This window comes from Talpa europaea (genome assembly GCF_964194135.1).
Source record: "Talpa europaea genome assembly, chromosome: 8".
NCBI lineage: Eukaryota > Metazoa > Chordata > Mammalia > Eulipotyphla > Talpidae > Talpa > Talpa europaea.
In genome coordinates, this window is record NC_140075.1 from 41218972 (window position 1) to 41291060 (window position 72089).

Sequence of the window (72089 nt, forward strand, 5' to 3'; positions counted from 1 at the left end):
AAATGAGCAATAATTTGCTGTGGCTACATGCTGGATAATGAAAGATGTTAGTGGGATCAATAAAAAATGAAAACACTTTTACTTACATCTTGAGTTACTGTTTTAAGAGAGCAAGAGGGATGCAGCAAACCCAAAGCTTAGGTTCAGACTCTCTCTAACCTCCCCTCAGACCCATAGAGCTCTGTTACCACCAGACAGGTGTTTCTTGCCCTGGGCCTCTACCTTCCCGGGTTAGTGCTCAAAGGCAGTAGATTGTTTGCATCAAATTAACCCCTTAGTAACCAGTAATATTTTAACTACCAGGGTCTTAAGGTTTTTCTTTATTTCTGCAATCAGAAATAAAATTCAAATTGCTTCTCATAAAATGTGAAGATCACTGAACTGGTTGTAGTTTACTAAAAAATGTAGGAAAGGTGTCCCAAAGCTGAACTGTTCTTTGAAATGCCTCAAAACATGCACTGAAGGGAGATACCCAGAAGGGTCTGTGTTTTTTGCTAAAGAAATAGGTTTAATTTCTTTTGAGTGGCCATTAAATCTGGAAAATTCTGACCTTAAACTTGCTTTCCGCAGACCAGTTAATTCCCGCATCGTCTTTCATAATCATTTATGCCGATTCAATTTATTTTCAACTTGCATTAGGTTTATTTGTGCCTTCCAGTTTTTTTTTTTACCATTCAATTACATACACACTCTTCTATATCTGTTCTTTAATAAACCTTTTTTGAAACGATCGTGAAAACATATATATATATTTAAGATACCAAGGCTTAAAAAATGAGAAAAATAAATTGAGTGCTCCACATAAACAGGGCCAGAGAGAAAGCTCGTGGCCAGACAGCTTCCAGCACCTCAGGAACCAATATAAACAAAGATCATTGGGAAATTACATTTTCTCGCCACTTAAAAAAAAAAAAGACACGAATTTAGCCTCCTCTTTATGTCCTCTGACCTAAGGAGCTGATTCTGCCTGTGAGATAACCGGCAGTGCTGCAAAGACAGAGGGCGGTGGACAGTGATCATTTTAAACAGGTTTAGGCTGTATTTGGAGACACAACCAAGCAACCTGGGAGATGTAGAAAGCGGGAACAAGCCTGGCAAAGCGTAGCCCAGTTCCGATGTGGGCATCTCGCGGGGTAAGTGAACCCTGCAGGCTGCATTTCCACGACGCGCCCAAATGCAGGTGCGGTTCTGCCGGCGCAAGCTGCTGGGCAGCGGAACGGCTCACACATCGCAGAAGCTCGCTCGCTTACGCGCGACCGCGCGGGCTACGCTTGGATATTTACGCGAGGTTCGGGAGGCCGCCTCTCAGCCCTCACTTGCTGCTCTAAACTCGCCAGGAGGACCTGCCAGAAGCCCAAGCTGGGAAGGCAGGCGGGGAGGGGTGCGCCCCCGCCAGGCTCCCGGGCGGTGACGCGGCTGCGGCCCTAGCCGCCCACCCTGTTTGCATGGCCATCAGCTCAGCAGTGGCCCAGAGTGGCCAGGGCCCTGGAGCACCTGCCCGGGCCTACCCGTAACCCCTCCACCCTCCGCCTGCGCCTGTAGACTGGCTTACCCGGGTGGGCGAGTCGCCGCGCATTAGCGCATTTCATGGCAAGTTGCTTCTTTGACAAGCGATCAGGATCGCGTCTGAGGATTTGACCCCTAGGAGGGAGGGAAACCGGAGTCAATCTGCATAATTTCAAATGAGAAGGAAACCAGAAAACAGGGAAGCCTGCTTTCAAGTCCCCTAATGCACCCTCTCCTCTGGAAACCATAACTGGCCCTCCCCACGCCCACCCCCCCCCCCCCCGGCCCCCAACTAATGGACAGTAAGAAAAGAAAAGGTTCACGTCGCGGGTGATACCTTTTATTGCGCTCATTTTAAAGACTGGCACAGGACGGGCCTCTCCGTGAAAGCCTTTCTCGGTAGCTCTGCCTGAGGCAGGTGGGTCCCCAGGTCGCTCCCGGGCCCGAGGATTCCAGCAAGGTCAGGACGTGGGGGGTGCGGGGGAAGAAGGACCTCGGGCGCGGTGCCAAGCTGCCCCCTTCGGCGCGCAGGGTCAGGGCTTGACGCACAAACCCAAATTCCCTCCAGCGCCATCGGCTCCATCTTTAAGTCCAGGCGAAGATCAATTCTCCCGCTTTCCTTCGCACACACACATTTGCAGCCATAAATAAGCAGCTCCCAGCTAAATCAGGAATCGGAGAAGAGAAAGAGAAGAAAAGAAACAGAAGGGCCAGGGCCGGAGCACGCGTCTCGCTTCTCCCGGGCGCCGGGTGCCTCTTTTTTGGTCAGGCCAACCCAGCTTTTGGGCTGGCAACTCGCCTTTGAATAGCTGCCTGGGCTTGTTATGGACCCGGGAAAGCTCCGAAAGGGAATCACTATGCAAATTGTCCCAGTTACAATCGAAAGGTTCGATCTCCAGGAGCTGCCTGACGGAAGTTGATGTCAGCTATCTGTGCATTAGGGTTGCATTACCGCCTTCGCGGGTCTTCTCACCACCCCCGCTCGTGCCTGCCGGGGACGCTTTTTTGTTGTTGCTTATGTGTAAAATTTCCCTCAGTAATTAAAAGAAAAAAAAAAAGGGAGAGAAAAAAAAAAAAAAAGGCTGCAGGTGGCAGCGTCGCGGACTCGGGCCCGGGAGGCCCACGGGCGGAGAGAGGAGGTGCGGCCGCCGGGGCGGGGAGGCGGGTGGGGGTGTCATTCTTTTGCAGCAAGTGTTGATGGTGCGTCTGAAACCAAACATTTAGAAACGGCTTTTTTTTCAGTGCTTTGCAGGACTAGCGGCGGTGAGGGTTGGGGGCGGCGATGTCTGCTGCCACCCGCCTGCTTGATCCTACAATGCCGGCTGCGGATCAATAACCGCTCACTGTAATCCTAGTAATTGTAGGGCTCGAAGCTTTTATTTTAAAGAAATAGGACACTGGGGCGTGGGCGGGCGGCGCAGGCGGCGTGGCTGGGCCGCGGTGCCTCGGAGCAGCGCCTTTTGGGGCGCCCCTCTTTTAACCCTAGAGCCCCGAAAATTCCCGCCATCGAGGTGTTTTGGGGATTCCGGCGCCCGCGTTAGTCGGGCGGGTCCCGGGGGTTCGCTGCATCTGCGGAGCTCGCGGGGCTTCGGGTAGGAATGGCGCGCAGGCGAAGGCGCTTTGGGGGGATGCTCTAGGCCCGCCGCGCATTTCCCCGCCTGCTCGTGGTCCAGGCGGGCGGGCCGGGCCGGAGGTGGCATCCTGGGCTTGGACGCTGGTCAGCTAGCCTTAGGCCTCATTGACCGACGCTGGAATCTAGGCCTTTCGGTAGAGATGGCTAGACATTTTGACGCGTCGGTTGCCTTCCTGGACCCGAGGCTGCGTCAGGCTCCGGGCAGGTCAGGCGGACACCTCGGTGTTGGTCTAGCGTGGGCCTGCTCTGTGCCTGGCGCTTAGCTTTGCAGGCTGGCAGGGTCACTAGGATCCAGAGACTTTTCGCACACGCGGCCACTTAAACTGTGGTTTCCTCCCGGAGCGCAAAATTGCACGTTTGGCGGAGGCCGGCGGACTCGGATGCGCCCTCGGGCCGCCAGCTCCTCAGCCGCCCGCAGCTCGCTGGCAGAGCCGGAGCACAACCTCTGGGGCCGGGGGCCGCAGCCCCCGCGCGGCTGGCTGCCCGCAGCTTCTGGCGCCCCAGAAGATGACCATCTGTCATTCAATTAAGGTTTCAGGGCAGCTGATGGGGGAGCCAGGGTCAGCGACCCCAGGACAAAACGGCCTGCTGCCTCGGATAGGAGAAGTTCAAATGTTAAATGCAGAACTTTGTGCCCTGGCCCAGCTCTGGCCCCCACCCGGCCGCAGGTCGGGCCGGTGGACAGCAGCAGGGTGAAGGGCAGCGGTCATTAGCACTTAGATTTCAGCTCTGGGCCGGGCTCCTTCTGTTGGGTCATTTTGACCAGAGAACCTTTAACCCTTTCACGCCAGCCTTCCCTCTGGGGAAGGCCATCTTGTCTGATGACAGAAAGAAAGGGAGGGAGATCTGATGCACCGGTAAAAAGAGAGGTTAAACTCTATTTCTGGTCACTTCTCCAGAGAAAGAAGAAAGCCTATTAGATAGAAGAATTACAGTTTGTTATAGCCAAAAACAAGCTAAAGAGCTACGTAAGCTTTTATTTTTAATTTTCAGTTTTGGGGAAGAAGTGTATTCATTACACAGGATGGTGGGCGAATGGATTTGTAAAAATTTCCAGACTTTCCTCCTATAATTGTGTCCGCCCAAATCTTTGTGAGTGGTGATGAAGTCTCCATTGCCGCCAGGCTCATCTAAGGTAGAGAGGTTGCAAGTGGCCATTTAGGTGTTAATATTCCTTGCTTGCCTACACTAGATGGAGAGAGAAGCACCCAACTACATAGCAGTTTTTTAATGGAAGAACCAAACTATTCCTCTCAATTATTAGCTGTGGAACCCAGGAACAACTTTATTAGTAAGATATCACTTCAAGACTTGGAAAACCAGGTCCTTTAAAAGGCTGGTTAGGAACAGAAGGATCCATGGCTTCTAGTTTCCAGCTCCAGATCTTAACATTAAATGTAAACCCCCCACCCCTTTTTTTGGGAGTAACTATCCAAGAAATCAAAGGAATCAATTAATCAATCAGACATTCAACACTGCAGCACCTTAGCAAATTTTTCGTTGGATAGCAATGAATAATGCATGGCCCTCCAGTATATTGACTGTGGTAAATGGTCTTTAAGGTAAGGTGCTGCAACAAGTACCTTTAAATAAAATCAAAATAAAAAAGTTTACCACAATCATAATAAATTGTTCAGTCATCTTCCTATTGACTCATACAGCATCTTTCTTCAGGGGCATTTGGAGTTATTTTTTCCCCCTTGCAAACAGACCAGAACAAATTGATGAATTGAGCTTTCACTATGCTAATTTAGACATTATAAATATTTAATTAACATCCCTAATAGCCAGTCATAGAGGGACCCTCTCTACTTTACACTATTCTTAATCTAAAGTAAATGCTTTTCCCATTAATAGCCTGATGCCATATTAGCAGCTTCCTCTGTAAAAGGACCCCATTTAGTCTAAAAGGAGGGGGGCATCGAGTAGTCTGCATTAGATAGGGGTTTATTCTTGTTTGTAAAAGATTCTGGTAACAGCTTCTTTGGATTCTACCTTCCCTAGTTCTTGCTTATGGAGACTCTTCTGAGAATAGGGATGACCTCTCAGTTTTATCATTCTAGAGAAGGTTATCTTTTGAATACCTTGGTAATTGGAGGTAACTTTTGGATTAGAATAAAACTGTATTTACTTTCACAAGGGTTACATTGAAAAGTGGATCATAGATAATGTATGACAGATTTCCAACCATGGTGTGTACTAGTCTTTTTAATGGAGAGGCGCAGTTAGAAGAATTCTGAACCAAGAGTCAAAAGACTGAAGTTCAAATCCTGTGGCACTCAATTGTAGTGAGAATCTTGGGCAAGGGATTGAATCCATTTGAGCCTCAGATTTCTCTGGAGATAATTAATGTCTATGCCACAGGGTTATATACAAGAATAAATGGGAAGAGATAGGTGAAATCACATAGCATGTGGTAAATACTCAATTTATACTGGTTAATTCTTAAATATCTACCAATATATTCATCAACATTTGTCTCTTAAATTTATTCTTATATTCTTTATTATATACTATTATTAGAAGCTAACATTGTATTTGCAAATGTTGTTTGTCTTACCAATTCTTGGATCTAGTTTCTTTAATCTGAAGTGGGGGGAAACCGGAGACCTAAACCTGGACCAAGAGGCAGTGTAAGAACAGCCCCTAGGATTTAGACTTTCAAAAGCTCTGAGTCATAAACTCTGATCACTGAAATGTCCTTACACAACAGCCCTTGTGTGGTTTAGAAAGATTCCAGAAGCAGCATTATATTTCCCAAGGGTCAGGCATCAGGCCAGAACTGAGAGTTCAAGAAATTAGAAACTCTCCAGGCTGATCTAACTCTGGGACTAGAATCTGCAGATGCTGAAAATTAGAGTAAACAGCTGAAGAAAGGAAACAAAATATCAGAAAATTAAGCTTAAAATATAAGCCCTCTTAGGCTGAGAATATTTCTCAAAGAATTTAAGGAAAAAGCCAAATTGACTTGTTGGATGTTACCTGTTACAGAGACAATAGAAAGCCTGAATGATTAATCTTATTTGCCAATGCAAAATAAATTCTTAATGTAATATAGTCTTTAATAGTGACAAGGTAAATATTTATCTAAATATAGTGAAATTATATCATTTCAATTTTTGGTGAGATCCATTTTTTTTCCATTTTATTTTTAGTTAGTAGTGTGAAGACCCAGATGGAAAAGATCAATGGGAAAGAGGCAAGAGATTCGTTGGGATGATTTCCTAAGAAGCAGGGGTAGTAGAAGTCACTGAATACTTTGCTCTAAGTACAATCTTTGTGAAGATTGAAATTTTGTATGGACAAACAGCAGAGGTCTGGCATTGAATAACCCTCTTCTTCCCTGCTCTGCTTTCCTCTCTCATTTTCTTTTATCTATTCTGTGGTGATCCATTAAGCAGAAAGGGTGTATTTTTCTCATTCCCCTCAACATTTTGTTCTGAGATACTTATGGGGAATGTTTTGACCAGTGGGTTCCAGAGGGGTGTGCCAGAATGCTACCTGGTGAAGCCATCTTTCCTTCTAAGGGAATGCTTGGGGTGGACTTAGACAACTGTCACTATCTTCTTGTACCTCCTGAATGAAAGCATTGGCCCTATTATAGTTAAACTATGGGGGGCCTCCCTGGTGGCACAAAGGGTTAAGCACTGCACTATGAAGCAATCCACAGCTTCTGCAGCATGAGTTTGATCCCCGGCCAGGGAGCAACCCACATGGAGCAGCAGACCTCTCCTGCCTTGCCCGCTGCTTCCCTCAGGAGTGTATTTCAGTCAGTCTGCCTGTTCTGTTCCCCACTCTGTCTCTGGTGAGTCCTCTCACCCCCTGCATCTCTGGCCTGTACCCCAGCTCTTGTATGCATAAAATAAATCTTTAAAAAAAAGTAAAAATAAAAGAAAAAAATAGCCTTAAACAAAGAGCCAGACCACATATTCTTAATAGGTGTTTATAAGGCACTGCACCCCCCCCAAATTTGAGTATGCACTCTTTTCAAGTACATATGGAATATTCTTCAGGATAGACCATACATAGGGTGATGAAACAAGTGTCAATAACTTTGTGAAGATTGACATTATATCAAGTATCTTCTCTGATCACAATGGTATCAAACTGGAAATCAACAACAAAAAGAAAGCACTAATCATCTCTTCTATGTGGAGATTGAACAACACATTTCATGACTATTGGGTTAATGAGGAAATCAAAGAAGAAATTAAAAATGCCCAGAGACAAGCAAAAGTGAAAGCACGACCAGAAGAACCTTTGGGACACAGCAAAAGTACTAAGAGGGAAGTATTTAGCTATACAGACCCACACTAAGAAACAAGTAAGAGCGCAACTGAATTTTACTTCTCACCTTAAGGAACTAGGAAAAAAAAAAAAGAACTCACAAAATCAAAAGCCAGTGGAAGGAAGCAAGTAATAAAAACTAGAGCAGAAACAAAATAAAAAGCAAAAAGATAGCCCAGAAGATTAATGAAAACAAAAACTGTTTCTTTAAAAATAAACAAAATAGACAAACCTCCATCTTGGCTCACTAATAAATAGAATCAGAAATGAAAGAGAAGAAGTTATAACAAACATCTGAGAAATACAGAGGATCATCAAAGATTACAACAAATATCTATATGCCAGTAAGATGAATAACATAAAAGAAATGGACAAATTCTTAGAAAAATACAACCTCCTGAGATTGAATCAGGAAGAAATCAAAAACCTGAACTAATTACAAGCAAGAAATAGAAACAATAATCAAAAGTCTCCTAAAAAAAACAACAACAATGCAAAACAAAAACTCAGGACCAGATGGTTTCACTAGTGAGATCTACCAAAACCTTCAAAGATGAATTAATTCCTAACCTCAAATTATTTCACAAAACTGAGAGAGGATGCTTCCAAATGCATTTCTTTTTTACTTTTTTTTTTGTGGGACCCTCGCGAGCGGCCGGGGAACGAACTGGTGCTGCAGAGGCTGCCCCGCAGCCCAGCACTCAACCACTGCGCCACCAGGGGATGCCCCCAAATGCATTTCTCAAGGCCAAAATTACTCTGATACCAAAAAGCAGGCAGACATAAAAAAAAACCAAGCAAATACAGACCAATGTCCCTGATGAACATAAATGCAAAAATCCTCAACAAAACCTTAGTAAACCAAATTAAACAATGCACTAAAAGACTAATATATCATGACCAACTGGAATTTTTTCCAGAAGTGCAAGAACAGCTCGACATCTGAAAATGGATCAAAGTATTTTATCACATCAACAAAAGGAAAGGTAAAAATCATATGCTCACACCAATAGATGCAGAGAAAGCATTTGATAAGATTCACATCCATTTATGATAAAAATTCTTTAAAAATGCAACTAGAAGAAACATACCTCACCATAATAAAGAGCATGTATGACAAACCCACAGCTAAGATCATACTTAATGGTGCAAAACTGAAAGATTTTCCTCTGAGACAAGGATGTTTACTTTAACTACTACTATTGAACAAAATATTAGAAGTTATAGCTAGAGCAATTAAGCAAGACAAAGGAATAAAATGAATTCAAATGAGGAAAGAAAAAGTAAACTTTACCAAGTAAATTTGGTAATCGTAAAGACTCCATTAAAAAAAAAACTGATTGAAGCAATGTATCTGCAGAAAATTGGCAGCTCACAAAATCAACTTACAAAAATCAGCTGCATTCCTATATTAAAACTATGCACTAGAAGTGAAAAACAAGAAACTATCCTATTTATAATAGCATTTTAAAAATGAAATATCTAGGGGTAAACCTAACAAAGGAAGTGAAGGACCTGTACAATAAAAACTATATGACATTGTTAAAAGAAATAGAAGAAAACACAAAGAATTGGGGAGATAGTCCTTGCTTGTGGATTGGAGGAAATTACATTTTTAAAATGTTCATATTCCTTAAACCAATATATGATTCAGTGCAATCCTTCAAATAAACAGAACAAAACTACTGAAATTCATATGGATCCACAAATGACCCTGAATTGCTAAAACAATCCTGACAAAAAGAATGGTGAGATCACAATACCAGATGTAAAACTATATGCCAAAGCTCTAGTAAGCAAAACAGTGTGGTACTGGAATAAAAATAGACACACAGACCAATAGAATTGAATGCCTAGAAATAAATCCATACTTTCATGGACAGGAAATCTACCATAAAGGAGCTAAGTGTGTATACTGAAGAAAGGAAAATCTCCATACTGTCCAACAAATGGCGTTGGGAAAACTGGACAGTCACATGCAAAAGAATGAAACTAAGCCACTTAATTATACCATATATAGAAATTAACTCAAAATTAATTAAAAATTTGGGTGTAAGACCAAAACTATAAAATGCGTACAAGAAAACATAACCAAACACTTCACATTGACTTCAGTGATGTTTTTGTGGATTTGCCTCCAATGACAGGAGAAACAAGAGATAATTTAAACAAATGTGATACATCAAACTCCAAAACTTCAGCACAGTGGAAGAAAGTACCGTTAAAACAAAAAGAACATTCTACTGAACGGGAGAAAAATTTTGTACATCATATGTCTAGACAAAGGGATGATAGCCAACATCTACAAAGAACTCATACACCGTAACAAAAAGAAAATGTATAATGGGTGGAGGAGCTAAACAGACACTTCTCCACAAAAGATACACAGATGGCCAACAGACACATGAAAAAATGCTCATCATCATTTATCAGGGACATGAATATCAAACCACAGTGAAATACCACAGCCATAAGAATAGTCCATACCAAAAAGATCAGAAACAAGTGTTAGGATACTGTGGAGAAAAACAACCTTTGTAGATTGTTGGCGGGGGTGTAGGCTAATCCAGCCTCTATAGAAGACAGTATGGAGACTTCTTAAAATATTAAAAAATAGAGCTATTATACGATCCAGCATTTCTATTCCTAGATATCTACCTGAAGGATGCAAAAACACTAATTTGAATGGATTTGTGCACTCCTATGTTCATTGCAATACTATTTACAATAGCCAACTTACAGAAACAATCAAAATGCCCAAAGACAAATGAGTGAATTGACAAGATGTGGTACATACACACAATGAAATACTACTCAGCTATAAAAATAGATATACTCTTGCCTTTGTGACAACATAAGTGTACTTGGAGGGGATGATACCAAGTAAAGTAAGTAAGGTATGGTTTCACTTATATGTGGATATAGAGAACAAAACAGTACAGAACCAAACAACTAACAAACCCTAGAAATGTGACTGTAGAATTGAGGGAAGCTGGAGTCTGGAGAGCAAGATGTGGAGAAGACCCAATGAATTGTGTTGGAGGACAATGGGTGCCTTGATGTTGAATGTGGTTTGGTAACATACATCTGAAGAGGTGTGATTCTATGCCTTTGAATCATTTACAGAGTTGTAAACCAATGGTACTTCAATAAAAAAAAAGCTACGTGTGCAAAAATTAAAAAAATATAAAATATTATATAAATTGTATAAATTATATAAAATATATAAAAAATACATAAAATTTAAAAAAGCGCAAAAAAAAAGCTATGTGTTAAACAGGGTGCAGCAGAAGATAGAAGGAACCTCATTCCTGATGACTATGGAACCATTATTTTAGTCTTTAATTGTGTATCTCTCTATTTTTTTCATGAACGAGAACTAGGTTTTTAGAAAACATATTTATTTAAGGTAATTTCAAACGTGTTACTAACAGTTGAATGTATTTTTTTTTTAAAGATTTATTTTTATTTATTTATACAAGCACTGGGTATAGTCAGAAGCGCGGGAGGATGAGCGAATTCACCAGAGCCAGAGCGGGGAGCAGAGCAGGCAGAAGGACCGAAGTACACTGCTGAGGGGAGCAGCGGGCGGCAGGAGAGGTCTGCGCGCCATGTGGGACCCTCCTCCCGGTGGCCGGGGAGCAGCTGGGAATCGAATCACTGCTGCAGAGGTTGCAGCAGCTTCGCAACCCAACACTCAACCGCTGCGCCACCGGGGAGGCCCAGTTGAATGTATTTTTAAGTGATAACAGCCTTCACAGACTTTGAAAGTAGATTTTAAAATTTGGCAACCCGGGGCCTTCCCGGTGGCGCAGCGGTTGAGCGCTGGGTTGCGAAGCTGCCTGAAGCCTCTACAGCGCCGGTTCAATCCCGAGTCCCACATGGCGCGCAGATCTCTCCTGCCGCCTGCTGCTCCCCTCAGCAGTGTACTTCGGTCCTTCTGCCTGCTCTGCTCCCTGCTCTGGCTCTGGTGAATTCTCTCACCCTCCTGTGCTTCTGACGGACCAGGAAAATGAATAACTATAAGAAAGTGAAAATCAAAATCAACAAAAAACTTTGAACCAGAGACACTCTATTGGGGGTGGGGGGTGAGAGGCGGGGAGGGGAGGGATTGGGGTAAAAATAAGGGGGTTGCAATTGTATGGGGAAATATAAAAATAAAATTTATTTAAAAAAATAAATCAATCTTTAAAAAAAAATCAGAATCACTTAAAAAAAAAAATCTGGCAACCCTGGCAGATTTGACATCATTAATCATTCTATCAAAATAATATTATGTTTCCTTATTTTCTTTATGTTGACAGTCTGTAACTTATCACGGCATGTTGGTTACTTCCTTTTTTGCATTATTGCATGTAGGTACATTTGATTTCTTATCCTAACACTATTTTATATTCTCCCATTCATATGACGTCTTTTATTTACCTATGTTTCCATATGAAGTGACTTTGGATTTTCCTATATTTCTTAAACCAAAATTGTTCATTATTAATGTTTGCAAGTTTCCAATTACTCATTAGATTTTAAATGAAATCATGTCTAAGCATTTGCATTTTGAAATATATATTTTTGAATGTTGAATTGCTTTATTTTTATTTCTTCTTTACTTCATGGTTGTAGCCTTTTGAAATAGGTGCACCAATCAGTTCCACTATAAATGAATTTAACCTTAGGGTATTGAAGGAGACAACAAAATATCTGCTAATAAAACAGATATTGGGTCTGATTGGGTTGAACAATGGTCTTCTAGACTCAGGCTACACAAAATGTCTGCTTTCCCAAGCTGACAAAGGTTTTTTCCTGAAGCAGGCTTGTATCCAGGTGGGGCTTAAAGTGATACGGATTGTTAGATATCTGCTGAAAAGGATGAAACATTGCTGAGTGGAGAGAGTGCCCCAAATGACCTTGTCCACAAGGCATGCAATTAAGGGTTTATCTTGTGTTTGAGTTTGATTTATCTATTCTTGTCTCCTTTGAAACTTATAGCTTTATTATTATTTTTTTCTGTTGTAATAGAAACTCCTCCATTCAGATTTGTTGATACCGATAGCAAAATCTCCAAATTTGCAGAAATCTTGTCCATATGACCCTTTGTGTCATTGCTTTCATTTCAGCATCACAACATTTAGCTTCAACCAATGACTTTTGTTATGATGGAGCATGGTGCCCAATTGCAGATCACAATAGGCAGTGTCTTGTGACGTACCTGATCTAAACTGCCTCAAACCAAATAGTGAATGCATGAAAATCCTGAATTTATTCCTTGTAATATATGTTCCTTCCATTTTGTGCTTTAGAAATTCAAAACTCACAGTCACTGAAAGTGTAGTGTCTAGAAACATAATAGAAACAATGTAAGTCATATAAGGAGAAAGAGAACAGTTGGCAATTTGAAAGAGGAGTAGAAATAGAAATAATACTGTAAGTAAAAAATCAAGCTATATGATGCTCCTTAAACTTATGTCATAAAATCCATTATTTTCAGTAGGAACAAAAGTAAAATATTAGCAACTTGTGTGGATTATGGACAGGAATCTTACAAATTCTACTTTCTTAAGAAAACTGGGGTGAGAGGGTGCTCCTGGGGGAGCAACTGTGGATTTTTACACAAACTAGGGTAGCTCCATTTTAGAAAACATTTTGGGTTGGAATTAATTTCGGTAAAGAACTAGTCTGCAAAAGCAATGGAAAAGCATTAATTAGTGCTCTTTTGTTGGGCTCATGTAGGTATTAAGTGATCAGATTTTTCAGCACTTCTGGATAATTTGGCTCTCTGCATTCTTAGGGAAATCTGTGATTACAAACATATGAGGAATATGATAACAATTATCTTTTTAGAATTAGTTTTAGCATTCAAATAAAAATAAAAATTTGACCCATATTGAAAAAAATATACCACTTGATTTTCTGAGTTTTTAGTTTGGTTTTGAAATGTCAAAGATCCCTAACTAGATTTTTTGACAATAGAAAATTAATGATAGTCCCTTATTAATTTGAGTGGTTTATGTATTTCAAGACCTTCTTTTGCCATAATGACAATACAAATGCAATTTTGCTCTTTCAAGATAATCTGAATTGGAATAATATCACAATTTTCAGAGCTAGAGAATGATGCAGATGTTTAAAACATGTTCTTTAAAGATGACTGTAAGAAATACAACATTACAGTTCTTAAGAATTTTTTCAATATAGGGCATGTATTTGATGCTGACATATTACTTTCAAGAATGAAGTATGGCCTGAATTCCCATTAACAATTAATTTACATTTAAGTTGAGGAAGGTATGGCTATATCTTGCATTACAGTCATTGTCTATGTTTTAGTTTTTACTACCAAGAGAGATAATGGTTCTATAAACTAATAGCAAACTAATTGAAAAAGAAATTAGTAAGACAATACCATTTTTGAGAGTATAAAAAGAATAAATTTAACTAAAGAACTGAAGTGCTTGTGCACTGAAACCATAAAACTGTGATAAAAGAAATGAAAGAAAATACAAAGACATCACATGTTCATTGATATGAAGACAATATTCTAAAAATATTCGTATTGGGCCTCCCCGGTGGCGCAGCGGTTGAGCGCTGGGTTGCGAAGCTGCCCGCAGCCTCTGCAGCGCCGGTTCGATCCCCGGCTGCTCCCCGGCCACCGGAGGAGGGTCCCACATGGCGCACAGACCTCTCCTGCTGCCCGCTGCTCCCCTCAGCAGTGTGCTTCGGTCCTTCTGCCTGCTCTGCTCCCCGCTCTGGCTCTGGTGAATTCTCTCACCCTCCCGCGCTTCTGACTGTACCCAGTGCTTGTATAAATAGATAAATAAATCTTTAAAAAAAAAAAAAAAAATAAAAATATTCGTATTATCCAAGCCACCCACAGGTTCAATGCAATCACTATCAAAATCCCAATGGCAGTCTTTTTTGGAAATATGAAAACAATTCTAGAATTCATGTGGAACCACAACGTACCCTGGATAACTAAAATGATCCTGAACAAGAAGAATAAAGCTAGTTTCTGTTTCTAATTTCAATATACAGCTCAATAAAAGCTACAACCATTAAAATACCATGGTACTGGTATAAATTAGGTATATAAACCAAGAAAAGAGAATAGAAGGCCCAGAAATATAGGTGATCAACTTATCACCAAGAAGGGTGCCAAGAATACGCAGTGCAGAAATGATCGTTTCCTCAACAAGTGATAGTACTGGGAAAAATGGATATCCCTCATGCAAGAGAATTAAATTGAACTTTTTTTGGGGGAGGGCTAGCAAATCACATTTTAATAAAGCTAACTTTAGAAATCTTTGACAATGTTATGTTTTGCTATGAAGTTGAGAATAAAAAAGCATATGTCTTTCAAAATCCCAATGACATTTTTCAAGGAAATGGAACAATTATAAAATTTTATCTTTAGATCAGCCAGTTTGTTCTTCAGCTCTCTGTTGGGATTATTCATGTCTTTAGTTCACTGTGGATTGACTGTATGGATTTGCTGATCTTAACCAAGTTCTCCCACATATTTTGTTGTCAGCCAGTCCAGGATGACCTCATCTGGGACTATTGGAACAACTTGCATGCTTATCTTACACCTTACACAAAAATTGCTCAAAATTGACTTAAGCAAAATACATGAAACTTTAAAACTCCTAGAAGAAAAATAGGGGAAAACCTTCATGACACTGGTCTTGGCAATGATTCCATGGATATAGCACTAAAAGCACAGTTAACAAAAACAAATGTAGAGGGCCTCCCTGGTGGCGCAAGGGGGTAAGACCTGCTCTATAAAGCAATCCCAAGCCTCCGAAGCAGGAATTCCATCCCCGGTCTGCCAGGGAGCAGCCCACATGGCGTAGCAGAACTCTTCTGTCTTGCCCTCTGCTCCCCTCAGCAGTGTATTTCAGTCAGTCTGCCTGTTCTGTTCCCCACTCTGTCTCTAGTGAATCCTCTCACCCCCTGCATCTCTGGCCTGTGCCCCAGCTCTTGGATGCATAAATAAACAAATCTTTAAAAAAAAAAAATGTCAAGAGGGACAATACCTAACAAAAAAGATATCGTATGGAAAAAAAACTCAGTAAGTAGGGTGGCAAGTGAACCTATGAAACGGGACAAAATACTGTCAACCATATGTCAGGGAAGGGTTAATTTCCAAAATTTAAAAGGAATGGGTACAACTTGATAGTAGAATAACTAAAAATGGGCCAAGGATTTGAATAATTATTGCTCCAAATATGACATGTAAATAGCCGACAAGTGTATGAAAAGATGTTCAATATTACTAATCATTAGAGAAATGAAAATCAAAACAAACTAATCTCCAAAATTTCAATGGCTTATTATGAAAATGATTATTTCTTACCTAAGAAAATCTGGTAGGGCTATTCTTGATTGACAAGTAGCCTTGTCTATGGTCACTCATGAATTCAGGCCACTTCCAGCTTGGTGTCCTCTGATTGAGCCTCTTCGTTGACTTGGGTGGTGGGGAAGAGAATGAAGGCCACTTACCGCAAGTTTAATGGGCCAGATTCAGTAGTGCCTGTCACTTCCACCTACATTGTATTGGTCAGCCTCATCCTACTTCAAGAGGTGATAAGGAATGGAGCTTGTCTTTGTGTCCAGGAGGAAAATGGAACAATGGTGAGAATTGGATAAAGTTCTCTTGGACTAAAAGAAACTATTCTCTAGTTTGCAATTCATCCTTTTTACTTTGTTGAAACTATCTAGAATCTGAAGGGGAGTATAGAGCCTATTCCTTTTCACATTTGACAAAGTGTCTCTTTAAGATTGTCTTGTTAAATTGGAAATTAATGCTTCAATTCTTTGTTTAATAAAAATCTTATCTTCACTCGCAGTTAAGCTCTTCTACCTGTTGGCCATATCTTGCTTTATTTATTTTATAGAATTACTATTTGCTGAGTCTCTCACTTGAAACATTATAAATTAGTAATGTTCAGTAATTTCTTACTTACAAAAATGGCAATTCATATTGCTCAATCAACTAGAAGGCGCAGGTACATCTTAAATGTCTTCTTCCCCTTTTCTTCTAACATTAAATGGCCTCCAAATGTAAGTTATTCTACTTCTGAAATAATGGACAAAGGACTTGAAGTGATGTTTCTCTAGAGAAGATATACAAATGATCAATAAACACAAGAAGAGAAGCTCAACATTATTAATTATTAGGGAAGTGTAAATTCAAACCACAATGAGATACCACTTCCGTCACTAGGGTGAATAGTGACTGTTGAGTCTTTCAATTCATGAATCTATCATTTTTTCAGATTTATGGAAGTATAATTGACAAAATTGTAAGATATTTAAAAAGACATTTTGATTTATGTACACATTGTGAAAGGACTTCTCCCATCTAGTTAACGTACACATTGTCACTCCCTGCATGCATGCAAGTGTGCGCACACACACTTATTTTCTTTTTGGTGAGAACATTAAGTTCTTTTTTCTCAAATACAATACTGTGTTATCTACTATAGATATCAGTTTATAGTTTAGCTCCTCAGATGTTATTCATCTTATAGCTGAAAACAACCTCTTCCCATTTTTTCTGACTTACTTATGGTAATACCCTCCATTTCTATGTTGTTGCAAGATTTAATCTTTTTATAGTTGAGTAGTATTCCATTGTGTGTATATACCATGTCCTCCTTATCCACTTAACTGTCATTGGGCACTTAGGTTGTTTCCATAACTTGGCTATTGTAAATAGTGCTGCAATGACCATAGGAGTGCATATATCCTTTAGTGTATTTTAAAGATTTATTTATTTATGCATACAAGGACTGGGGTACAGGCCAGAGGTGTGGGGGATGAGAGGATTCACCAGTGACAGAGTGGGGACAGAAGAGGCAGATCTACTGAAATACACTGCTGAGGAGGAGCAGCCTGGGAGACAGGAAGGTCTGTTGTGTCATGGGGGTCACCTCCCTGGCCGGGCATTGAACTCGTGCTGCAGTGGCTGTGGATAGCTTCAGAGGTTGTGTCTTAATCCCTTGCACCACTGGGGTGGCCCCATATATCCTTTCAAATAAATATTTTTAAGATAAACTACTAGGAAGTGGAGTTGCTGGATCATATGGGCCATAAACTATTGTCTTTCTCTGTCTGTTTTATTCACTGAGCATAATACTGTCAAGGTCCATCCATGTTTTCACAAAGGGCAGGGATCCTTCTTTTTCATGACTGTGTAATAATCTACCACCCACACCATCTTCTTTAACCATTCATCTGTTGATTGATAGCTTATTTCCGTATCTTAGCTATAATGAATAATGCTGCAAAGAACATATGAGTGCAAATATCTCTTGTTTTCATTTCCTTTGGATGTATATCCAGAAGTGGAATTGTTGAATCTATAGTAGTCCTATTTTTAATTTTTTCTGGAACCTCCATGCTACTTTCCACAGTGACTACAAACAGTGTACATGAACCCCCTTTTGTCCACATCCTTTCTAACACTTGTTATTCCTTGTCTTTATGATGATAGCCATTCCAATAGGAGTGAGGAGATAACTCACTGTGGTTTTGATGTGCATTTCCCGGGTGACTAGTGATGACTAAACACTTTTTCATATTCTCTTTGGCCACTTGCATGTCTTCTTTGCAAAAATGTCTACATAGGATTATTTATTTATTTTTTTGGCTCTCATGTTGTGTGATTTCTTTTTATGATTTGGATATTAACCCCTTATCAAATATATGATTTGCAAATATTTTCTCCCATTCTGTAAGTTGCTTTTATATTTTTGATGGTTTCAGAATATGGCATTTCTTTCCATTTATCTAAATCTCCTTTGATTTTTTTAATCAGAATTTTATACTTTTTGCTAAACAGATCCTAGACACTTTTAAGTGTATACCTAATATATCATCTCCTTCGAGGTGATTATAAACGGTAGTGTGTTTCAAATTTCATTTTCCACATGTTCATTGTGAGACTATAGATACAAGATTGATTTTTATGTGTTGATCTTCAATCCTGTGACCTTGCTCAATGAATTTATTAGTTTTAGGAGGTTTTCTTTTTAAAAAATGTATAGTCCTTGAGACTTTCTACCTAGAAATTCATGTCATCTGCAAGTGGAAACAATTTTATTCTCCCTTTGTAATCTGCTTGTTTTTTACCTTACTGTACACAACTCTAATGCTTAATATGAGTGGTGAGAATGAATGTCCTTGCTTTATATCCTGATCTTAGAGAGAAAGGATTCAGTCTTTCACCATTCACGATGATACCAGTGATTGGCTTATTATAGATGCTCTTTATCAAGTTGAAGTTAAAAGATATTTTGTTATGCTAAATATTATCACTATATTTAATTTGAGATATTTTCAATTTTAACTGAAAAGAGGTTGCTCTAGTTTACATTCTATTGCTATAAATGTTTCCATATTTTTTTGCAACACTGCTTATTAAACTTAATGGTCTGTATCAGTCTAATATGTAAAAATAGTGTCTCATTATTAGTCTTTTTTACTTCTTCATTTAAGTACCTTTGTCTTTTCAAATTTTATAGGATTTCTAAAAATGCTTTCCTAATTCCAACTTTATAATTTTTTACATGTTATCAGATCTTCTTAAGATTTAATTTCTTTTTAGGCCTCTTTCAGTATGTCATCAATTGGTCTCCCTAGACACACAATGTCTGACAAAATGCACTTTCCATTGATATGTCTTTATCTTTTTCTGTCAGCATAAAAACAAGTGGAGTCTTTTAATTTCCATCACGAAGAAATTACTCTTATAAAAATGTCTAAGGTGAATGTAGATAATCACTCAGAAAAATATATTGCAAGCTGCTGCTCTTAGGGTGAGATAATAGATTCTGAGTCAAAAAACCTGGGTTGAAGTGTTCTTATCTCTGGAGTCCTGTGGTTTTAGAAAAGTTGTTTAATTCCCCTGAACCTCATTTCCCCCCCTCTGTCAAATGAGGGAACTGTAACAAACAGTTTCCAAGTTTCCATTCCCTTCTGCATATCTTTGAGTCTATGTGTTGAGATGTGTTTTGCTAAGCCTGTTAAGCTTGCAGTTACAAATGGTGTAGAAAATTTGTGCATACTTACCTTTCTTCAACACAGTATTTGATTTGCTGATGGAGAAAAATCTTAAACATTTTTTTACATTGTAGCACATATTTTTCCTGTTCAAACACCATTATATTGCTAGCATTTTGTTGTCTATTGTTCTTGCAGAATTTGACAGCTCAATACAAAAACAGTAAAACCCACAAGTTAACATTTTAATTAAGGCAAATCATCTTATTTTCACTCCATCTCTTGGCCTTGAGTGGGAATCATTTATTTGAAGCCTGTGACTTGGTATTTAGACTCATTACACCCCATCTCTTTATATTTTATATTTTTATGCATCTGCCACTAAGTAATGTAAAATATTTAGCTACATGTTTTTAGAATTATATTTTTATATAATTATTTTTTCCTGCAATTTGCATTTGATATTTAATATTACTGTTGTGAGAGTTAGCCATATCGATGTAGCTCTAGGTCCTCCATTTTCATTGCAGTATAGTATTTCTTTGTATGACTTGACTACTGTTTATTCATCCATTCTCTTTTTAACAGAAATTAACAATTAATTCATTGTTTTCATGGCTCACTATTGCAAACAGTAAAACTTTTCATGGTTGTCTCTTTATGTACATGTAGAAAATTTCCCCTGTGTATATAAAGAAGAGAGGAAATTCTCTTTTAATTTTATGAGATATCGCCAACTGATAGTACCAGTGACCGTTTTCCCACAGCCTCACCAACACTTGGTATTGCCTGACTTTAATTCTGATAATCTGATAGCATGGAATGGTATCTCATAATTTTTATTTGTATTTATGCTAGTATCTTTATGTATACTTTTAAATATAGCTTAGGTTATCTTACATACCTATATATCTGAATGTTTTTCAACTTACAATCAAAATGTAAATAGTCTCCCTTGTTATGTGCTCTTCATTTTTAATGATTGTTAATTGGCAAGAACTTTAAAAGATTTTAACGGCTATATAATATTTCAAATATGAGTGGACAAACATTACTATTATTAGAAATTAAAGTTGCATCCAGACTTTCAGTGTGCTGAATGAAATTGATATAAAAGCCTTTTATGAATTTTGGATGATTTCCTGAAGTCGGCTTTCCAGTGGTGAATTATTGGGCCAAATGGTATGCACGATTCTAGAACTCTTGCTTTGTACATTGCCAAATTTGCTCTTCAAAAGGTCTTTAACAATACTCTTGCCAGCCAGGAGCGTAAAATTGGAGCTTGAAACTTGAAGGATATTGTTAATGTCTTTTTCTGATTCTGTGGAGAGTGGTTTCAAAATTTTTTTTTTTTTTTTTTTTTTTGGTAAGAAATTGAGAGTCTGTCCTGGGCGAGGGCAGGACAGGGAAGAGAAGAGATGGCACAGAGAAGAGATGGTCACTAGAGAGATTGACCAGAGGCTTAAATATTACAGGTTTCTGCTCATTGTGCTTTTACAGGGAGGGCAGGCCACAGAAAGAAGGGCAAGGTGAGTTGTGATTAAATTTGTATGATTGTTGTACAGTATCTTTCTTCTGGTGGAGTCCATTACTGACTTTCTTTCTGTCTCCTTTCTTTTTAAGTAAACTCATATACAGATTAAAACATATGGGAGTCAGAGATCCTGTTTCAAGAAATTGAGTTTCTTCCCTTAAATAGTATATTATCCACCAGATAGTATAAGATAAATTCAACAAATATTAGGTATCTGCCATATCCCAGCCTAGTCACCAGGGATATAATGGTGAACAAAATCTCTTACGATCATTTTTAGTGTTCGCATGAATTCCATGGTAGTATATTTAGTATGCATTCTGTAATAGCTAGAATGATTGTGGAGAGTGATAACAGTCATGTCTATAATTAGCATTAGTCCTTAAGATTACTTGAGTGATTAGCAAAAAAGGTATTTTTTCATTCCCTGCTGGAAACAAAGTGTTACAGGATAGGCTGATATTTGCCCCTGTGTTTTCAGATTTTTTCTAGCCGAGCAGGCATGCCAGATTGGTTGCTTATTAAAACTGGCACAGTGCCCTGTAGGGCTAATGTGTTAATAATAAGTAGTACTTCTCTTGGGCACTGGCCCTGCCCCTCATTAGTGTCCCCCAGGATTGCCGCTGCTGTGTGGGTCTCCATTCTGCCCCTGACATTCCACTGAGAGCCTCCAGCATGGGGTTTCAGGGCTGTTCATACATCATACTCTTTAAAAAGGGGTCTTAGAGATGGCAGGATAATTTAACAGCCATGTGTCACATTTGTAGCTCCAGAGGCTAAGATAATGATGAAAACAATGAAACCCTGGGAGTCTTGGGGCAGGGTCTTTTCTCCAGAGAGGGCCAAGAGGGCACCTAGCTGTCCATGCACGCTCTGGGCTTCTTCTCCTTTTTTTGACCTTCTTTTGGATGCTCATGTAGTTGCTGACAGGTCATGAGGGAAGGAAGGATAGAGAAGTAGCTCAGGAAGGAACCATGGCATTTTGAGTCGGTATGATAGAGTGAGTGCTTTCACTTGTTGGAGGAAAGTAGGAGAGGGATGACTTTCTCTGCACACCTGTGCACACCTGGTCACACAGCCCTGTGTGGGGACCTCTGGACTCCAAATGCTGTGCTCCAGTTCTTCATGGAATGTATCATACTTTTCTCAGGCTATATCATACCTTGAACTCTAAGGACAGTTTTTATTCCCTTTATCCAGTCAGGATTTATTGATATAATTTATGCAATTGTAAGATTTAATGATGTAGTTATTGCAATGTTTCAACTTTTTTTATTTGGCAACATTTTCCAATAATAATACCAGGCCAAAGACTATGACTGTTAGAGCTCTCATTGTTAGTGAACTGATTTTCTAAGCTGAAAGATTTGAAATACTCCTGGATAAAATTTCTCAATAAAATTACCGTATCTGATCTATTAATTTTATAAATATATTAGTTATTATTGCTATTATTAAAACTAATGAATTCAATTTGGCATTGGATTACCATATAATTAGAGGAATAAAATTCTCTCTGAATGCTGAATTCATTGGGAATGGGTAATGTGACTACTCTGGCCAGTTTTATTATTAATTTCAGGGTTGTTCAGTTCAACTTCAATTAAAATCAAACATTCATTTTATTACTTTCAATTTAATTAAATTGAATTGTTATCTTTGAATAGGTAATGTGGAAAATATATGCACAAGGTTGTATGTGCAATGGTAATAAAATTCAAACAGTAAGGCTCTGTCCCACCATTGACCCTGTATATTTGCCCCCCTCCCAATGGGCACTGTTATTAGAGGTCTCTCTCTCTCTCTCTGTCTCTCTTTCTCTCTGTCTCTGTCTCTATCTTTGTCACTCTCTCTCTCTATGTATCGTCTGAGAGAAATTACAGAGCTCAGTCTATTTATATCTGTATGTATCTCTGTACATGTCTGATTTTACTTTACATAAATGGCAGCACAGTGTAAACACTTCAATGCTTTTGTTTTTTACTTAATATTATATATTGTCCATAGTTTCATATCTCTTTTGAATGATTCCTTAGCACTTCACTGTAACCACAAAATATATGGAAGATCCACCAGTGCTAGGTATTGCCTGGGAAGCAAAGAAGAACATGACAGTCCTTTATCTCCCAGGCTTCTGTGCTAGTGGAGGAGAGGGTAGATACTTACGTAATTTTTTAAAAAAAAAATAGACTGTATTTGTGCTGTAAGAGAAGTATAAGCAGAGTTCAAAGAAGTGAGCCTAGGAAGAAGAGATTAATTCTATTTGGCATGAGAAGTCCTCCTGGAAGTGCAAGATTTTGACAAAGTATTGAATAATGGGTAGGTCTCTGACAGGGAGAGATGTGAACTAAGGTCATTCAAGCAGGAGAAGAACACAGTGTAGGGTCTGGTAACTGTGGGCTGATGTTGGGACATCAATTTGCTGTTGGTGGTGGTAGGAGGATGGGAGTGGGGGTAAACCCAGCAAGGTGATTCTGTGCTTTATGTTGAATGTCAACATAAAGAGCAAAGTTGTGTGTGTGTATGTATGTGTGTGTGTGTGTGTAGGCTCTTAGAAATGGGGAGAGATAGAAAAGGGAAGCCTTTTGTGTAGGCCCAATGCAGGGAAGGCCTATATTAGAGCAAATTTTATGGGACAAGAAAGGAAAAGATGAATTCCTAAGACATCACGGAGCTAATTTCTCTTATGAATAGGGGTTGGCAGCTTTGTAACATCATTAGCCATTCTAAATCTATTCCCTGATGAACTTGTTTTCAATTCCTAATGAGGACAATCTGATTGACAACCCATTTAGAATAATATACCTAATAGGACAGCCAAACACACTTATTTTAACAGACACATGCAATATCATTAATCTGCAGAAGAGAAAGAAGAACTGTGGGGTGGGATCCTTTGCCATGTCACTATCATGGACATGGCTGCTTGGAAAAGTCACGGAATAATTGCATGTGTGTGATTCTGAATTGAAGCAGAAAGCACACTTGTATGTCCAATTGTGCCACTACTGGCAAAGGTGATTTTTCCAAGTGAAAGTGCTAGAAAACCTTAAAAGAGCAAATCATGAAGGACAATAAAATGCTTCAGATAACCTTAAGAGCAAAGTATAAATGACACTTTGCAAGCCAGCTTCATTAGCCTGTCTCTAGCATGAGCGCTGTAGTGACAAATGGATGTTACCTGTTTTTCTTCATTATTTGGGATCTCTTACAATCCCAAGTGCTTCTCTATTTAGGAAATGGGCAGTTAGACAATTAGAACATGAATTTGTCTGCTTCAAATTGATTACACTCTTAAAACAGCGTATTTAAATTATTATAGATTTCCTTCAGGCCACAATAGCCCCTTCCTTCTCTCCATTTTTAACTCCCTCCTTTTCCTCCCTCCTTCCTTTTCTCCCTCTCTCCCTCCTTTTTTATAAATAGTCCTCTCCTTGCCCTCCAGGGACAAATACATTCAGCATAGCAAGCGAAATTAGTATCTTTTTCTATGTGTCCTTAATAAATAGCTTCTTGCCCTGAGCAAGTGGCTGTTTCTAAGGCCTGTCAAATATTTCAGACTTCCTGCTGGATAGACACTCGGATGAGTGATCTACTGCCTTTGTTTGGCAACAGCTGCTTTAAAAGTTCAAAGCTGTGGTGAGGGGCGCTGAAGGTTCCATGAGTCCTCACTGTCCTCGGGACTAGAGACTCCGTAGCATAGGAGTGGGGAGTATGTTGAGTGAAGTTGAGTGGCTGAACTTGGCAACCTTCAAATTCCTTGGCGATGGGGTGGGGGTGGAGGTCCTTGGAGCAGTAAGGGGAAGACATTGGAGTTCACAGGTGTTGGGTAGGTGGATTATTGCCCATCCTCTAAAACAATGCAGAACATCTCTGGCAGCTTCCTTTATCCCTGATCTCCCCTGAACATTCCCAGAGGCAGATATGTATAATTGTTAGAAGACTTCTGAAATGTTGAGTTGATTTCTACTTCTTTTCTTCAACTCTGTTTCTCCATTTTGGGTGGTTCCCAGTGATGGTAAAGACTGTACATGTGGGTATCCCATGAACCAGGCTTACGGCATTTCCCAATCCTAACTTTGTCAAACCTTGCCAGTTCTGGGTCCTGTCTCCCAGAGCACCATTAGACCCAAATGATTCATTTTCCCCAAGGCATCAGTTTTTAGATGCATGTAGCTTCTTCAGCCCAATAGTCCCTTATTGAGTACCCACTATGTGCAAGATACTGTGCTCTTGAAGGTAGGGATGTAGGTAAAGATGTGGTCCCTGCCCCGCAGAGCACACATCAGGGAGCACAGTGCACCCCTGCTGTGATGGAAGCTGGTCTGTGAGGGGAGAAGCAAAGCCTCTGTGTTGAACTGGAACTGGGTCTTCTGGTTTGAGGGGCTGCCTGGATTTCAAAAGGATCCAGGGGATCAGTTTTAGGAAAACTTCAGGAGAAAAGCCCATGGCATGGAGAATCAAAGCATGTGTACTGAAAGTCTCAAGGGGGTGCGCTATGAGCTGGGTGTGTGAACGAGGTTGGGAGAAGGGTTGCAGTGGAGGCAGAGGGATAGCGGCTTTGAATGCCACTCTGGAGGGTTTGGGCTGCTTTGTGTAGATGATTAGGAGCCATAGAAAGTGGGTTTGGTCTGGGAATGAGCTGAGATTGTGCTCTTCATGGAATGTGGCATGTCTGGAGGATTGGGGATGGTGAGTGTGCCCCAGCCATGCCCCTTTTATGTGAGTGACTGGGATTCCTACGTTCAGGAGTACACAGTTGCCGCTTTCAGTGTCAGCTCTGATGAGTGACACCTCTATAGCCCTGTAAGTGTGATCGGAGCAGAGGACATGGGTAGTCTGTAACTCTGGTTTTGGAGCAACTAGGAAACCCCTCTGAGGGCTGCTGGGATGATTTGGTAGGAACTGGAGGCTTCTCAGGTCTTGCAGGGTGGGTGGTGGTAAAGCCAGAGGTATGCTTTGGTGTAAATATCACCCTTTCACTGGAAAGATGTGGTAAGAGGAGGGGACTCTGAGGGCAGCGAACTAGGTTGAAAAGAAGGTGAGCAATGACTAAGGTTTTGTGGAGCCACGGTGATGGCGATGTTTCCTCATTGACTCGTCTCATTGTGGGCGCTGGAGTGCTCTATTTTCTCTCAGCACAAATCTGATGCTAACTAAGCAGAGTTTTCCTATTTTTCTGTGCCTCCAAAGGCGGGGGTCATGGAAGCAAATATAGGAACTCTGCTACTTTTGTTTTAAACAACAATGTCCTAGTAGTAACTGTTTAGAAAATGAATTCTTTGAATTTTTTAAAGCTAAGAGATTAGCCAGTGAGCTTTCTCATGTCCGGGAAAGGACTAAGGAAGATGTGAAGGCAGAAGAGTTGGCCTCTTCACTTTCTGCCTGGGTCTGCTCAACGAACAGCTCCTGTTAGCTGGCTTATCCACCTGTGCCAGGGAAACCAAAGTGGGAAGGCCGTGTAGTTACGGATAATGGCTAGAGAGAGGAGTGCAGAATGGGTATCAGAAGGCTGAGGGCTTGTTTCAGCTGAGGCAGAGTCACCTTTCACATCTCAGCGCCCCTGATCTTGCATTCTCACTGCAGCACCCTCTCAGATACGCTCAACACATCCACTTAAGTAACTCGATTACTCTGGAAGGTGCTTTTACATAATGCACCTCCCATCAGGTGGGGCGCTCAATCATTCAGCTCAGGACCCCGTGTCTCTCCTCTAATATCACTTTACACACAGCTAATGAACACGGGTTCCCAACAAGTGACTGCACCAGTCAATAAAGAACGGTGCAATCCAACCTGCCCGCGCTGCTGCCGCCGCCTCTGGAGCCAATTAGCTTGCTCCTTCCTGGGAGCTGCGGGAATACATTTCCCAAAGTGGTTCTCCTGCTCACCCTGGGGTTATCTTCTCTCCTTCTTTGCAGAAGGCATGAGAAACTGGGGAGGCAGTTCCACTGACGGGCTAGACAGGTTAGCCCTGGGAGATTGGGACGTGATTTAAATTCACCATTCCACTCCATCGCCTGGATCCAAGTCATGGGGTGCATGGTGATTTGGGGTATGGTGAGATTTGAGGAAACCCCCACCATTTCTGATACTCTAAAAAGCAAGGAAGCTCCTGAGAGACCAGGCTGCTTTGTATCTTAGTCCCTCTCCTCTTCTATTGATAGTTTCAGGGCTTGACATGTACCTGACAGGTGCAGATCCAGGAAGAAATGAAAGCGAAAGTCCCCTGCTGCACTTGGCCTTTCTCTTTTCCCTCCCCCCACCTTCCCCAATATCATAGTTCTGTGTGAAAGGAGCCGTCCCTGTGCTGGGAGTCAGGTTACATGACAATCTCTGGTTGGGTGACTTCAGGCAGGAAAACTCACCAAGATCTTAGTTTGCTCTCCTGTGGCATTTCTGCTCTGGCCTACGCGCTGGGCTGCTGAAAGGACCAAATGATATAATATAGAGTCTGTGAAAATGCTTTGTAAAAGTAAAACTCTGAACAGATATACTGTGTTGAGTGATAATGTGGGGAAGTGGAAATAGCGATTACTAGAAGTCAGCAGATTAGAGCCCTGAATTATTTTCTGCTCAGCTCTGCCACTTACTAGCTCAGAGGCTTTGGACATGTCACCTTGTTTCCATGGGGCTTAGTTTTCTCTCTGAGAAACTGGGGGAGAGAAAGACTGTTTCATAAAACTGTTTAAATTAAAAAAGTGAATGAGTGTGAATATTTAGGAAACTGTGAAACCTTGTGCAAATAGAAGGAATTACTTATTGTTGCCTATGTTGATTTAATTGTGGCCTTAATCCAACTCTTTCCTGACTCTTGGTTATTCATTTGCCTTATGTTAGTGTGCCTTTTCCTTCAGTTTGAAAAATTCATCTCTTCTGTTTTAAGTCTCCTCAATGAGACAATAAACTTCTCAGGCAGAGCCTATATGGGCCAGAGCCACAGTAGGTTCTTGAGTCACAGCTATCCTGTTGATGGTTTTGTATGCAGTCAGGGCTTAATGAATGCTACAGATGCACACAAAGGGAGACACAAAGGGAGAGGTATGGTCCCTGAACTCACATTAACTTCTATTCAGTGTCTTTTTTACAGGTGCTTTTACATAATGCAGTGGTCTGCATTAAGGGGAGTAGGGGGCTAGAGATGTATTCCTTTGTAATTATTAATGAATGCTTTCCTTAGTGTTTAGGGGGCTAGAATCCAACCCCATGAATTCTTACATGTTTTATTTTGGGATTTCCAAACCTTGGTACAGAGAGGGATGCTTCTCTTCCTATTTCCTTCACAACAACATTGGCAACAACACTATTGGCAAGTTTCTGACTTGTCAAAGGAATCTGTGGAATGACTAGAGAGATGTTGAAAAATCATGGACTAGAGAGATGATAGTAGTACAAGATTACAGGGACGGTTAGGGCCAGGGAGCAGGCAAATGTGGTAGAAGCAATGTTACATGTTTTTTTGTTTGTGAGCAAGTTATGTACAATCATTTTAAGAAATTTCCCAAAGCTGTGTTGATGCTTTCTTTCTCTCAGCCACCCTTCATTTCTGGTTTATTTCAAGTCATCTGGTAGAGGCCTGTGAATGCCCTCGAATTTAGTACTACACGTTATGAGGTCAAGATTTCAATGGTTCCATATGAATTTCATCAATATTTGTTCTATTTCTTTGAAGAATGTCATTGAAATTTTTATTGGAATAGCATTGAATCTGCAAATTGCCTTTGGTAGAATGGCCATTTTGATAATGTTAATTCTTCCAATCCATGAGCAGGGGATGTCTTTGCATTTCTTTGTGTCTTCTTCTATTTCTTTTAACAGTGTTTTATAGTTTCCTTTGTATAGGTCCTTTACCTCTTTTGTTAGTTTTATTCCCAAGTGTTTGATTTTTTTTTTGTTTCAATGATAAAAGGGATGGTTTTCTTGATTTCTTCTTCAGTTTGATTGTTTGTGTATAGGAAGGCTACTGATTTTTGTGTGTTGATTTTGTATCCTGCCACTTTACTAAACTGATTGATTAGTTTAATTTTTCTGTGGAGTTTTTGGGGTTCTTTATGTATATTATTGTATCATCTGCGAATAGTGGTAGTTTGACTTCTTCCTTGCCTATTTGGATTCCTTGTATGGGGAATATAACCAAAATGAAAATGCATACATTATGCAAAAATGAAAAATGATGTAAGAATTATATAAAATAAAATATAAAAAAAGATTCCAATGGTAAATGCATTCATATCCAAAGTCATTTTAAAGATGTATTTGTTTGTGCATACAAGAGCTGGGGTACAGGCCAGAGGTGAAGGGGGTGAGAGGATTCACCAGAGACAGAGTGGGGAACAGAACAGACAGACTGACCGAAGCACACTGCTGAGGGGAGCAGCAGGCGAGCCAGGAGAGGTCTGCTGCGCTGTGTGGGCTCCTCCCTGGCTGGCTGGGGATAGAACTCGGGCTGCAGAGGCTGCGGGCAGCCTCATAGGTTGCGTCTTAACCCCTTGTGCTACCAGGGAGGCCCCCCCCAAAGTCATTTTAAAGACAAAACTTCTTTAACTATGAAAATCCAACTTATTCAAGTCCTTTGAGAGAATTAACAGGAAAGAGCTGAGGTCCCAAACCAAACCAGGCTCTGAATGCATATTGTAGTTGAGTATCCATTTGGATCCAATGATAGGTCTTTGTTCTTGTGATGAGCTGGGAAATTTGTTCTTTTGCACAACTGGGATCTTGCACAGTCAATGTTTCATGTCGTGTTCATGCATGTGCCTGTGTGTAAAGGAAGACATAACACAAAGGGAGGGTGAGAACATAACACAAAGCTGGTGACACAGCTAACTGTTGTGAGTCTAGCATGGCATCTGACATCACTGCGTTTTATACGTGGTGTGAGTGTGAGGGTTAAAAATTTTAAACAAAACATCAGAAAATGGAAAACACAGCACAGGCCCATTATACTAGAAAGTTTCCAGTTTGCAGTTAAATTACACATGGATAAATATGTACAAGGCACAGTGTGATTTCCTGCCCCAACCGGGCATCTTGAGTGAGAAGATTTGTGGGTGAGTGAAGGACTTGGAAGAGCCCCAGTGATCCAGGCCCAGGCCATCTTCCCAACTCCCACACCCAGAGCAACTATACTGGAGACAGGGGAGAGGCTCTACATTCAACTTGCTCAGTCTTTTTTTTTTAAAGATTTATTTTTATTTATTTATTTTATTTATTTATACAAGCACTGGGTACAGTCAGAAGCGCAGGAGGGTGAGAGAATTCACCAGAGCCAGAGCGGGGAGCAGAGCAGGCAGAAGGACCGAAGTACACTGCTGAGGGGAGCAGCGGGTGGCAGGAGAGGTCTGTGCGCCACGTGGGACCCTCCTCTGGTGGCCGGGGAGCAGCCAGGGATCGAACCGGTGCTGCAGAGGCTGAGGGCAGCTTTGCAACCCAGCACTCAACCGCTGCGCCACCGGGGAGGCCCAACTTGCTCAGTCTTAAGTCTGTATTAGCATTTTTTCTTTTAAACATTTCAAAAGTGGACATTTTCAAGTAAATGCACAGGTAGACAGAGCAGCATGTTAAGCTCCCCTGTATCCATTATCTGACTTCAACAATTACCAACATTTACCAATCTTATTTCATCCAGGACCACGTCTCTTCACTTTCTGGAGATTTTAAAGCAAATCTAATATATCATGTTTTGAAACTTGTCAATATTTCAGTATGCCCTCAAATTGATAAGAACTTAAAACAAATGCTACATTATCACAGTTAATAAAAATTTTAATGAATAGTATTATCTAATACCTAGTTAATATTCAGTTTTGCTAATTGTCTCCAAAATGTTTTTGTTTTTTTGCTTGCCAGTTTTTTGGAATGAGGATTCAAACAAGTTCCAACCAGTGCATTTAGTTGATTCTTTTACACTTCTTTTAATCTACTTTCTATGCTATGGATTTGTTGGAGAAACTGGTATTTGTATCCCCAGTGGATACAAATGGTCTTTGGTAGAAGAAAGACCCGGAATGGGAGATCAGGACACTTGTGCTCCAGGGTCAGCTCTGCTAGTAATTATAAGCATGTCCTTGGGATACATAGTTGACTTTTCCGGGTCTCAGTTTCCTTATCTAAAGAATGAAGAGGTTTGGCCAGGTAGTCAGTGAGACCCCTTAAGCAGCAGAGGAGAAAGGACAGAAATGACTGTATATGCTAGAACTGCACACTTTCAACCTCTGTAGTGGGTAGATACTGTTTTTATATTTAAGCCTGTAAAAATGAAGCAAGTAACCAAATCCAGTCGGATTTGGAAGAAGGTGGCCCTTCTTCACCAGTGGTGTCATCTGACTTGAAACTTCTCTGAAAGAGAAGGGAGAAAACCTAGATGCCTGGAGAGGCCCACAGAGTTGTTTTCCTTGTCTCCACCTTTTCCTCCTCATTGACCATATGTCACTTCCCCTCCTGTTCCATGCAATGGCTGAGGTTCCTTTATTCTTCTCCAACTCATTAAGGTTTAAACGGAGAAGATTAGAGAACTTGGAATATTAGAATGTGAAGGGGCCTGAGCAATAATTTACTCCAAGCCCTTATATGATGGACAAATCCTTCCACAGCATCCCCCAGAGCACCCAGCCTTCCTGTGGAGGCAGCACATCCCCGTCAGGTAAGCCAGTAGAGAGGCCTCCCTTACTGGAGATTCTCCCTTCTGCAACTTCCACTGTTTGAGCCTTGCTCTGTTCTCCCCCAACCCCCTTAGAAACTGTTTATTTTCTATCCACCTTATTTTCACTTTCATTTGAGTGTTCGTGTAAGAGCAGCCTAAGACCACTCGGTGGCTGTTCCTACCCATTCAGTGGTATAAGCAGTGGGAGCTGCAAAGCAGTCTCCAGGGGCGGCTAGGGTCTCCACACTCCAGCAAGGAACTGCTGGGAAGGCTCAATGGGCACCTGCACGCTTGCAGACCCGTCTGTGAGCCCCTGTTGAGTAGCAGTGCACTTGGGAGCCAAGCCCTTCCATTCACCCTGAAATGCTTCTTTCTCAGCAGCAATCTGCTTTTTTCAATCTCTTCAGGACATGTGTTGGAAGAGAGCTCCGGTGTTAGATCCTGTGGATGTTCACGGGAGAGGGTACCACACATGCAGAGGACTTCCCAGGCCAGCATCTACCACATGAGACCCGCTCAGGGAAGGCCCCTTGTTGTTGCAGGGATGGCAATGTCCAGAGAGTGTGACGAGTCTGTGTTACACAGAGCAATCGTGGGCAGGTTAACATAAGATGCCTCTGTGAGAGCTGGTGGTCAGCTCTGGGATCAGCAACCACCAGAAGCCTTGGCCTCCAGAAAGCTACCTGGATCTGGTTAGTGAAGGTTCCAGGAGGAAATGGCCAGCAACTGCAGTGGCTCTGGTGGTGGGAGCAAATGTCAGCACAGCTTGCTGGCCAGTGTTCCTGGATGATGTGACACTGACATGACCAGGTTTTCAATGCCATGAGCTGCCAGCAGAAGCTTCTCCCTGATTCACTTTAAATTAATGATGCAGACACCATCACTTTTCCTTAGATAGATGTACTGTTCCATCTGGAGGTCAAAGTTGGTGCCACCCAAGTGGGTTCCTGCTACAGGGAACCTGAGGACATCCTCCTCTGTTTGCATGGCATCAAGGGCTCTGGACACTGTGAAAGTTTCCCTTTGAATTATGATGGGAACCCAAATAATACTTACTGTATGGACCCCTCTCTAATTAGCTAAGGAAGGCTTTGCTCTGTTTTTTATAAACATCTCTTAGGTTTCACAAGACAAATAGCTGAAGACTTACACTGAACTTGCTCTTGTCTTCTCTGTTCAAGAAACTTCTACCATGCACTGTGGTGTGGTTGACTCCTCAGTACCCTAGTTGCTTTCCGGTGATTGCACCCCACTCGTCAACACCCCATGTAGAGTGTGCCTTGATGATGCAGGTGGTTGACCAGTGTGGAGCAGGGATTCTCACTGATCTTGTTCCGTACTTTATATTCAGCTTGATAATCTGATATTCCTTACAGGATCTTTCTGGAGCTTTTATAAAGATGTCTATGGAAGGAGATGGTTTTAGAAAGCAGATGTATAAGACCCCGGGAATATTAGGATCCTTCAACTGAAAAAATTTTCACAGGAAAAAAAAATCCCATAAGAACACTATAACTCTGATTTTGTACCCCAAAAACTTTTAGATTGGAAAGTGATTCTGAGGCTATTTTAAAAAAATGTTTAGTTATCCCTGTGCTTCTCTGTCTATGCAGAATGCCTTGGACTAATCTTTATATTTCCACCTTAAAAGTTACTCCAGCCTTCTACCATGAAGTCCGGTCTATACTATTGCAATGATTTTGGATTGGTCAATGGCACTGAGTGAAATTCTCCTGGAACACGGAAATTTCTTCTGTAATGGAGAAGAATGTGGGTGGAAATTGGAGTATTGGAAGATCTCAGAACCAGAGGGCAGCCTCTGGGAGTGACTTTAAGTAACTGTGGAATGAATGAAGCTCAAGTGAGATAATGGAAATCAAAGCCACAGACAAATATGAGAGTCTATGAAAATATAAGACTCACTGTATCGTGAGCAGGCGCTTACCCAATGTGGTTGGGAGGGCAGGTGCTAAGAAGCATTGCAATCTTCTCTGGTTTTTGTAATATAAGTATTTCCTCTTTGTCCTACTCTGATCCTAGTTGCTGTCTTGGACAAGTCAATTAAACTTTGAGCCATGTTTTGCTAATTGCTACGGAGATCATTTTACTATTAATTACTGTAACTCCTTCTGAACCCCCCCACCCCCACTACACACACACACACACACACACACACTCATAGACATTTGTGACAAGTGCATCCTAGGATATCAACTTCCTGTGATACCCATAATATCTGGAACGAACAGTTACTGCGGTGCTGCCCTGGGCAGAATGGAGGAGGGGCTATCTATTGTTAGCCTTTGGCCAAACTCCCTTGAGTCAATGTTAGGCTTCCCTTAGGGAGTGAGGAGCTTCTAGAACCTCTCTGACTTGCAGGGACTACAACTTCTCACCCTGCCAGCAGTGGCATGGGTAGGCATTGGGTGTGGAATGCAGAATATAGGAACTGTTTTCTCTTTTCTCTGGAAAAAGTATACCAAGGAAGGTTGAAGTGTCCTTGAGTACACTGCCAAATCCTGCCTCACCCACAAACATGGAGTCAGAAGTAGGAAATTGGACTTACTGGGTGATACCTAGAGGTCAGAGTAACCTACCAAGTTCTCCTTCCTGAGTGAATATAGTGGTTTCACGGGAAGGAGGGTTTCTCTAGGAGTGGTTTCACTAGGAAGGGAGGGTGCTTCCGTGCCAGTGCACTCAATAGCTTCTAATTCAGCTAAGCCAAACCTTGAGCATAATTCATCCTTACCCCAGACATTTGCTTTTTATCCAAGAAAACTGTCAGATTCTTACCTGAAATTGTGCAAGGGAAGTTTTAGAGGAGCCCTCTGAAATGATTTCCTTTTTACCTTGTTCCCTCTTCCTGCCCCTCTCCAATCATCCCATTGTTCAACAAGGGATTACTGTGCAAACTAGGCAACCTCTCTTTCACTCAAGAAAGAAATTTAGCAATCTTCGAGGCTGTGTCACCTTGCAAGCAGAAACACTGAATGGCAATAGCACTGAGAGTCAACACTAATAGCCGACACCAAATTAAACTGCCAGATTCAGTGTGATGTAGCTCTGTCACCTCTTGACACTTCTGATGTGAGTACAGGGGCCTCTGCAGGAAATTCATCAGCTGCAGTTCATGACGCATCATCTTTACATATCTGTCCATCTACATTTGTCAGCAACAGGCAAGCCTCAAATGACTTCAGTGATTGGTATATAGATTGCACTACCTCCAGACATAGTAAACAGGGTTTTAACTCTTGGGTATCCTTCAGCTCTGCCTTCCTCGCTGACAAGGGCTGGATACTGGTGTTGCCAGTCTCCTTATGTTTCAGGTACTGATTGGCAAAGACTGATTAAGAAGATCTCCTTTCTTATTTCTCACTATCTCAAATGCATCTTTTCTTTCCAAGTTAAGTATTCTGCCAGATGCATATTCTTTCTGATGTGTGTTTCTAGAATGCCATCTAAAAGCATGTATTTGCTCATTATTGGTTCAATTTACCATTGCTCTGACAGGGAAGATTAGAAGTTTAGTACAGGCTCATCTTGCTAATCAAACTTGCTTGCTTTTCAGTGGAGAATGTCCTTGATTTTTTCCATGCCTTCCAGAAAGATCATTTTAGTATAGTAATAACTGGTAGTGTGCCAAGATCCGGGGTGTCTGATTTAAAAAATATTTCTAGACCTTAAAATTATGGTCATTACCACCGGAGATACTTTATTTCATACATTTGTCAACACCCTTACGTTCATATGCACTCTGAGGAGTAAGTTTAGTAGTTTTCCAGGGGATGCAAATGTGCTTTTTTTCTTAACATGATTCCATAATATAATAGTCTCAAGTATGTCAGTAATGGTGAGAACAGGGGAGTTTTCAGCTTTTGGTATCATATTACAATCTTCATTTTAACTTTTTGGGAGTTTATTTGCAGCAATACTGCTCTCCACATGCTTTTCTGTAGAATGGAGGCTATGCTTGCTCACGCGGATGTTTGTTTTTATTTTTGTTCTTTAGGAGACTGAGTTTTTCTATCACAAGGATGATGCTTTTTTGTTTTTAATTCTTTTGAGTAAGAATTTGATGTTGTTGCTTTAGTGACTGGGAAACATACTCCTAAGTTGGTCCATGCAGGCCATTCTCAGGTGGGAAGGGTCATCTGGCAATTGCTCTTATTTGGGGTGCCCAGTCACATCCTTGCATTCAGGGTCACATTCATGTGTCACAACTCTTTGAGGACATGTCTTGTGGGTGTGGTCAATTATGAATCTTTTTGGGTGGGTGGTTGGGTGTGAGAGTGTAGCAGGGGGAGGTGCAATGGAGGTGGTGATTGATCCCAGAATGGACTCTCTAAGGCAGTTGAAATGTCTGTTTAAATTTATTGAAATAGTCTGAATTTAGTTTCAAAATAATAGGGGGTGGGTGAGTAGAGGTGGTAATGGTGAGTAGAGATGAAACAAGGTTTTCTTTTTTTTAAAGGGTTATTTATTTATGCATACAAGAACTGGGGTACAGGCCAGAGGTGTGTGTAGGGGTGTGTATGTGTGTGTGTGTGTGTGTGTGTGTGTGAGAGAAAGAGAGAGAGAGAGAGACAGACAGACAGACAGACAGAGACAGAGAGACAGAGAGACAGAGAGACAAAGAGAGGATTCTCAGAGACAGAGCAGGGAACAGATTGACTGAAATACACTGACTGACAGACAGATTGACTGAAATACACTGTTGAGGGGAGCAGTGGGCAAGACAGGAGAGGTCTGCTGTGCTGTGTGTGGTCACCCCCCTGGCGGATTGATTCATAGTGCTGATGCTTTATAGTGCTGATGCTTAACCCCTTGTACTACTAGGGAGGCCCTGAAACAAGGTTTTAAAGTAGTTGGTCATTGATAGCATTGAAACTGGGTGAGAGATATATAGGATTCATTAAACTATTCTCTTTGATTTTGTATGCTTGAAAATATCCATAACACAAAGTTAAAAATGATACTAATTTCTTGAAATGTTGAGTTATGCATGGTGCTGTGAATTTAAATGACACTGGGCTTGGCTATTCAAATGATCTTGCATTATTCAAGAGATCAGTTAAAAATAAGCATCTTTAATGTTAGTTTTACATGGGCCTCAAAAATAACTATTTCACAGAATCACTGATTTTGGTGTCAGACTTAAGGCTGGGTCAGCCTCACACTGCCTTAGGGGAGCCTGACATTTGATATACTTACCTAGAGTATTGTCTGTTACTTCAAGAAAATAAGGTCTCTCCCTCCTACTCTTTCACTTTGGAATTCTCCTGACAATTGTGGTTGTGCAGAAGGGGCCTGTTGAGAAGGGAGGCAGCACTCACACGACTGCATCCACATGAATGAAGTTTTTACACATATATCATCCCACTTGAGTTTTATTCCTGTTCTTCAAAATGCGCTCTCGATTCACAATGCAAGACACCCATTACTTTTAATAAGGCTGGTCTATACATCAAGGCAGACTGTGTCATGTAAAGGTTTATGGCCTAAGAGTAAGATTAAATATCTAACACAGTTCAAATTCCACAAAGGTTTCATGAATGAGCGAATATTAAGGCGAGCATGCTAAGGATGAATTCACAGGACGCAATCTTCAACTGATTAATACGCCAGGCTACAGTCTAATACAGCAAAAAGCAGGAACAAATTCCTGCTTACTCAGAACACTGTACTAGGTCAGGACTACAGCCCGAGAGGAAATAGTGAATGGATCGGTGAAAGAAAGTGCTTCAAATCTAACTTGGAAGTCACATCTTGGAAACATTTGCTTCTAGAGAACATCTTTATAAGATGATGGACACCTCAGCCATGAGATGGTTATGGGAATTCCCTTCATTGTGAGATGGCCCTGTTTAAATATACATTCAAGATGCATAAGAAACATGGAGATGGTTAGGGTCAGTCACGAGATCAAAACAAAATGAGACCGGCCAATCTAGGCTGTGTTTCAAAGGCCTTGACTTGAAGTGGCTGAGATAAACACTTAGCTCACTCAACTGGGGATTATAATGGGAGTGCTGACAACCCTCACTAATTAGGACACTCTCAGACAGCTCCGTAATAGCTGCCGGAGCTGCTGTCAGTAAACAGTGTTATGTTCAGGGGGTCATTGCTTTGGGAGTCTCTCTCCACTGCAGAGACGTCGCTTGCCTTGCTCCTCGCAGTCATCTTGCTCTCAGCTCTTCCTCTAACACCCCAAGGATCTCAGTGCCCTTCTCAGAGAGGCACAAAGGATTCTGAGCTTCCCTGCAGCCTCCTCCAAGGGTAGAGGGTGAAAGATGACACCCGCAAATACACGAACTAATTATAACCCTGTTTGGTTCCTGTGGGCAAATCTCTGTCCATCCCCTCTGCCCTTCCCTACATTTAATTCCTATCTGGTGAGGAGGGAAGGATTATTTCTGGAAACAAGCCTTCCCCCTTCAGGTCCCTCCTTCCCCTGCCCTCCCCCCAACCCCCTCCAGCCACCAAACACAGGCGAGTCATCCTGTGGTAATTAACAATCTCTTCTGAGGAGTACATTTTATGGTACTCTTGGTCAGGTAAATTCTAAATTAGCTCAGTTAAAATGGGTCACAAGACACGATGCTGCCATCCCTATTAGCTCCTGGACCTCTGCCAATGAACTGCACTATTTCGGTATCTGGGCTTCTGGCAAGAGGAATCATTACCCAGAGATTATGTGCAGGAGTGGTGCGGGGGACACGCAGCGATGGTGGGCTTCTCTCCCTCACCTTTCACTCTCAAGTGCCGGGGAGATAAAGGATTGCTGTGGGGAGGGTGGGGCATGGGGATGCTGAGGGAGAGCTCAAGGACCTGAGGTCAGGGTCACTGCCGTCACCCAGGAACGCCGGGGCAAGTCTGCTGCTGGTTTTATCCTGGGACCTCCTACAGGATTTGCCCCCATCAGGCCATGCATGTACAGTGGGATCAAGTGGACACGGCCTGGGGACTCCAGGTTTTTCTTGGGGACCCCCGATTTTTCTTGAGCAGAACATCTAGATGCCCTTGGGCAAGTCACTTCTCTTGTCCTGTTTCCTTACCTATCGATTGGAGAGTTTGGGCAATATGACCGCTGAGGTCCATCCTGTCTCAAATGTCTTGTGATTCTGTTGGATACTCTGTGAACCAGTAGAACAGGCGCGGAATATTTGCCTGACTTTTCAGAGACAATCGTGGGCTCCCCGGGCCAGCGTGGGAACCTCCCTCAGGGTAGAGCCTCTGTCCCTTCTCAAGTTTTTGTCTGACTTGTATTAAACTGGAAAAAAATGTAGATGATGATTCCCTAATGTTTGGCAGTTGGCAGCTTCATGTATAATATTAAAACCATTAAAAGTAAATTCAGTGAGAAAATGGGTCATTTAAGTGTATTTTCTTTTAAATGGCTATGACAAGTTCTTGTAGCTTTTTGAATACTAAGGTAGAACTTTCTGGCAATGGTTGCTGTAGGTTCCAGGAATTGTGTTCTTCTTTAGGTTGTGCTGAATTTTCTCTCCGGAGACTTTAAAACTAGTTTCTCACTTGAGTTGGTTTATAAGTAACCCTGTTTACGGCCCCTTTGGGTTTCTTTGTGCTTTTATACAATAACATACCGATTTATACTGCGTTCTTTACTGTTTATTTCTTCTTTCTCTATTAGTCATGGGCTGAGTCAGGAAGAACGGAGTCCTCTCTGGTTAGTTTGTACAAGAAAGGGATTGACATAAAGGATATTAAGGAGGGGGTGGGGAATGAGAAACACTGTGGTTAACTTTGTAGGAGGATCACTCACACTCAGTTGCAGAAACTAGCCTGAAGGGAAATTCACTTGAAATGGTGGTACCAGGAAACTATAGTTTCTACAAATGCTAAAGCCCATCAGCCCTGCCAGAAATTCTGTGCCAGAAATTCTACCCCAAACTATGGCAAAACCTCCACTACTCTATTACTGTCTCTGCCACCAAATACTGCAAGCCTCAGCCACCTCTGCCCATTTCATACACTGCACCTAATGTCACCTTCTTGGGCCTGATTCTTGGGCCTGATTGGCAGAACATAAACCTCAGATATGTGTTATAGCTGCAAGGGAGCCAGAGCATTTGTGTTCTCCTTTAGGGAGGCTGGATTTATGGCATGAGGATTTCCTCAGACAGAGGAAGTCTATTCAAAAGATAATGGTCCCTACGAATGTGGCAGATGTTACTACTTCATGCCAGGCAACTTCTTGTTTCCAAGATTGTGAAGAAGTAACACATGGGCAAGGAAAAACAAGACGCTATTATTGAGAGGTTCATGAACAGATGGTTTCATATCCACTGAAACCATCATATTAAGGCAATTCAGTCGATTTCAGCTGCCATCATTGCATCTCTCACCCAGGGCTGGAGTACTAGAGGAATTAACACCATCCCCAGTAGCTGTCAATCAGCCCCTCAATACAACTCCTTTGGATATGGGTAACTCAGAGGCTCTTGTTTCTGGAAATGAGTCCCAGCTGTCAGAGTGACAGCTAACTTTCATCCCTCCTTTTCTTTCCAATGTAGGCTTCAGGTATATAGTTTCTCTATCAGCAACTGTATATATCACACCAGTTCTACCACTAAATATCTAGTCACCATCCACCGCTAACCATTTGATCCTTCTACATGTCCCCGCCCCCTCCACCCCCCTGCCACCCCTGGCAATCACCATTCTGATGTCAAAATCAGATCCTTTATTGCTTCCTTCCCTTCTTAATCTTACCTCCTCACTTAACTCCTGGTGTTTCCTGTGCTCCAGTTCAGCCTCGGGGAGATCCCATACTAACCTGAACTATTTGCTGTAGGTGCTTTCACATTTATCAGGAAATACTTCTTTTGGTCCAATCTACACACGGTGTTTAATGAGGCAAATTAGATTCAGTTACCAACCGACTTTCAAAGAAGGCTTCTTGCTTGCGCACTCTAAAGTCTGTGGTGGAGTGGGCTACTCCCCTCATGTGTCTTGCCCCTAGGTCTTCTGGTTCAGCCACAAAGGCCTCACAACTTCTCTTTGTTGCTCCTGAGGATATTTTAGGCTACCAAAAAAATTACTCCTATAACTATCCTCTTGCACAAATTGCTGCTAAAATACTTTAAAAGAGTTCAACTCACTCCTCTCAGAGCTCTTTCGGCTCCGTTAGAGGTGGCAGCAGACAAAAGAGAGAAGGTGAACCAGAACATTTCAGAACCCTTTGGAATGCCCCAAAACATGGAGGCTCTCCACCTCTTAGCTAAGGCTAGAGTCTCTTTCCACAGAGGGAGGTAATTTCCACTTTGCTCTACAAAAAGAAATAAAGCAATCACTGTTGGGTCAATTTTCCAGCTTGGAGTTCTTGCAGATGATTTTATATCCAGCAGTGGTTCTGTTGACAGAACCGGGTGACCCACAAAGCTTCCAGAAGTACTTTCACAGATATGCAAATAGGAAATCCTCTGAGAAGCCTGTATACCCTGTAAAGATCAGTCAATTCTGGTATGTAGGGTTTTTTTTTAAAGATTTATTTATTCATGCATACAAGAACCAGGGTACAGGCCAGATGTGCGGGAGGGTGAGAGGATTCACCAGAGACAGAGTGGGGAGCAGAACAGGCAGATCGACTGAAATACACTGCTGAGGGGAGCAGCGGGCGAGACAGGAGAGGTCTGCCATGCCATGTGGTTATCACACCAGCCGGCTGGGATTGAAACCATGCTGCAGAGGTTGTGGACAGCTTCACGGCACTGTGCTCAACCTTCTGTGCCATGAGGGGAGCCCCGTAGGTTTTTAAAGATTTATTTGTTTATGCATATGAGAACTGGGATGTAGACCAGAGGTGCGGGGCATGAGAGAGCTCACCAGAGACAGAGTGGGGAGCAGAACAGGTGGATTGACTGAAATACACTGCTGAGGGGAGCAGTGGGTGAGACAAGAGAGGTCTACTGGGCCATGTGGGTCAACCCTGGTGGGGGATGGAACTTGTGCTGCAGTGGCTGGCTATAACTTGATAGTGCTGTGTCTTTAACCCCTGTGCCACCAGGGAGGTCCATAAATGTGGTTTTTGATTTGGAATGGAACAGAGTTTCAGCACCCCTTCAAAGCATGTCCTTAGTAAGAGAGACTTGAAAACATGGAGAAAGAAGTCCCTTCTCCAGCGACCTTGCTGTGCCCTGGCTCCATCAGCTGATGGGCTCTTGCACTCCTCCACGTGGATATGGGCTGCCCCTTAGCTTTTTCCAGATATAAAAGTCAAACACTCCTACTAGAGCACCTTTCCTCTGAAAACACTTGACCCACAAGTTCTACAAACACTCTGTATTCAAGTTGTGGAAAATGGAGGCACAGAAGAGAGAAGTGATGTCTTTAGGGTTATTCATGGGTGCACAGGGCAGGAGAGCTGCCTCAGAAAATGTTCCTTTAAGAATTAGACAGAAAGACTTTTATACCACTTAGTGCTTGAAAAGAACCACTAGAAGGGGCTAGGGTGGAGGGCGCTTGAGGACAAATTCAACAAATACTGCAGAATATAAGGTTTTTTTTTCCCCCCTCTTTCTCTAAATTATCCTTCAGAAACTGAGGAGTTGTCTTACAGCCACTTAGTCAATAATAAACTATTTTTGAGTACCTACTATGTGCTAGGCAATGCTCTAGGTCAAGCATCAGCAAATTTTTTCTGTAAAGGGACACATAGTAAATATTTTAGGCTTTGCAAGCCAAACAAAAATGTCCAACATTGCCTTTGTAGAGCAAAGGCAGCCATTGACATTTTTCAAATGAATCAGCATGTTCACTGTTCCAATAAAACTTTATTTACACCACAAATACAGGATGTATTGATCCCTGCTCTGGGCACTATGGATACAATACTTAACAAAATGACATCTCTGCTGTTAAGGAAACTATATTAAAAAGATGCACTTCTTTTATTACCAATTAAACTTTAATCATTTTCATTGCTTATCTCTTCATTTGTTTGTTTATTTATATTGAGTTAACGTGGTTTATGTCAGTATTTGTGTTTTTGAGGTATGGAATCTCCCCCTTCAGAGTTTCCCTCTGAACTACATTTTAATGTAAGTGACACTTTATTTTTTAAAAAAGGTTTATTTATTTATGCATACAAGAACTGGGGTGTAAGCCAGAGGTGTGGGAAGGGAGGTGTGGTGAGAGGATTCACCAGAGACAGAGTGTGGAGCACAATAGGTGGATGCACAGAAATACACTGCTGAAGGGAGCAGTAAGACAGGAGAGGTCTGCTGCATCATGTGGGTAGCTCCCTGGCTGGCTGGGGATGGAACTCATGCTGTAGTGGTTCACAATAGCTTGATAGCACTGTCTTTAACTCCTGCACACCAGGGAGACCCCTAAGTGCTACTTTAAAATCTTTACCAATCCTTTTACCAATGGAGATTGTGACTTAGGATAAACATTCAATTACAGCATTTTACATGAATTCAGAATTGTCCCCTATAGGTGAAAGTGAAATTTGTATGCAGCTACTCAAAAAGTGGGTCTAAAACACATGCCTAGGATGAGTTTGAATAAATTTTCTTCAGGTAATGTGAGATTGACTGGAAGAAATATCTGTAAATTGATATTATTTCTAGATTGATTGTGTATAATTTAAATATATATATGTATGTGAATGAAATGAAAATACTAAGGGTCTAAGTAGAAATGTGATTCTTTGGGAAATTATGTATTTAAGTTGCCCAGAATGCTATTTTGGTGATCTTCTCTTTGAAGATATGGGAGATCGCCTTTGATCTCATCGTCAAGCTTTCAGCATCTCCTCATTCTTTAATCCAGTTTTCTGTTTCTACCTCTGCTCTCCCCCTTGCTCTCACCATCTTTCCTCAAACCTCTCTGAGTGATTATTTGAAAATGGTAATCAGATCACGTGGCTCTCTTACTTAGACCCTCCAATGGCTCCCCCACATTTGGAATATCATTCAAAGTCCTTTCCCTGGCCCACTAAGGCCACCACAACCTGGCCCTTACTCTTCCTCCAGGCCCTTTTCTCACCCCTTCTCTCCTCCCTCCCTCTGATCTTGCCTCACTTATGTCCTTCTGGGCCCTGTATTTGCTATTCCCTCTCTCTTCGTGGCGCTTCCTCAGATATCCATTGACTGGCTCCCTCATTAAATCCAGGCCTCTGCTTGAATGCCACTTCCTCAGAGAGACGTCTCTGACTGCCTTTTTAAAAGAAACACCAGTCACTCTCTAACCCCTGTATCTGCTTTTTCTTTATAGTGTGTGCTGATCTGGAGCATCCAGTCAAAAGCTAGGACCTTAGCTATGAATTATCACAGTCACGGAACTCAAAACTGGCAGATAATTTCTCCTCCATCCTGAAGAATTGCTGGCCGGGGAACTGAGTCCTTTCACAAAGAAGGTCACACAGGCCACAGTGACCTCTTCATTCTTCTGCCCCCGTGCTCACTTCATCCTTCATGCAGCTCTTCCCACTGGCAGCTCTGCCCATGTAACCACTGACCTTTCCTCACGTGTTCCGTTTGAATGATCACATGGCCCCTCTGTTGTTTTTTGTTTCCTGGCATTGTCCTGTCATCCTGGAGGCTCACCCAGGTATTTCATGTTGATGCGTCTGCCTTCCAAATGATGCTTCATGCTGTCCATGAGTCAACATTAATCTTGGTGATGATTTCCAAGTCCGGGAAGCATGTATTTCACCCTAGGGGTCAGCACAGATTCTAACTCTGTGGTCCCCTTTTCCATATCTCTTTGAAAGTTTTCTTTCTGGAAGTATCGTTTTTATCCTGTTCATCCCTCCTCTAGTATGAGCTTCCCTTGTTTGGAATCACTGATCCGATTTCACTTGTAAGTACTCTGTAATGAACCTGCAGGTGAGGTGACATTTGCTCTTTGCATGGATACCACTTCTTTCTTGATTTAGTTCCTAGAAGGATGTGCTTCTTGGATGAAGTGAAATCCTGTGCTCTCCTTGTAGTCTCTGGCTCTTGCTAAGATTTTCCAAGAGTACTCATGCCTCAGCGCTGAAAGGGATCACATTCACATTCTGATCTAACCACTCCTAACTCCTAATGTATGAATCTCCCACAATTTTTCAAGAAAGTGCCATTAAGAAAATGAGATTTTCCCCCTTTTTCTATGAATTTGAATGATTCCTTCTCTCAAGTCCCTTTCCTAAAGTCTTAACCCCTTCATGTGGCTATTTTTGTTTATTCTTTAAACCATTTATCTATTTATTCACTTCCAGAGGGCAATACTCTGAGCCTAGGAGAAAATATTTCTGAAACTTTGATGGCTAGTGAAATTTTCTTTAAAGGTATAGAGTTTGGGGCCTCCCTGCTGGCACAAGGGGTTAAGGCACAACCTATGAAGCTATCCACAGCCACTGCAACATGAGTTCGATCCCTGGCCAGGCAGATACCCACATGGTGCAGCAGACCTCTCCTGACTTGTCTGCTGTTCCCCTCAGCAGTGTACTCCACTCAATCAGCCTGTTCTGTTCCCCACTCTGTCTCTGGTGAATCCTCTCACCCCCCACACCTCTGACCTCTACCCCAGTTCTTATATGCATAAATAAATAAAAAATATTAAAAAAATAAAGATAGAGACTTTGTAATTTGGAGGATGGGCAGGCTGTGCTCTTTTTTTACCCTTTTGCTTCAGGGACACTAAAATTTCATTGTGTCTTTGGTTATATCACAATGGAGTGCTAATCAGCAATAAAAAAAATAAGCTCATGCCATTTGCAGCCACATGGATGGAGCTGGAAGGGATTATGCTCAATGAAATAAGCCAGAAGACAAAAGAAAGATACTGGGTCGTTTCATTATAGGAGGAATATATGGAAACCAAACAAAGGGTAAAAAAAAAAAAGAGACAAAACTTGTAGGCAACTATAGATCAGAGGCCTAAAGCAGGGGAGGAAGAGGAAAAGGCATCAAAACAGGGGTGGGAAGAGCACAAGGGACCATGGTGATGGTTCATAGGTGATGTGGTGGTGGGAGATTTACAGGGACTACACCTGGGGGGTGGAAATCAAGTACTGTACAAAAATGAGCAACAATGTAAAAAGATGAAAAAAATTAATAAAAGAAAAAAAAAAGAAAAGGTGCAGATTTTTCTTGGAAAAGACAGCTTGACACCATGAGAATGGACCCAAACTAAAAATGATGCGTATTGTTCATTGTGACAGAGTGACATCTGTGCAGAGATTATTTCGATACTGACTATAAGATGAAGGAGAGATTTCCTTTCCTGCTTGGAGAGAAGGGGTGTCAGGCTTGGTTTCTGGAGGGGGGAAGCTTCTGTTCATGGAAGTAGTAAATTGGCTTTGAAAGGGCCTCCCCTGGTGGCGCACCGGTTGAGTGCTGGGCTGCGAAGCTGCCTGCAGCTTCTGCAGTGCCAGTTCGATCCCCGGCCACCAGTGAGGGTCCCACATGGCGCGCAGACCTCTCCTGCTGCCCGCTGCTCCCCTCAGCATTATACTTCGGTCCTTCTGCCTGTTCTGTTCCCCGCTCTGGCTCTGGTGAATTCTCTCACCCTCCCGCGCTTCTGACTGTACCCAGTGCTTGTATAAATAAATAAATCTTAAAAAAAAAAATCACTCTAAAATAAAAAAAAAATTGGCTTTGAAAAATGGTGGCATGTATTTGGGGCCATTAAGGAGAGACAAGCCTTCAGAAACATGACTCTGTGGACTGAGGGTGCAGTAACCACTCAAACCATATTTCATGGGTCTTCCCTATGTTGTAGCTCCCTCTGCTACCCAAAGTCTTTACTAAGGGTCTGCTGAACACCAAAGTTTGCCTAATACTATGTGTTGGGAAATTAAGGGAGAATCAGTGCCCTCACTTGGGAAGAGTCAGTACTGAGTTTGCTGAAATGACCTGGAGAAGCTGGTTTTGCTGAATAGAGAAGACTCAAGTAGCAATCCAGAGCTAGACATGGTAAGCGGAAGCTAAAATGATCCCTTAGACACAAATGTATCCCTCAGCCACCCCAAAATACCTGGAACCCAAGGTCAAGACTAAACTTTGTATGAAGCAATGTAAGGTGGAGTAAAGTGCCTGTATCATTGTTTTTCAAACAGTGGAAGTAAAAAGAAAGGGCAACCCCAGGGCTAAAGAATGGAATACTGCTTGGTTGTATACATGTCCAACAAATATTTGTTCAGTATCCACTTTGTTGGCACCATGCTGGGCACTTGGGATACAAAGCTCTCTAAGATATGTTTCTATCTTTTTTTTAAAAAAGATTTATTTATTTACACATACAATGGCTGGGGTACAGTCCAGAGGTGCGGGGTGGTTGGTTGAGAGGATTCGCCAGAGACAGAGCGGGGTACAGAACAGGCAGATTGACTGAAATACCCTGCTGAAGGGAGCAGTGGGCGAGACAGGAGAGGTCTTCTGCGCCATGTGGGTCAGCAACCTGGCCGGGGATCGAACTTGCTGCAGTGGCTGCGGATAGCTTCATAGGTTGCATCTTAACCCCTTGCGCCACCAGGGAGGCCCCTATAGTTTCTATTTTGATGTAATTCACAGCATGCACCGAATTATCCTCATGGCAGTATGGAAACAGAACACAGCAGGGAAAATGTAATACAGATAAATGTACATATATGACAATAATTGAGTGTGAAGGATAGGTTATTTGACTCTGCCTAAAAAGGTGGGAAGGCTCAGGAAAAGTTCAGGAGGAGGTGATGGTTAAGCTGTCTTAAATGATGAGCAGGAGATTAAACAAGATGGTGAAATCAATTTCAGGCAAAGGTAAAGAGATGTGAAAGCACAAGCCTTTTGGGGGGAACATGGAGTTTAGAAGAAGGGTAAAGGATGGGCCAGGGTGGGAAATTTGGGACAATAATACATTAAAAGGCTCATATATCATGACTAAGTGGGATTTATTCCAGGATGCAAGGATTATTCAACATTCACAAATCAATTAATGTAACTCGTCATCTCAACAATAGGAAAGATAAAAATTGTAAAATCATATCAATGCAGAGAAACCATTTAGCAAAATCCAACATCAATTTCTGAAAAAAAAAAAAAAAACTTAATAAAATGAGGGCAGAAGGACAATACCTCAATGCAATAAGGGCAATACACAGCAAACCCACAACCAACATCATACTCAATGGTGAGAAACTGAAAGCTTTTCCTCCAAGATCAAGTACTAGAAAAGGATGCTCACCCTCTCCATTCCCATTCCACATAGTACTGAAGCTCTGGCTAGAACAATTAAGTAGGTGCTCCAGGTAGCTCCAAGCACTTCTGAATGTGTCTGAGAATGGAGATAGCCAAGGGGATCTTTAAAAAAGTAGAGAAAATACTTAATCTGCACAACCTTAGATATCTCATTCCTGAGGATAATAGGTTGGGAGAAATAGACCTTCAATGGCTTTGTAGTAACCAACCTTACTGGATTCCCAGAGCTTTTTAAGGGAGCCACCAGGTTATCCCATGGTAAATCAACTGTAAAGGCAAGAAAAAAAAATACAAAAACATTTGGGCCTCAAATGAACCTGGGCCTCAAGTTTTTGATTTGCTAATTTATAGAAATGGGGTTTAGGAGAAGACTTGGCATACCACGTGGTTGGAAAGACAGAGTTCCACAGTGACTGAAAACCAAGCCTTTTAGTGTTTAGACTAGCCGACCTGAAGGGTGTTAATGCCCTTGACTTCTAGTGGGTTAACTGCTGCTCCTGGGGGGTTGTGATGGCGAAACATACACTCTGGGCATGTTCAGTGCTACATGCACCACCTGAGCTGGCAATGGTGATTTATACCACAAAATATTGACATATTTGGATGAAGTGCCCTGTTATTGAGACATTTTGGCAGATCTAATATTTCTATATGGGTAACAGCACATTTTCACTGACATTCTTAAGTTATGCTGCTCTGCTGTGAAAAAATAGCATTAAAAAAACCTTTCTTGATGTATCATTTACATATTATAAAAAGGGTAGTTCTAAGTATACAGTTTTATGAATCTCTCCCACATCAAGACATAGGCATTGCTATTACTGTAAAAGCTTCCTCCAGCCTCTTTGTAGTCAGTCTCTTGAGCCCCAGCCCCAGACAACAACTGACCTGCTTCTGCCACTACAGTTTCACCATTTCTCCAATTAAAAATGCCACGTAGAGGGAAAAATTACTTAAGTGAGATTTTAGCATAACAAATCGTAAGAATATCTGCAGCTCTAGAGGATTTTATATGCTTATGAAGAGTCTGTCTTTTAAAAAGTATGCAAAGAGGATGCATCACTCAGTAGGATGTGGCCTTTGGTCAGCAGAGGAGCAGGTTCCTCCCACACTCCTGAAGTCAAGTAGACCATTTAAGTTATTAGCACAATAATTCAGGTCAAAAACATTTATATTGTTTCAGTTTCAGTGATTTTCTTGGATTTAGATGTTCTGACTGATTAGACTTTTTCACTTTAAAGAGCTTCTGCACAGCAAAAGAGACAATAACAAAAACAAAGAGAAACCCCACCAACTGGGAGAACATTTTTGCACCCAACACTAATGATAAAGGACCGATCACAAAAATCTGCAAAGAGCTGATGAGACTCAACAACAACAAAGAAAATAATCCAGTCAAAAAATGGGCAGAAGAGCTAAAAAGAAACTTCTCTGAAGAGGAAATGCAAATGGCCAACAGGCATATGAAAAAATGTTCAACATCACTTGTAATCAGGGAAATGCAAATCAAAACTACCGTGAGATACCATCTCACACCAGTGAGAATGGCACATATTAAAAAAACTAGCAACAACAAATGTTGGCGAGGGTGTGGAGAAAAAGGAACTCTTCTGCACTGTTGGTGGGAGTGCAAACTGGTCCAACCACTATGGAGAGCTGTGTGGAGATTTCTGGACCTACTAAACATAGAGCTTCCATATGACCCAGCAATTCCACTCCTAGGTATTTACCCAAAGGACACAGAAACATCAATTCCAAAGAGCACCTGCACCCCTATGTTTATAGCAGCACTGTTTACAATAGCTAAGCTTTGGAAACAGCCCAAATGCCCAAAAATAGATGACTGGATCAAGAAGATGTGGTACATATACACCATGGAATATTACTCAGCATTCAAAAAAGATAAACACATGCAATTTGCAGCAACATGGATGGCGCTGGAAGGGATCATGCTCAGCGAAATAAGCCAGAAAGAAAAAGAAAAATACCGGATGGTCTCACTCATAGCAGGAATCTAGAAAACTTAAATAAGGGACCAGGAAAATGAATATAAGAAAGTGAAAATCAAAATCAACAAAAAACTATGAACCAGAGACACTTTTTGGGGAGTGGGGGGAGAGGGGAGGGATTGGGGTCAGAATGGGGGGGGTTGCAATTGTATGGGGAATATAAAAATAAAATTTGTTATTAAAAAAAAAAGGTTGGTGTAATGACTTGTCTTGTGGGCCACGAAGCCTCGGAGGGTGATTATTATTATTTTTTTAATTAATTAATTAGGGCCTCCTTGGTGGCCTAGGGGTTAAGTTTCAGCACTACCACTGTGCAGGCCCATGGCAATGGCCTGAGTTCCATCCCCAGCCGGGGAGCTGATCCATATGGCATAGCAGACCTCTTCTATCTCACCCGCTGCTCCCCTCAGCAGTGTATTTCTACTGAAATCCTGTTCTACTGTTTGTACTGTTCTTGTTCTGCTCCCCGCTCTGTCGCTGGTGAATCCTCTCACCACCACAACTCTGGCCTGCACCCCAGTTCTTCTACGCAAAACTAAATTTAAAAAAATCTTTAAAAAATGTAATTATGGGCCTCCCCGGTGGCGCAGCGGTTGAGCGCTGGGTTTGCGAAGCTGCCCGCAGCCTCTGCAGCGCTGGTTCGATTCCCGGCTGCTCCCCGGCCGCCGGAGGAGGGTCCTGCATGGCCCGCAGACCTCTCCTGCCGCCCGCTGCTCCCCTCAACAGTGTACTTCGGTCCTTCTGCCTGCTCTGCTCCCTGCTCTGGCTCTGGTGAATTCTCTCACCCTCCCGCGCTTCTGACTGTACCCAGTGCTTGTATAAATAAATAAATAAATAAATCTTTAAAAAAAAGTAATTATTTTTTGCATTGTTGTTCATTTTTGTACAATATTTGATTTATCCCCTCAGTACGTGTAGTCCCCATAATTCTCCAACTGACACAGCACCTGTGAGCCATCACCATATTCCCTGGTGCTCTTCCCTGACCTGTTTTGACCCCTTTTCCTCTCCCACCCCTGCTGGATGCCTCAGATCTATGGTTTGCCTGCAAGTTTTATCTTTTTCCTGACCCTTTGTTCAGTTTCCCTGTATTTAAGTAGGGTGATTATTAACCTAACACACATGCTGGAGATGGGCCTACAGTCAGTTCCCAGCCTCAGTCCCACCTGGAATGTGAGTGGAATACCTACCTGGGTTGCATGACGTGGTAGCCACAGAATTTCTCTTCTTCACTCACCTGCCCCTTCAACACAGAGTTGAAGGAAATTATCTCAAGTCATGCCCACCATTTCTGTCTCCCATCATCCAGGCTATGAAGGGCAGGATAGATGGGAAAAAGGAGAGGGTCCTAAGAAGATGACTCTCCCGCCACCCCTTCACCTCTGAGGTTCTTTGATCCAGGTTCTCTGTGCCTCCACCTCTGCCCCAAGCTCAGCTTCTGTGATGAGCTTCTGTGATGTCAGCATCACAGAAGGAAAGCTTAAATTGTAGTGATTCTCCAGTCCTTTGAGCACATAGAGCTCGTTCCTCTGTCTGCACCTGAAAAAAAAAGAGTGTGTTTGTTTGGACTTGGCTGGGGAGGGGAGGGAGGAACAAAAGGAATGGACTTATTATGCATTGGTTTTGAGCTAGACACTGGGCTGTGTGCTTTAATGTGACATCTTGAATTGGAGGAGGAGGGAGAGGGATGAGAGGGAGGGAGGGAGGAGCACAGGGGACTGAGGTGATGGTGCACGGGTGCCTTGGGGAAGGAAACTCTATGAGGACTACTCCTGAGGGGGTAGGGGGAAGCAAATATTGTTTAAAAATGAACAATAAAAAAAAGGTATATATACATTATTTAAAAAACCAAAACAAAAAAACAAACCCCAGTCTCTTTTTGAATCAGTAGAATGAGGGAACACAGCTAATTTATTGAACACCAAACATTGTGTTGGGTTTTTTGCCTTTTTTAAAATGATGAAACCAGGCTCAGAAAAGTTAAGTGACTTGTCTGAGATCTCAGAACTGGCAAGTGATGTCTATTTATCATCTCTCTCTCTTTTTTTTAAATTTATTTATTTATTCATTCATTCATTCATTCATTCACGAACCAGGGTACAGGCCAGAGGTGCGGGAGGGTGAGAGGATTCACCAGAGCCAGAGCAGGGAACAGAACAGGCAGACTGATGAAATACACTGCTGAGGGGAGCAGCGGGCGCGACAGGTGAGGTCTGCCGCACCATGTGGGACCCTCGCTGGCCGAGGGGGATCGAACCAGAGCTGCATAGGCTGTGGACAGCGGTGCTCAACTGCCTGCGCCACCAGGGGAGGCCCTATTTATCATCTCTTTTGGGGAGAGACCTGGTCTGGAAGTTGTAGATGTGTCAATGAAAAGACCCCTCTGTGCAGTCCAAGGAATTATAGAAAGAGGGTGAACTAGCTATTTGCCTGGGAGTTGACGGAAGTGGTTGGAATTGCAGCGTGAGGAGGGAGGGAGTCGCATCTCCTTAGCCTTCTGGACACCCCTCCAACTCCCTCACCTTATCTCTTATTCCCTATTCCAGGAACCACTGTTTGGAGGAGCTGAATCTCGGTGTCTCACCCACTGCCTGTCAGGTAGAGAAGGAATCCCGTAGCTCACCGCTCCTGAGGGTGCTGTGTTCCCAAGAACACAATGGAACCCTGATTCTCTTGGCTCGCGGCATCACCATAGGCATGGTTATGACTAAGCTTCCTAGATCGCAGTGTCCGACTTGCGCTCAATTGGTTCACATCATCTAAAGTGTTCAGGCCTCTCCTGGATGTTTGTTTATACCTATTGATTCCATTTGCTAGAAATGCATCCCGGATCATCTGAACACTGAAACATTTCTTTTTTCTTTTTGTTTTGTATTTTTTCATTTCTTTTTTAACGTCCTTGTAGGATTTCTCCCTTCAGTTGTGGTCACCATAGTTTTCCCACCACCAAAGTGCCCACAATCCTCTACCACACTCTCCTCTCCACCTACCTGTACTGTCTCCACTTCTCCCCTGCCCCCAGAGGATTACTGTCTAACCTGGACCATGTATGATTATTTTCTGAGTTCATGAAGTACATTTGCTTGCCTGGCAAGTTCTCACCTTTAACTTGGTGTTGCATTAGGTCTGGGGTTTCCAGTAGTATGTGATGGAAGCTGGGCATGGAGGAAGCCCTTTGTGGAAGCCTCCCTCCTTTCTTTGAGGGTGTTGGGTTTAGGGGCAGAGAGGAGGGATCATAACATGCAGAGACACAGTAGAGCTGCCCTCCCTCCCTCCCTCCCTCCCTCCCTCCCTCCCTCCCTCCCTCCCTCCCTCCCTCCAGGGGCTTAGAATTTAATGGATGGAGCTTGAAGGGATCATGCTCAGCGAAATAAGTCAGAATGAGAAAGAAAAATACCGGATGGTCTCACTCATAGCAGTAATTTAGAAAACCTAAATAACGGACCAGGAAAAGGACTAATTAATACAAAGTAAAAATAAAAATCATCAAGCAACTATAATCCAGAGACACACTACAAGGCGGGGGGTGGGGTGGGAAGAGGAAGGATTAGGGTCAAAATAAGTGGGGGGTGCGATTGTATAGGGAATATAACCAAAATGAAAATGCATACATTGTGCAAAAATGAAAAATAATGTAAGAATTATATAAAATAAAATATAAAAAAAAGAATTTAGGATAATGGAAGGGTGGGAATTTGAGCAGTAGGGTGCATGGTGTCCAAAAGTTGGGCAATTGTGCATTTTCATATGTTGGTTTCTCTTGCTTTGTAATTTAGGAAAATTTCTCTTGGGACCCTGGAGGCATCAGCAACATTCTCTGAGGGCAGCCACTCTATTCTGGCAGACACCAGCTCTCCTCCTCCCTTACCTCTCTTGTCTGTCAGGGTGCTGGGAAATTTGGGACTAGCAGTAGGCGAGCAGGCAGGTGCCTGGATGCAAACTTTAAGGTGGAGCTCAGGCTCAGGAACTTGCGCGCACAGGGTGGCACTTGCATGGCCCAGCTAGCGAGTGTTTCCTTAAATTCTGTGCTTCGGGTGCCCCACTTGACTCACCCTAGTCCCAGGCTTGCCAGAAATTATAAATCACCCAAATGACCCTCAGAAAAGGCAGACATTTAATTAGGACAGGCAGAGAGCCCACAGCACTTTACCCCTTTGACAAAACAGGCCCGTTTCTGTTGTCATTGGTACGGAAAATAAATTGTAATCAGCTGTCTCTGTTCTGATTCAAACATGCTAGTGTTCCTGAGGGACATGTCAGCAGGTACAGCCCACATGCCAGGGACCCGGGAGATAGCAGCAACAATGCTAATTTGAAAATACTTCTGTGGCACTTAGCAGGGTGTGATTTTAATTCATTTTTTGTCCCTTGATAATCATAAAGTGCTTTCAGCCTGTGAATATCCATTTTTGACCGGCATGCTCATACTTCATCTGGGGACCACATTTAATGGCCTTGGTGATGATGGGGTTCACAAGGGAATTGTGTACGGTACAGATATTTGCTTTGTGGAGAGAAACATGCACTGATACTAATTCACATGGCTGTTCTGTGTAAGGAACTGTAGATATGGATACTTGCCTATATGCAAGACTGTACACACCACACAGAGGGCTAATAATTGCCTGGCATTTTGGGTTTACCCAAACTTTTATTAACATTGCTTTATTTAATTCTTGGACTAATTCTGTGAAATTGACTGAGGTCCTTTATGGTAGTGAAACGAGCTGGATTATTCAAATTCCTCCTTTACTGCGTAAGTAGTTGTAAGACCTTGGCCAATTTACTTAAGCTCTGAGCCTCAGTTCCCTCAACTATAAAGTGGAGCGTGTCATACCTACATTTCAGGGCCTTGGGAGGATTAAATGAGGAGCACAGACAGTGCCTGCTACAGTACCTGGTATGTAGTGGAAACTCAAGAGATGTGGGTTCTTTGTCTCCTCCAGACTGGGGCCCGTGCTTTTTTCACTGCTGTCCCTGTCTTGAAAATCACTCTCAATTTTGAGGGACATATAAATTGTTCTCCCATAAGCCTCACAGTGACAGTGTGATCCCTCTCAGCTCGAAATCCACTCATTTCTCAAGTAACTTAGGGTAAAGGGTGTTGTGTGAGATTTTTGGATTGAGATCCAGAGGACTTGGGAGGGAGCGTGGGCTAGCCCCGGCAGTCTCCCGGTTATGTAGCCCTGGACCATGTGCCCCTCCCTGCAGCTGGCACCCATGACAGCCATGGGGAAAATGTGAAATGGTTGCTTCTGCAGTCCATCTGTGGTTCCTGATGCGTCTTCTCTCTAAGTGGTTGGCCTTAGTTTTCTTGCCTTTTCTCCATCTCTTCATCTCCTCTCTACTTTTTGCCTAGTACCAGGGACCTTCCAATAGCTTCCCTAGTGTTTGACTTTCCCTCTCCACCCCTCGGGCCTAGTGGCCCGAGGCTCTCAATCTGTATCCTCTGGTCTTGCCACCCCACTGGGGACAGGAGACACTATCTGACTTGCACCCGAGTCCAGAGAAGCCACTTAAGATCCTGTTCTCTAACCCAAAAGGGTGCCAAGCATGGGGATCCTCAGCACCACCTCAGGTTGGTTGGGGATTCATTGTTCAAAGAGATAGACTCTGGGATGGCTAGACTAGCAGTCAGGGGTTCACAGTGTCTGATCTGGGTCTGCTATTCATTAACACGGAGCAACCACGGAACCTGACTAAGTCTTGGTTTTTCTCGTATGTCAAACAGGAAAGATAATAACAACTGGACAGTATTTTTATTCTGTATGAAGAAAGCAAGCAGGTAGATGAAAAGCTTTTGCACTGTAATAAAGGAAGACATTACTATCAGAGACTCTTATAAGTACCCTCAAGTGTTCTCGGGCCTAGAGTTTGAATTTCCAGCACAGTACTGGCCCACATTTTCTTGGATGCTGATCTTGTTTCTTCCTTACAGCAATCCTGGGGGGGAGCAGGGGCGAGCGGGAATCAGGATCACTTACTGTATTCAGTGGTAAAATGAAACTCTGACCACAGAAAGTGTACAGGACTGCCCTCTGAGCTGTCCATAGCTGTTCATGCAGGTGCCCAGCCCTGGGGATTTGAACATGCCATTCTCTGGGGCTTCTTGGGGCTCTGTGAGGGGGACTGCAGGATGTGGGGCTAGAGGGCAAGGAGACCCTGCTTGCAGATGAGCTCAGAGAGATGTTCTGGGCAGTGACAATAACATGGTGAGTTTGGATTTAATCTCTCTTTCTTTTAAAAGATCTATTTATTTATGCATATAAGAACTGTGTAGGCCAGAGGTGCAGGGGGTGAGAGGGTTCACCAGAGACAGAGTGGGAAGCAGAACAGGCAGATCTACTGAAATACACTGCTGAGGGGAGCAGCAGGCGAGACAGGAGAGGTCTGTGCCACGTGGGTCAGCTCCCTGGCCGGGGATCAAACTTGTGCTGCAGTGGCTGCTGATCACTTCATATTGCTGAGACTTAACCTCTCACGCCACCAGGAAGGCCCCCTGGATTTATTCTAGAAGCCCAGGAAAGCCCATCATTTTCAATGGTGGAACTACCAGGCAGGGACCTTTAAAGTTTCTTACTAACACATCTACCAAGGACTACAGAATTGCTGGTCACATTATTCAAGTATGTTGTTCCAAACATGTAACAGCCTGACTGTTGTGGGCAGAGGGTCCAGCAAGATCTCTTCTCTCCCCCATGGTGTCCCCTCTTCCTTTACTTCTCGCCTCTCCACTTACACCATCTTCCTCCCAAAGTCCCTTCCCTCCCTAATGATAGCAGCTGCTCCTGACACCTCTGGGGAGAACACAGGAAGTAGCCTCCCCTGCTGCCAAATCCAACCTCTGGGTCATTTATTACTGCAGAAGCCACCTTGCTATTAAAGCACCGAGACTCATATTTCCCCTTTTCTTAAGAAACAAATTCCATCATAGTCAAGGCCACACAATTAGATGTACAAGAGCAGAGCAAGCACCTGCTAAGACCGACCCTCATTTAGTGGGAGTTCTGACAGATGCCGGCGATTGCTTCTGGAAACAGCAGCCAGAGCTGTGTTGGATTTTTCTCTCTTTGCTTTTCCCATTCTCTCTCTCTCCCTTCCTTCCTCTATCTGTCCTTCCTTCTGATACCTCCCCCCCCCCCCCCCCCCCCCGTCTTTTCCTTCTGCTCTTTTTCCCTCTCTCTCTCCCCCGCCTACTTCCTACCAGCAGACATTTCTCCTAAGCACTGGAGACGGAAACACTTTTGGAAAAATGTAAATGAAGAAGAAGAGCGGATATCCTTTTTGTCTCTGTAAACAGATGACTTAAATGAGGGTCTCTTTGAAAGATGAAATGATAAGAACGTACAAGGCCATTCATTATATTAGATTTTGATAGCATGCAATTTAAAATACTAGAACATTTGGGGGCAACCACACTTTTCTATAGTATTAAGTACATCTTCAAAATAGAGTAGTTATTAGTCATCCTTTTCATTTTTTCCTCAGGAGGGTTGGTTGGAATTATTTTTATTATTTGGCACAGAGCTCACTAGCATCTCCAGAACAGCCAAGAAGCTGCAGGTGGGCTTTCCCAGGGGGCTGTTCCCAGACCCCACCTTAACCTCCCTGAGATTTCTGTGGCTGCTCTGTGCCTCTAATAACTGGTCATCCAGAGACTGGTCAATCAAGACTTATGCTGTTGTGAGGGTAAAGGACGGGTTTGGAGGCCGTTTGTATCATTTCACAGAGAAAAGGGCTAAAACTGGCAAAATATGAGGGCTTCTTAATACAGCTCAGGGGGACATTTGGGCCCATGGTATCTGACCTGGCTTATGCTTTGGGACTTTGTTGGATACCCCCCTCTTCTGGTGACAAAACCCATTTAAATGGGCTAAATACCCATTTAAAACCATCATAGTGGAGCTTGTATTTTTCATTCACCCTTGCTCTTTGCATCACCCTATTCCTGTATTTATGCAACAGCTGACCTTTTCGTAGCTTTCTTCTGCATTTCTAGGACTGGTCGATGGATGGGACTTCCCCGGTTTTGACCTTTGGCACCGCTAGGTCTGGCTTGTCCTCTGGGTCAACCTCATGCTGGTGGTTCTGATCACAAGTGGGCCCCAGGCTGGCTGATCATTGGTCTAGCCTGCCCTGGGCTCCCTGTCAGGCAGACCAAAGAGCACTGTGTTTAGTGTAAACTCTTCCTTTATTTCTTTAGTGACCGGAGACCTGTTTCTAAGTAACATATGCAAACAATTTCAACATATTCTGGACTGGGTGACTCTAACCTGTTCCAGTTCGCTTTCATTCCCACTTGTGTTTATGCCACATAGGCCCACGAAATTTGGGGTTTGGAATTTCTAGCTCTTCCAACATCATTTTGCCTGGCATTAGCTTAGATTTAACTAGAGGGCCTCAAATACAACCAAAATCATAATCTCCTCAAATTTTGTGCCTTCCTCCTAAAGTTTTGGCAAGAGGCTCTTAATTAATAAACAAGGCATTTGTAAAACTGAGTTTTCTGGTTTTAGATGTGACAGGTCATAATTCCTAATAAGGGAGCTACCTTTCCCCAATTGTCTCAGGGTGGAGTGAAGGGGCTCTGTTGTGATTTATTACCTCACAGCAAAATCTTTGATAAGTGGCCACCAAATGGCTCCTCATTACTCAAAACTCTTCCAATTCCTTAAACTAAAGTCCTTCCCAAACCTCAAGCAAGCCACTTGTGTTCTGGGGGAAATGAATCGGGGACCTTCTCGCTAAACTATTTTGGCATAAAAAAATATCATAAATGAGAGAGGAGAAAATCTTGTTTGCTAAAGGGCTGCCGGGTGAACTGCCTCTTGGCCTTTTGATAGCATCTTTGAAATGGAAATGGCCAGCTGCCTGACCTTCTGTTCAGTGACCCTTTTTGTACAAAGTCAAATTGCAGCCGCCTCACAGCAGCAATTCACCTATGGACACAAACAGGATTTCCATTTTTTTCTGACCTTTTTTTTCTCCTGGTGCATTTGTTACCATGAACATTTTTTCACTATTCACATAAAAGAGATCATGGTTAAAAAAGAAATCCTTTGCATCAAAAGGATTTTAACTTCATAATGATTTCAAAATATTAGGGAAGCGGCTGCCTTAATTTTGTCCTATATTTGAGCCTTTAAATGTGTCATAATGTGAAAAGACTATATTGTGAGACAGTTTGGGGTTGTTAGCATTTCTTGCATTTGAAAGAATCAGCTAGTCTTGATCAGATTAAAAAGGGAGGAAATTATCCTCACCTTGCTGTGAACAAAGGAAGAAAAGGAAAGGCAAGTTCAATTTTAGCGATTATGGTGAATCTGAGACTATAAATACCCTTATGTGCTTTCTGTGGAGCAGTGCTGAATGGGAGTCTGTTTTCAAAAGGAACCAGAACCTGGCTGACTGTCTCTTTGGACTGGGGAGGCTAGCATGGGGAGGAGAGGAAGTCCTTTCAAAGCCCTCACCCTGGCCTTCTTCCTGCCCTCACTGGGCACGCACAACCTCTGACCTCAGGTGGCATACACACGCTGTTGGCCTTGCCGAGTGCTCACTGTATTTCCACCCTAGGGTTGCTGCTGGGGGTCCGGGGCTGCCCTGCCTCAGATGGCTCCATTGCCAGAGTCCCTTCCATATCGGTGCACCTGGGTGCCTCTTCTCCACAGACAGAGGTTCACTCCATGGCAAAGGGGAAACCTCTCTTTTCTGGACTGATCAAGGGAGCTGAGAAACAGAAGTGGGTGGGCTCAAGGGATTTTGATGGTGATAGATGGTGAGTTTCTGATTCAACCAATATTTATCAGCCCCCTGCTCCCTGCTGTGAGTCTGACACCCTAGCTAAGTCACCCCAGAATACCATGGGAGGCCACATCCAGAGAGTGAAAGGAGCAGACTCAGGGGACAGACAGTCCTTGACTTTAGATCGGGCTTGGCCACTTACTAGCTGTATGACTGTAAGCACATTATTTAATGTCTTGAAGCCTCAGTGTATCACCAGGAAATTGAAAGCTAATACTTGTCTCCCGGGGCTGATGTGAAGATTAGATGAAATGATGTATGAAAAATTGCCAAGCCCAGAACATAGGACATAGTGAGATCTCAACAAACATGACTTCCTTCTTCCCACCTAACAGTCAAGGAAATGAAAGAAGTTTCCACATTGGGGTTTGAATTCAGGTACATATACATATACATATACATATACAAATACATATACATGTATATATGTTTTTAAAAAAACAGATATGTATTTTTAAAATAATGTATCATTATTTTACATCCTCGTGAATTTTTTCCCCTTATAGGATTTCTCCCCTCAGGTGTGGTCACCATAGTTCTCCCACTACAGAAGCACCCGTAATCCCTGAACAGAGTCCACTGTGCGCTCCCCCCACCCTGTTTTTTTTCCTCTCTCTGTCTTTATATATTTTTTTAAACTCCACAGATGCTTCCTGTGCTCCTGGACCCAAAGCTATTTGCTACTCCCTATGAAATTTCCATCAAGACTTAAGTTTCAAACAAGTGTCTTCTGCCTTACTGCTGACTGAAGTTTGACAATGATGATCAGAGACACACGAAGGGAAAAAGCAAGAGCATGTTTTATCACCCGCTTCTTGGGGACCTATTTCTCGGTATCACATTGGGTTCACACCTTGTTAAAAATAATTAAACTCCCCCCCTCAGAAAATCACACTACAGAAACTGAAAAATGTTCTCTCTGTCTTGATCTTTTTACCCTGACACAACACTTCATTGTTTACAAACCGCAGGACACCATTTACATATCTAGCATTATTGCATACAAACCTGTTTTGACAAGTCACAATCAGAGGACATGTGACAGTTTGCATTATTTTATGAATATTGCAAACATCTTCCATGTTGCTGTCTAGTCCTCATAATTTTAATTTCATGATTGATTGCAAGATGTCCCATCTACTTTATGTTATCAAACTCACCCAGTTAGTTTCCATATTTGTATAGGCAGAGGAGGTTAAAAAAACTTGTATGAATGAATATTCCTACCTGCCTTAGTCACAACTTAGACGATGGTACATAAGTAATCCAGTGTCATGTAGGGGGTGAAAGGAGCAAGGAATCTGAAGTTGCTGTAAAGCACAAACTATAATAGCAAGTATAAGGTTTGGAAAACTCCAGTTAATCTTTTCCTTTGCTCTTACTTTTATTCAACTTTTTAAAGCTGACTCCAGACAGAATAGCAATAAAGACTCCTTGCCTACTGTGGTTCATCAGCAGTATCCAGTGCCAGAAGTCCTGTTTTCATCCAGATAACCACATATCAAAGGAGCTCAAATACAGCGGGCTGTTCTTGATAGAGATCTGAACTTTTAGAGGCCTCAATGAGCTAAATCTATGACCCTTATGAGACAGGGCCATTGTTACTGGTGGAACCCAATCTTACTGATCCCACACAAGGAAACATGTTCCTTGTAGAAAGCAGGTAGGAGTCACACCTTTTGTATGCTCTTGCCCTGTGTTAAAATCAAATTCCTATGACTACCTTAGCTTCTATACCTCTGACTTCAATGACAGCAAATCATCTGATAAAAGGGCATTCTTGTGTGGATCTTTGGAAACTGACTTTAGAAAGCTGGAAATGGCTTTTGAATTTTCACAACTATGATCGAATTTTCTAAACGTTGTATTTTATCTGTACTACTGGTCCTTTACCAGTCTTTGGATTAACTAAACCCTGAGTTTACACCAGCTCTTCTTCTTCAGCCCTGTGTCTGATGCTTAGGAGGTGCTTAGCGTGTATTTGTTGAATGAATGAGTGAAACAAAGTCTGGACAGGAGTAACATTCATGAATTTGCTAATACCTCCTCCATGTATGCATTAGCATAATTATAGACCTCAAAGTTTTTGAAAAACTGTAAATGCTGAAATGCTTTGTGAGTATATGGATTTTGCCTCACAACTAACTCCTTTGATAATGTTGGCTGCATTTATCTTCAAAAGGCCTCAGTTTTCAAATCTGTAAAATTGGTCAGCAGTGTGTTTGTGGGAGGGTGACTATCCAGGTGACCTTTCTCTGAGGCCAGCACCTTCTCTGCATACTTGATTGCATCTCAGTTCATTGCTATATGATTATACAGAGGAGCTGGATAATCTCTACAACTTCTAGGAGAGACAATGTTTTATGATTTCAGATTCATTTCCTTAGTACCTGGACTCTGAGAAAAAGCAACTAGGACAAGATTTTTTTTTTAAATTTTTATTTTAATAGAGGACAAGATTTTTAAAGAAAATGTATTACTTTAAATTGAGGTAATGTTGGTTTTCAACACTGTGTATGAATCAGGGGTGTAGGTTTGCTTCCTACTGCCACCAAAACACCCTTATTTCTTCTCCATAGACCATTGAATCCCACCTTTCCTTTGTTCTCAACCTACCACCTTCTTCTCTGGTAACTTCAATTCTGCTGTCAGATTTCTAAGGTTTCTTTTGGTTTCATTTTTTCTATTCCTTTGTTTTGTTTCTTTATAGTATACCTATGAGTAATATCATCAGGTATTTGTCTTTCTCTTACTGACTTATTTTGCTTATCATATTCCCCTCCAGTTCCAGTCATATTCTTGTCAAATGACAAGAATTCACTTATTTATTTATTTATTTATTTATTTATTTATTTATTTATACAAGGACTGGGTACAGTCAGAAGCATGGGAGGGTGAGAGAATTCACCAGAGCCAGAGCGGGAAACAGAACAGGCAGACTGACGAAATACACTGCTGAGGGGAGCAGCGGACGCGACAGGAGAGGTCTGTCGCACCATGTGGGACCCTTGCCGGTGGCTGGGGATCAAACTAGTGCTGCAGAGGCTGCGGGCAGCTTTGCAGCCCAGCACTCAACGGCTGCGCCACCATGGGAGGCCCTCATTTTTTTTTTTTTTTAAGTAACTATTTCATTGTGTAATTATATCACATCTAGTCTTTGGCCACTTAGGCTTTCCCAAAGCTTGGCAATAGTGTTGCAGTGAACACAGGCGTGCCTATATCCTTTGGAATTAGTGTTTTTATTTAGATAGATACCTAGGAGTGGAATTGCTGGATCATACGGCATGTCTTTTTTTAATATTTTGAAAATTTTCCATAACAGCTGGACCAATCTACAGTTCCAATAGTGTAAGAGGATTCCTATTTTTTGATATCTTCACCAACATTTGTTTCTGTTTTTTTTTTTTTTTTTGAAATGGGCCATTCTCACTGGTATGAGGTGGTATCACACTGTGGTTTTGATTAGCATTTCCCTGATAATGAGTGATGATGAGGATTTTTTCATATGTGTGTTGGACATCTGCATGCCTTGTTTGGAGAAGTGTCTATTTAGCTGTTCTGTCCATTTTTTTTGGTTGGGTTATTTGTTTTCTTTTTGCTGAATTGTATAAATTCTTTGTAGATCTTAGATCAGCATCTTGTTAGGTGTATGATATGTAAATATTTTCTCCTATTCAGTAGGGTTTCATTTTGTTTTAATGATAGTTAATTTTGCTGTGCAGAAGATTTTTAATTTGGTGTAGTTCTATTTATTTTTGATTTTGTTTCCTTTGCTGTTTGGAGTTGAAGCCCTAAAGACACCACTGAAGCTAATGACATGGAGTCTTTTGCCTACATTTTATTCCATGTAGTTTATGATTTTAGGTTTGGCATTCAAGTCCCCTTCCCATTTTGGCTTAATTTTTGTTTATGGTGTGAGATAATGGTTTATTTTCATTCTTTTGCATGTGGTTGTCTAGTTTTTCCAACACCATTTATTGAAGAGATATTTCTTTCTCCATTGTATATTCTTGGTGCCTTTGTTGCAAATTAACTGTCCACATAAGTTGTGGATTTTTTTTTCTGGGCATTAAATTCTATTCTCTTGGTCTGTATATGGTTAGGAATTTGGGTAGAAACTGACACTGCTGTGGTGTTGTACATCCAGGCTGTGCCTGGAGAATTAGCTGATTCTTCTCTTAGTGATCCTGGAAAAGAGGACTTCTGAGAGTATGTGAGAATTCACATGTTGGTTTTGCCAGCATGAATGATTCAGGACTCTTCCAATTCATCTTTAATTTAGATTCTTGTGTATCAACTGTCTATTTAATGCTTTTACTGGATCTGCAAGTCTCCCCCCATAAAAATACAAACCAAAAATCTCACCAAAACATGGTCTTCTTTGCTGTTCACTGTCTCAGTGAATCCCACCTACACCCTCCTGGAAGGTTAATCCAAAATCACAGGCTTAGAGAGATTTAGTTAATGTGTCCAAAGTTATATAGCTAATAAGCAGTGAAATTGGGACACAAGGTACAAGGCCAAAATAGAAAGGACAGGATTCAGAACTGTTAGATTCTAAACTGTAATTAGTATGATAGAGAAGGGAAATAGATTTTGATTAGTAATGTTACTTATACTGCTGTGATGAAAAGGATTCTGAGGTTGCATCCTGATACAGCAGGGAAGTACAGATCTTGATTGTCTAGTGATGTCTGCCACAAGGAAGTACCAAGAAGGAATGCACACAAAGCATGTGTTTCCTTCATGCAAATGCTATAGGAATAATGTAATTTTACTCATTTTATTAAAAAAAATCAACAACAGAACCTCCTTACACATCAAAAAAGTGAGGAACAGAACTCAAGTCCCCTTAAGGAGAAGCAGAGAAACTCAGGCCATGAGACTATTGAAGGGTCCCAAATCAAGCAGTTGTGAAAATCACTCCTCTTTCTTACTGAGATTGTCTCTTTACAAACTCCTCTATCCACCTTGCTGTCGAGATAGCTTTGATTGACATGCTACTGCATGATTTTGTTGGAGGAGGCCAGGAGTTGGAGAAGGTGACTTGTTTCAGGACTTTCTCAGGCACACAGCTCCAAGATGCCCCTTAGTGTATATTGGAAAACTCAACATATTGGGATTTCAGGAAGGTGATGGCAGATGGTGAAATGGGGGTGAAACTTTTTCTCCCATATTTCAGGATTAGGTTTCCATCTTCTAATCACTTTTTCCTCAAATACCCTCGACTGGCATGTCTTTGACGATTTGGGACTTATAATTCTCTTAAGTTGCCCCATAGCACCCAATATAAGAGTTGGCCCACAGCATCCCATGATGGCAGAATCCATTTTATTTGTGGAAGGTCCCAACTTTTCCATGCCTAGAGAATTTCCTTATTCTTCATCTAATGAATTCTCTTCCCTGCCTTCATTTGCTGCCAATGGTTAGGCAACTTCCATGCTACTATATTTAAGAGCTTTTATCTTGGGTAGGATGCTTCACTAGCAATGTACTAGTGCATGCGGCTTACTCAACTCTGAAGCAGCACACACATGTGGTTCTGTGCTCCCTCTCATTGTCCTTCCCTCCTGATATCCACAAGAAGGGGATAAAGACCATAGCATTTCAGTTTTCTGATAGAAGATTCTGGGCTTCTGGTTTAGGATTGGGCTGCTAAGTATCTGAGTTCTTGTCTGCCTTTTATATCAACTCTGCTTCCACACTTGTGCTGATTTCTAGCCAAGATCTTATTATTGGACTCTGAACACTGGAAAGTTCCTGGAAACAGCATTCAGCACATTTCTCTTTCCTTTACTATGTCATCTCATTGCTTACTTCATCCAGTCCTATGGCTTTCGATGCCATGCACATGCTAATGGTTCCCAATTTTATATCTCTAGCCCCTAATGAGAGCACCCCTCATTCAACTCTTGCTCATTGTGTCTACATGGATGTCCAACCTGGCACGGAGATGATTTCTTCCTCAGTCATCTCTTCTCAGCATCGTTGGATGAAAGATCTGTTTTTCTTTCACATTTCAGGTCCAGTCCATCAAGAAGACTGTCAGTTCCATCTTCCAGATATACTCCAATTCTGACCCTGTCTGATTTCCCCTCCACCCCCCTGCCCCACTGCCATCTTAAACTTGGCTTCCTTCATGTCTTATCTGGACTAATAGTAGCTTTCACACTGATCCTGCTACTTCTACTTTATTGTCCATACTATCAGATTTTATTTTATTTTCCATACTACCAGAATGATATTTTGACTTTGTTTTTTAGAGAAATTTCAAGTTCACAGTAAAATTGAGTGAAAGTCACAGTGATCTTCCATACACTCCTTTCTTCTACACATGTCCCCCAATATCAAAATCCTGCACAGAGTGGTACTTTTTTTTCTTGGCTATTAATGAATCTACACGGACACATCATCATAACCGGAAGTCCCTAGTTCACATTAGGCTCACTCTTAGTTATATACATTCTATAGGTTTGGACAAATGTGTAATGACATGTATTCACAATTACAGTTTCTCTGTCCTAAAAACCCTCTATGCTCTTACTCATTTTGTCCCTCTCTCTGTCCACTCCTGGCAACCACTGATGTTATTACTGTCTCCATAGTTTTGTCTTTTCTAGATTGTCATATAGTTGGAATCATGGAGTATGCTGATTTTTCAAATTGGTTTCTCTCCTAGTAATATGCATTTAAGATTTTCCCATATCTTTTTATGGTTTGACAGCTCACTCATTTTTATTGCTAGATAATATTCAATTGTCTATATGTACCAGATATACTTGTCCATTCACCCAGTGAAGGATATTTTGGTTACTTCTAAGTTTTAGCCACTATGAACAAAATTGCTATAAGCATTCATTTTCTGTGTATATAAGTTTTCAGCTTCTTTGGGTAATTACCAAAGAACATGATTGCTGGATCATAGGATAAGAGTATACTTAGTTTTCTTTCAGAATGGCTCTGCCATTTTATGTTCCCACCTGCATGCCCACCAACAATGAATGTGAGTTCCATTTCTTCCATGCAGATTTGATCTTTTTTTTTCTCAAGATTTATTTATTTATGCATACAAGAACTTGGGTACAGGCCAGAGGTATGGGGGAAGGTGAGAGGACTCACCAGAGACAGAGCCGGGAACAGAACAGGCAAAATGACTGAAATACACTGCTGAGGGGAGCAGCGGGCAAGGCAGGAGAGGTCTGCTGCACCATGTGGGTAGCTCCCTGGCTGGGGATTGAATTCGTGCTGCAGTGGTTGCGGATAACTTCATAGGTTACATCTTAACCCCTTGCGCCACCAGGGAGGCCCAGATTTGATCTTCTAATAATATAATAAAATCTTGTCTCTCCTGCACTGCAAATGCACTGAGAGTGAAACCCATTGTCTATTATAGCTTACATAGCCCTAAAATCATGACCCTTTTCTACTTCTTCAAACTCTCATTCTTCATTTACCATGCCCCAATGACACTGGTCTCCTCAAAGTTCCTAAAGCACACCCAATTCATTCTTGTTTCAGGCCCTTTGCACTTGTTATTTCCCTTCCCTTGACACATTATCTAAAGTAACTTGCAATGGACGTTCAGTAAATATCAAATAAATAAGTGTCCGAATTTGCAATCCATAGATCATTTTTTCTCTTTGGATGGCAATTTATTCATCTGGAAAATGAGAAGTTGAATTAGATGACTTCTGAGGACCTGTTTATTTCTGAAAACTCTTAGGAACAGGAGTATATGAGAAATTGGCAATTTGAGAGTACGTAAAATGAGTCGAAATTCATTGTAAGAGTAGAAAGAATGCTTTAATAATACCCCCCCATCATCCATTTACAATTGCCTTTTCTTTATTATTTTGATCAAATTGTCTTTAAGATCAAACTGTATGCCCAGCATGGGGTTGAGAAAAAGTCTGAGACCTAAAATAGATTTTAAGTTTTGATGCTGTAGTCATTCAGAGTTAGGGAAATGCCACTGTGAACTGGAGAGCCAAGTGGTGCTTTGGTTAGATGGTAGGCAGGTGTTACATTTGAGCTGAGACTAGGTAGACAGCGCTTTCATGATTCTTAAAAAGGGAGTGGCATGCTGAAAATACCATCTCTGAAATTATTTGTAGACTTCTATCAGAATTGAACTTCCTGAGTGGATTTTTAACTACTTAGTGGTAGAAACGTGCATTTTAACTTTGTGTTGAGAATAGTTTCTAGAATATGCTAGAGGCCTGAATACTATCATTTGGATGAACCTGAGGAGGAAATGAGTCTCAAAGGTTAAGAGGTAGAAACTCAGCAAGGATCTTCTGTTGTACTGGCTTCTACACATTGTCTTGCTCTGAGGTGGGCAGCTCCAGCATCCTCACTGACTGGGAGGAACTCAGAAGTGCCGTGGGTTCATGTCTCAGAGCCTTCCCTTTAGCTACAGCCTGGGCTCGAAGCATCCTGCTTTCCATGAGGACTTGATGCAATGGGACTTAGTCTTGAGGCCAGCACACGCACACTCAGCCCACAGACACTGTATGCCAGTCTCCTTCCTGAGTTCATAATTACAACATAATTCAATCTCCAGTTTTCTCCCATAAGGAATTAGTATTCTATTCGGTAGCCACCCAGATTCCGAACAGTGAAAGCATACCATCAAGAGCTTGATTGAATGACCCACCTGGAATTGTTTATACTTCATTAACGCTTTTCATAAATCATGAGTTTGACAGGTTACTGGCATGGACTTTCCAAATCTCATAATTGTGTTTTGTTTTTCCCTTGCTTCATCAGTTTCCTTTCACAGGCTGACAGCTTAGCAAATGCTACTAGAACTACCAGCTACCATAGTGACCACTTCTGGCGTGAGCACCTACTATACCCCCCAGCCCTGCACTGCTATAGGGGCCTGAGGACTTGAGTTTTATCCAGTCTTACCTTTGCCATGCATTGACTGGCATGTCTAGTTAAAAAAACATAGTGTATGAGACGGTAACTATTTTGGAAGGCTGCCGTGAGGATGACATGAAATAATATGGATAAGGGATTTGGTGCATTGTCTGACACGCAGTAAGTGCTGAATAAATAAATGCCAGTGATTTTGGTTCTAATATCAGTAAGCCCCCAGAAGACTCCAGCATCCAAAATCTGGATGGATACATCCCCGATGTTGGAAAGTGATGGCTATCACCTTCATGTCTGTCTGTAATAGGCAAGTTTGTGGGAAGATGAAAAACTTGAATTGATCTCAGTCATCATTTGAATTCTTTATCTTGCTTGGTCAGGAAGCCAATCCAACATCATGGGCTCTAATGGAATGGCACAGAGGAGTGGTGTTTCCTACCAGTGGATTATATTCTCTGTGAAGCTAATCTTTGTATTCTTAGAACCTACTACACTGGTACTGAAAAGATCAACAGGCTTTCGTTGAGTGGCTAGAAGTTTGAGGTGGAATGGAAGATAAGTCTATTGTTATATCATGCTTTACTATATATAAGCTTATTGGAAAAAATTCAACAATACAAAAATATGCATAATTTCCAACCCCCCAGAAAATAGGTATTATTAGGGATTTGGTGTCTATTTTCCCTCATTAGAAAAATGCATATACTAACCCATATGTATTTATTTATTTATTTTTTACATTATTGTTCATTTTTAAACAATATTTGCTTCCCCCACCCCCTCAGGTGTAATCCCTATAGAGTTTCCTTCCCCAATTCACCCGTGCACCATCACCTCAGTCCCCTGTGCTCTTCCCTCCCTCCCTCTGATCCCTCTCCTGCCTCCTTCCCTGCAGTATGTCTCCGATTTATAATGGCCCACTTTTCCTTTGTTGTGTTTTGTACTGCTATTATTTTTTACACTGATGTCTTATTTGGTTCCCCTATATTCTTGCTATAAGTGAAACCATCCGATATTTTTCTTTTTCCTTCTGACTTACTTCACTGAACATAATTCCTTCTAGTTCCATCCACATTGCTGTGAATGGCATGAGTTTATTTTTTTGATTGCTGAATAATATTCCATTGTGTATATGCACCACATCTTCTTGATCCAGTCATCTATTTTTTGGCATTTGGGTTGTTTCCAGGTTTTACCTATTGTAAATAGTGCTGCAATAAACGTAGGGGTATAGGTGTTCTTTTGAATAAATGTTTTTGTGTCCTTTGGTAGATCCCTAGGAGTGGAATTGCCGTAACCCATATGCATTTAGAACATGGGTTCATGATAGTCAATCTGTTCTACAATTCTTTTTTAAATGTATTATAATTTTAAGAAAAAGTTTCTGAATCAGTTCAGATGGTCTACATTTCTTTTAAAGGGTTACACAGTTTCTCTTACCTAGTCACATCATGCATTTTTTTATCCATTCCCTTTTTGATGGAAATTTAAATTGGTTATAATTTTTTCACTGCACTACACAAGATTTCAAGAAATGTTTACATACATTCTTTTTTGTCCTGTTGGGAAAGAGTTCTAGTGGTAAAAATCCTGGTAGTGGAATTGCTAGATGGAAGGATGGGCACATTTAATATTTTGATGTCACAAAATGTGCTTTTACAATTTCCTTTGAAATTGGACATACAGCCTGTGCCAGCCCTGCAGGGTCTTTTCCTAGAACAAAAGGATGGACTGCCTGTTCTAGTGCTCTTCCATTTACCCATTAATAAAGGATGCTGAAGGTGGATTCATGGGATGTTTGTAGGTAGTAGCTAGGCATCTCATCCTCTCTGCCCAAGTAGCTTTAAGGGGAAGATACATATAGAGGGATGAGGGAGAAAGAAGTTATCCACTCAGGAGTCAAATTAACAAGAAGATGAACAAAAAAGTATTTTTTTTTAAAGATTTATTTATTTTTGTACAAGAACTGGGGTACAGTCACCACCAGGCCAGAGGTGCGGGAGGGCGAGAGAATTCAACAGAGAGAGAGAGAGTGGGGAGCAAAACAGGCAGATGGACTGAAAACAATGCTGAGGGGAGCAGCGGGAGAGACAGGACAGGTCTGCCACATCATGTGGGTATCTCCCTGGCTGGCTGGGAATTGAATCTATGGGGCAGAGTCTGCACTGGACAGCTTCACAGCGCTGCGCTCAACCCTCTGCACCACCGGGGAGGCCCAAGAGTAAGTATTTCTTATAAACTAAGTTAGCCTGGTGGTGACACTTTTGCATAATGTGTCAATATCAAAGTTGGGAAATGGAGAAAATATTTCCCAGTTGAGGGACAAAGTAGTTATGAACTGAGCCAACCCTCCCCCCCCCATCATTTTCCTTTTTTGCCAACCTCACCTGAGATGATGAAGTTTTCTATCTGGAAGGATGAATGCTTTTGCAAAATTATTACAAAACTGAACAATGGAGGCTTCCTTATTATGGCACAGATGGAGAGGGAAAGAGGAGAGGCTGGAATTGGGATGGCTTTGCAGAGCTGGCAGGGATTTTCAGGGTGATTTAGTGTGGATTGATTTGCAGTTTATTCTGCAGCCATTGTTTATAATGTGCTTTGCCAGCTCATGTACCCTGAACCTTAATTGTTCTAAATTAAACTATAGGGACCAGACAGCACACATTTCAATCAGAACGACAAAACATTGCACCAAATCCCATAGGGATACACCAGCTCCTGTTAGGAGGCCTGTACACAAGGGAAGAGGGGGTTGAAGCTCCCAGGAGGACATTTGACTAGAATAGAAGAGGCTCTGCTCTATTTGTATACAAGTTAAAACCCAAATGTGTCACCCCAACTTGAACAGATGCAAATTTGACATCAAAGATAGTAACTTTTGTTTGCAATAGGCCGTTTACTTAAATATTAAAGAAATGTAGCTTTGAACTAATTGTATTGTATTTCATCCATTAGTGTTGATTTTCAACAGTGAGTTGTAGTGATACTGGATTGGAGAGAGTTCTGATTAGCCTGGAAAACTTTAAAGATTACTCAAAGCTTATTGAAATGCACTGAAACTCAGTTTCTTCTGCAAAGACGTTGGTCATTTTCATCTTATTATTGTTGGTCAGAATGTGCTATTTTCAGTCAATGTGGAAGTTAGGAAATGATTTGGAGTCTGAACAAGCAACTTAGAATTGGCGATCCAATGTGATTTGTTGGTTATGTGATTTTTCACCTCATCCTCTTCTCAAAATGTGAAAGCAGTCATAACTTAAGATAGACAAATACCACAACCCATCTCAAGTAATTTAATTTTTTACATTTATAAATGTAAAAAATAGACAAGATAATACATACACACATAAATTTAAATTATACCAATAGGCATACATGAATGGTGAAATGTGATAGAAACTCCCCCATGCCTTTAAAACCCTAAGATAGCCTCTGTTGATTTGCTTGAATCTTCTTTTAGAATAGTAACATTTTGCAGAAATGGAATCATACTTGTTCATACTGTCCTACTCCTTTTTTTTATTTAACAGCATTATTTCCCAAACATAACACTGTGGAAGCTCCTTTCCAAGAATAATCTAACGTGTTCTTTTTAATGGCT

At 41.7% G+C, this 72089-nt stretch overlaps 1 pseudogene across 1 annotated transcript; it reads right to left on the reverse strand.

Annotated features, from left to right (window-relative positions):
* Positions 1-3398: 3398 nt before the first annotated feature.
* On the reverse strand, positions 3399-32744 carry LOC311175257 (small ribosomal subunit protein uS2B-like; annotated as a pseudogene). Its single transcript has 2 exons — positions 31886-32744; positions 3399-3654 (listed from the first exon to the last, which is right to left on the reverse strand). The product of its transcript is annotated as a small ribosomal subunit protein uS2B-like (transcript).
* Positions 32745-72089: the final 39345 nt, after the last annotated feature.